Below are 72,089 nucleotides of genomic sequence, written 5' to 3'. Positions count from 1 at the left end.
GTCTTCAATTGTACTACTTTATGTTGTCTTAAATAGTTTCTAGTAAGTTGAAACTAAAAATACCTAACACTATGGTTAAGAATGTGGGTCTTTTCTTACATATATAGGCTTTCTTTGTAAATATGAGCTAATAAGTAAACTGAAAAGCAGATTCATTTGGTATTATTTACATTGATTGTGACAGAATGAAAACAAACAGCCAAAGTAAATAAATATATAAAATTATATATTTTAAAGATTTATTTATTTATTTACTCATGAGAGACACAGAAAGAGAGGCAAAGACATAGGAAGAGGTAGAAGCAGGCTCCCCTCAGGGAAGGGAGCCAATGCAGACTCGATCCTGGAACTCTGGGATCATACCCTGAGCCAAAGGCAGATGCACTAAGCTAGCCAGGTGTCCCTAAAATTATATTTTTAAAACATCTAACAAAGTGGAAGAGGACAGAAAATAAATTTTAAAATGTGAAATATTTGTTTTGAATTAAATATTGGGCTAATGACTCTGGAACTTTATCTAAATCTAGATTTACATGATCACAAAATATATGTCCATTATACTGTTGAAAAGAGAACCATACAATTATGAGGCATCTCATGAAGCCAGAGATTCATCTATCTTGTGTATTTGAAATGCAAGGAAACAAACCCTCTGTTAAGTGATTTTAACTACATTAAAATTCTGTTTCCTAATACCTTGTTTTCTCATGTTGAGATAGTGGTTATTAAAGAAATGGCCTTGTTATATCTCTTAACCATGAGAGTAAGTGAAACTACTGATGTCTATCAAGATAGCTAACATTTGTTTAATATTATTTAAGGAACTAAAAAAGTTGATAACTTTGAAATAGTTTGTGACTTTCTGGTCAAAGAAAAGCTAAGTTGGAAGAAAATTCTTGGTATTCTATTCACTTGTGAAACTGTTTGAATTGTCACAAATGATGGGTTTTTATGGATTTTGTGAGGATAAAAATACCACACATTGTGACGTCCCATTTGTTTCTGCATAGTATCCATAGTCCAGCATTTTTATATGATTCTTACATTGTTTTTTGTTGTTTTTTTCCTACTGCCAGGAGAGTGGATCTTGATGAGCTAAACTTTGAACCATTACCTTTTCAAGTGAACTTATGAAAATAAGGAGAAAAATACAGTTTTTAAACTATGTAATATTCGCTGATTTCATTGACCATGTCCTGAAAGAATTTGTTAATATCCAGCAAAAATTTCACTTTTTTAAAGATAAGACAATGGACACTTTCAGAACAATTTAAAAAAATAGAGAGTAAAACCCTTTGTGGTGCACTTAAGTCACTCATACATTCTTTCAAATGTGTTTCAAATTTCAATTCCAAATTTAGATTCCTGCAGGTCACCATTCTAAATACTGCTTTGATCAAGCTGATACTTTATACTAAAGTTACTTGAGAAAGACAACTATGTAAATTTTCCCATTTAATTTATCTGCAGGCAGGAATCTGTAGATACCTAAAACCTAAAGAAAATTGTCGAAGGTTACTTTTGCTCAGATGACCTTAAAATTGAAACATGGATTTGTAATCCTTTCTTTACTGACATGGACAGCAAATCAATGATTCAGACCTTGCCAAAAATGACCTCACTGACTTAAGGACAAAGGGAATGATGCTTCACGAATTTCACTCAAGTCTTAGAGAATTCTGTTGTTCCTTGACACAGACTTATCCTCATTTGTCAAGTGAACTATGGGAGTTTTGATTCTTTATATGTTCTTTTGATTCAGGATTTCAGTGCTTATTGCCATAAAAATGAAAAGTGAAGAATTAACTGGTGATCAAATATAATATTTTACTTTATAAAAGACCATTCAATAATTTAAACTATTTTTCAAGCTATTCCAACACAACATTTCACCTGAAATATATAAACAGAAATAAACTTGACTTTTTACATTTGCAGTTTCTTTTTCTTGGAAGTAGAAGGTAATTAATGGGCTGCCTCAACATCTTAAGCTCTTTTCCAAATGTTTCCTATAGCACTTAGCTTTAAACAAAAATTGGTACCTCACAAGATTCTGCTTTCTTAAGTCTCTTCCAATTGAAATTTGGTCATTTTATCAAAATCCATATATAGTTATATAAATTGGAAATATCTCTTTCCTCTTCCCCTCCCTAACCAGTGTCTTTTTGAGACCTCTGTCCCTTTGTGGTCTTAAAAATACAATTAAACATGTCTTTGATCTTTAAGTTTTATATAAATTGTTTATATATCCTGCCCCTTTACACATTTTCTCAGTTCTTTTCTCACATTCTAGTCATTCTCTCTCATTCTTAATAATGTTTGCTTCACAACCTAAAGTTTTAATAACTTTATGTATTTGTAAATGATCCATCCAAACTCCTGTCCTCTTGCTTTCTTGACCTCTTTCCAATGACCTTATTTTCTATTTATCAAAGACCTCGTTTTTTTTTTTTTTTGCCATACAATAGAGTTTATGATTAATCTAAACTCTTCTTTGAATCACAGTTCATATATCCCAATTTTTTTGACCATTCTATTCTTCCAACTTTCTGATACCTAATACTTGGAATATATGCAATACAATTTTATTCAATTGAGTTTAAAAATCAAGTAAGACAAAAAAATCAAGTAAGACAAGCATATTTCATTACAAAGTATAATATAAAATAGTTCAATAGAATTATAGTACAAAATTAAAATAGTTTGTATTTTTAATGTGTGACTTCAATATAATTTTTAAAAATTCTGGATCTTAAAAAATTTATTAGTCCTGATTATCTGTGTATGTATGTACATATATGTATACATATGTGTATACATTTACAAACCCATATACACACAAAGACGACATTTTTCATGAATTTGTGGATATTTTTCTCCATTGAAAACAAGAGGGATATTAGCTATTTACTCATTTGTTATTTCCTCCAATTTTTTGATATTCCAAATAGGTTAAATACTTTATGCTTCCTTATATCTGCAACAAACTCTGTGTATGACAAATGCTCAATGAAACTCCTAATTTTAAAGTAATAAATATTGAGTTCCTACTTTGATTTTGAATTGGAAGATAATTTAATTATCAGAATATATAATTATTCTAAGCAGAAGAAGCCTCACTGAAAATAATAGTTGATAACAAATAAAGAATGCTGACTGGAAAGAGTGGAAATAAAGACAAGAGCAGAAAAATGTGAAAATATGCAATTGTTCATAGCTAAACCTGTAGAAGAAAAGCAAGCATGTCAAATTTCATGAAAATAATACTTGCATACTAGAAAAAATAAGCAAAGGAAAGTCCATCTAAGCCATGCTTTCTTAACGTCCAGGCAGTTGTTATATTGAGATCAATAATTCCTTGCTGTAGGATCTGACCTGTGCATTCTAGGATGTTAGCAGCATCCCTGACCTCTAGGAATGACTGACTAGGTGCCAGTAACAATCTTTTCTAGTACCCGTGACAGACAAAATGTCTCTAGACATCTCAAAATCTCCTCTAGGAGATAGAATCACCCTGGTTGAGAACAACCGACTTAAACAAAGGCAGTAATGAATCTTGCACTTCTTGGAGGAGTCTAACTTCTGCTCTTGAGAATAGTGAAGTTCCAATCTCCTTAGCCTTAACCAGCTACTGGATGTCAGTGACACTTAAGAGGCATAAGCCAGGGGCCTTAGGAGAAAGATGTAACATTTATTGGTAATCAGGAAAATAACAAAGAAAAACAATGCAGAAAAGACAAAAATTTTTTATGAAGGAAAATAAGCATATGGCCAACAGAAAAAAAATCAACTATATGCCATTTATAGTAATAAAGTGTGCCCCCCAGACTTTAGAGATAAACAGCTGACCCTTGAACAACATAGGGGTTAGGGATGCTGATTTCTGGACACAGTCACAAATCTCTGTGTAACTTGTAACTTTTGATTCTCCAAAAACTTAACCTATTTTTTATCTGGAAGCCTTACTGATAACATAAATAATTGGCTAACACATATTTTTTGTGTTCTGTTTATTATGTACTGTATTCTTATAATAAAGTAAGCTAGAGAAGGAGCATCTGGTGGCTCAGTGGTTGAGCATCATCTTTTGGTTCTGGTCATGATCTTGGCGTCCTGGAATTGAGTCTTGCATCAGGGTCTCTGAGGGGAGCCTGCTTCTTCCTGTGCCTATGTCTCTGCCTCTCTCTCTGTGTCTCTCATGAATAAATACATAAAATAAATTTTTAAAAAGTAAGCTAGAGAAAAGGAAATATTATTCAGAAAATAATAGAACACATTTATAGAACTGTACTGATGGGAAAAAATCCACATAGAAGTGGACCCACATAGTTCAAACCCATGTTCTCCGAATGTAAAATGTATTTATTTTTATTTTTCTTCTTTCTTTTTCAAGTACTTAATATATACAATTTCAGTTGGTCTTTTTCTCAGAAAAAGAAAATCCATTTTTTATAGTTTTGAAACGTAAAGATTTATGGAAGGCATTACACAGCAAGCCTTACCATTTGCATTTCAATATATGATTGAGAATCACTATATAACTTTGCTCCTGCTGTTTTGTATTGATTGTACACTACATGTTTCATTAGACTACTTTGAAAAACTTTATTCCAAGTGCTTTATAGATTTGCTAATTTCAGTAATTGCCCTGAGACTGTGACTGTATAAGTGACTAAAAATGTGTACTACAGGACAGCAATGCTAGTCAGTGATTTGACCGTATTAACAGCTAGTTTGAAGACTCAGTAAGGCTTTAATGACTCATATTGATTAAGACCACTCTCTGAGTTGAACAATATGGATGGATTTTTGGTTTAAATGTATGTTGGTTTATCTAGTGTTTTTTTTTTCCAGTATGCAATATGCATTCCATGAAATTTGGTAAATTTATTTTTTAACTTTATCCGTGACAATTGTAGCATAGCTAGAATCCTGTGAGTACACATGGAAAATTCATTCTTGAGTGAGTGAGTGAGTTATTTATTATTATTTATTTATTTATTTATTTATTTATTATTGGTGTTTAATTACATTCTTGAGTTATAATAGAGCAGAATAGAGCGGGTTCTACTTAGCCTCCATACTAGGGTTAAAGGTGACATAATTCCATTATACATTCTTCTTCCCTCTGAAAAGGACTCAAAATATAACCTAAGTGTCAGTTGTATAGCAAAACACCAATTTGTTTTTTAACATAATTTAAACAAAGAGACATAAACATTTGCCGATAGAGTGGGTTATTTCATATTGTTTGACTACTCATTCAATTTTATATTTATAGACAAACTCTTTTGTGAAAACACATTAATAATTTAACTTGTTTCACTTGTCTAAAACTGTGAATAGATCAAATATGTTTGTTACCTGTGGTTTTTTAAAAGTTGTAACATGGCATATTTAATTTCTGCTAACAAGAAAAGGACAGTTTTCTGACTGCCAAATAATGAATATGGCATATAAATTCAGTGAAAAAATCCAGGGGTAATATTAAAAGAATACATTTAATTATTAATAATAAAATTCTCTAGGTAAATACTAAAATACCCAAAGCACCTTATCTTACTATTCCACAATCTTTTTCCCATATAAGTAGACATAAAACTAAAAAGAACTAAATGTATATTTTCTTCTATTTCACAGTGATTTTTTTTAAGATTTTATTTATTTATTCATGAGAGACACAGAGAGAGGGGCAGAGACAAAGGCAGAGGGAGAAGCAGGCTCTCTTCAGGGAGCCTGATGTAGAACTCCCTCCTGGGACCCTGGGATCACAACTTTAGCCAAAGACAGAGGCTCAACCACTGAGCCACCCAGGCATCCCTTTATAGTGATATTTAATTATCTGTATAACTGAGATATTTTTGGAGCCATGACTTCATTTAAGAATAGATTGATTATTATTTTCTGTTAATGGTAGCAGAATTTATTCCTTACATAGTAAATAAGGTTAAAACACAGTGTTAAAAACTACATGAAGCTGTGGTAAAACACTCTTCTTGAAAGCTGCTCTTGTCTTGAAAGTTTATGCATTGATAAGTACTGTATAGACTTAGCCCCAATACATAAAAATCAAAAATATAAACATAATATACTTGGCCAACTAAGACTTGTCATACCATAGTACTCAATGTCAGATTAAGAAATGATAAGGCCAACCTTTCTGTCACGGTATTGTCCAGTGTAAGAAAGCTTGTGAGGAAAAAGTTCACATGCACATCTCTCAACTAATAATAATTCTAAGACCTTGAATTTTGTATTTTATAGAAACTAAAAGATTTTTAACTTTGGAGAGACATAGTCTTGGTAAAGTTATGTCTAATCTTCTTTACTGAATACAGCTATTAGCATATTATACTGAAACATCTAGATTTAGATTAAAGGTATCTCTTCTATTTTATCTACAATGAAAGAAAAAAATCATTTTAGTAACTAAGAAGTCATTCTCTTGATTTATAATATCCTATTTCACATATCCTCAAAATTATGCTTCCAGAGTACTATTTGTACTATTTTATGTTTCATGTGCAGATAATAGTGTGTTAAAATCTTCAAATGCATTTGTGTACTTTGTGTATAACTGAATTTCAAACACTTTCTGCATAATATACTTTAATGCTCTGTTATTTGGCTCATAAAATTTTATGACTGATATTTTCATTGTAGATAGTATTTTGTATGAATATACTATAACATTCTCTGTCCCATTGAATGCTTCTTTTGCCTTAATTACACCTTGCCTTAAATTAGTATCCCAACCTCTAATTTTATCCATTTTCTTTTTACATCTTTGCTCATTCTTGTACCTTCATACTTTATCAGTTTGTTTTAGAAATGCTTTTAGGGTACAGCAAATAGTTGATATTATTTTATTTTTAATCATTGTGATATTATATTTTTCTTTACATTTAATTGAGTGTAAATCATTGATACATGTATTGTTAAAACTGATGTGTTTGGTATTTGTGTTCTGCTTAAATAGGTATTTGAGGGGTTTTGTGATTATTTTGTTTTTGCTTATTTCTAAGTGATTAGCTACAAAGAAAATGGACATTCTATTTTAATTGCATGAGCTTTCTTTTTATTAATATCTGCCTAGCCTATTTTCTCATATATTTACTGTTAATCTTTCTATGCCCTGCCATAGCTTAGCAAAATTATGCATTTGAATTTTCAAAATAATATCATAATCTCTGCCACTTAACTAGAGAAAACAGTACATATACATTCCTTGTAACCACTAACATATTTTTATCTCTATCATTATATGTGCTCTTATTTTCCTTGATTTCTTTTCCTTTATTTTTCTATGCTTCACTTGTTCTACTTATTTTCTTATTTTGCATCATGGATGTTTTTCAGTTTTTCCTTTTGTAGTAGAGAAATTATCTTTTTAACTTTTTTGAAGCTTTTAAAAAAGATTTTATTTATTTAAGAGAGAAAAGGCGAAAGAGAGAGCACAAGCCAGGGGAGCAGCAGAGTGGAGCAGACTCCCCACTGAGTAGGGAGCCCTATGTGGCTCAATCCCAGAACCCTGAGATCATGACCTCAGCTGAAGGCATACAGTTAATGTATGAGCCACCCAAGTGCCTCTCTTTTTAATTTTTTAATGAATACTCTTTTTTTATATAAATTTATTTTTTATTGGTGTTCAATTTGCCCAACATATAGAATAAAACCCAGTGCTCATCCCATCAAGTGACCCCCTCAGTGCCTGTGACCCAGTCACCCCCATCCCCTGCCCACCTCCCTTTCTACCACCCCTAGTTCATTTCCCAGAGTCAGGAGTCTCTCATGTTCTGTCTCCCTCCCTGATATTTCCCACTCATTTTTTCTCCTTTCCCCTTTATTCCCTTTCACTATTTTTTATATTCCCCAAATGAATGAGACCATATAATGTTTGTCCTTCCCGATTAACTTATTTCACTCAGCATAATACCCTCCAGTTCCATCCACCTCTAAGCAAATGGTGGGTAATTTGTCGTTTCTAATGGCTGAGTAATGTTCCATTGTATACATAGACCACATCTTCTTTATCCATTCATCTTTTGATGGACATTGAGGCTCCTTCCGCAGTTTGGCTATTGTGGCCATTGCTGCTATAAACATCGGGGTACAGGTTTCCCGGCGTTTCATTGCATCTGTATCTTTGGGGTAAATCCCCAGCAGTGCAATTGCTAGGTTGTAGGGCAGTTCACAGTGCAGGAGGGTTCCCCTTTCTCCACATCCTCTCCAACATTTGTTGTTTCCTGCCTTGTTAATTTGCCCCATTCTCACTGGTGTGAGGTGGTATCTCATTGTGGTTTTGATTTGTATTTTCCTGATGGCCAGTGATGTGGAGCAGTTTCTCATGTGCTTGTTGGCCATGTCTATGTCTTCCTCTGTGAGATTTCTGTTCATGTCTTTTGCCCATTTCATGATTAGATTGGTTGTTTCTTTGCTGTTGAGTTTAATAAGTTCTTTATAGATCTTGGAAACTAGCCCCTTATCTGATACGTCATTTGCAAATATCTTCTCCCATTCTGTAGATTGTCTTTGAGTTTTGTTGACTGTATCCTTTGCTGCGCAAAAGCTTCTTATCTTGATGAAGTCCCAATAGTTCATTTTTGCTTTTGTTTCTCTTGCCTTCATGGATGTATTTTGCAAGAAGTTACTGTGGCCGAGTTCAAAAAGGATGTTGCCTGTGTTCTTCTCTAGGATTTTGATGGAATCTTGTCTCACATTTAGATCTTTCATCCATTTTGAGTTTATCTTTGTGTATGGTGAAAGAGAGGTGTCTAGTTTCATTCTTCTGCATGTGGATGTCCAATTTTCCCAGCAGCATTGATTGAAGAGACTGTCTTTTTTCCGGTGGATAGTCTTTCCTCCTTTGTCGAATATTACTTGACCATAAAGTTGAGGGTCCACTTCTGGATTCTCTATTCTGTTCCATTGATGTATGTGTCTGTTTTTGTGGCAGTACCACACTGTTTTGATGACAACAGCTTTGTAGTACCACCTGAAATCTGGCATTGTGATGCCCCCAGCTCTGGTTTTCTTTTTTAATATTCCCCTGGCTATTTGGGGTCTATTCTGATTCCACACAAAATTAAAATAATTTGTTCCAACTCTCTGAAGAAAGTCCATGGTATTTTGAAGAGGATTGCATTGAGTGTGTAAATTGCCCAGGGTAACATTGACATTTTCACAATATTAATTCTTCCAATCCATGAGCATGGAATATTTTTCCATTCCTTGTGTCTTCCTCAATTTCTTTCAGAAGTGTTCTGTAGTTTTTAGGGTATAGATCCTTTACCTCTTTGGTTAGGTTTATTCCTAGGTATCTTAATACTCTTTTTTTTTTTTTTTTGAGATTTTAAATAATCTTTATACCCAATGTGGGGCTCTAACTTACAACCCTGAGATCAAGAGTCACATGGTCTACTGACTGAGCCCAGCGAGGCAACCCCCTATTCCATCCCTTGGAATTAGTGTTCTTCCATTCCCTATTGCTCTTAAACTATTAATAAAAAGACTACTTAAAACAAACCTAATATTAAAAAATATTACTTTCCTACTCCCTAAGAGCATGAATTCTGGTCATTTCATATGCATTTATACTAATTATAATCTAGTTTTTAAAATTTACTTATTTAAAAAATTCAAATTAATTATACATTTAGCAATCGGTATTTTGGTGGATTAACCTATATTTTATCACTTATTTCTGTCAACATTTCTTCTGAAATGATTTTCTTTTTTTTCCCTAAAGTTATATCTCCTTTTTCAATGATAAACACTATGTTTTTACTTGTCTGAAAAGAGTATTAAAAATGCCCATATGTTTAAATCATAGTTTAGCTAGGTATAAAGGTGAGCTTTGACAATTATTTATTTTCATAGTACTTTTTTTTAAAAAAAAGATTTTATTAATTTATTTGAGAGAGAGAGAGAGACAAGCAGGGTCCATGCAGGAAGCCTGACATGGGACTTGATCCCTGGACTCCAGGATTACACCCTGGGCCGAAGGCAGGCGCCAAACTGCTGAACCACACAGGGATCCCCCTAGGTTTTGAACACAAAACTGTTTTCTCCTTGCTCTTGAGAAAAGTTTTCTTTTTACTGTAATTTCTACTTAGTGAATCTTATCCCTGTGACCCCTTGTTTTTTATACTCAAATACACTAGTTTTTTTGTTTGTTTGTTTTAGAAAAGTGCAAAATTATTACTCATAGGTCAAAGCCAATATCCACTTATGGAATTTTTAACTGTTCAGTTTACATTTTCATGATTGTGGACACATTGTAATCATGCCAAAAAATATAGACAAGAGTTCCATCACAATTTTACTAGCATTATGTTAAGTGAAAGAAGATAAAATCAATATATTGTATAATTTTATTTATACAAAATTGCAGAACAATAAAAGCTTATCTGTGGACACAAGAATGAAAAAGTGGTAGTCTCTGGGTACTTTTGAAAGGACTAGAAAAAGGCACAATGGATGTGTTTTGGATAATAGCAACATTCTATCTAGTTCTGATTGGGGGTTATACAATGTATACAATTTTCAGAGGTCATTGAACTGAACACCTAAGACCTGTGTAATTTATTGTATTTAGCTTATACTTCCTTACCATATTTACATTATACTTCCAAACAAATAAAATATATATTTAATATATATATATTTTAAAAAGATGTTATATATAATAGATGTTATATATATTATAATATATAATAAAAATAATATATACAATAGATGTTATACCATATATGTTATATATATAATAGATGTTATATATATGTGTATATATATATATGTATATATATATATATATTAAATGTAAAGCAAGCAACAAACTGGGACAAAATATTTACAATACATTTGTGGCAAATCTTGTATACAGACTATACAAGGAATACATAAAACCAGTATTAAAGTGAGAGAAATTCTATAAAATATAGACACAAGATTTGAATAGATATTTCACAAAAGAAGATACACAAAAAAGTATTTGAAAAGGTACTCAAGATCATTAGTCATTTGATAAAGACAAATTAAAACTAAGATGAGATACCATTTTCACACCCACTAGAATGGTCACAATTAGTCTGACAGTACACAATATTGACTAGGAGGCAAAGCAGCTGGAAATTATACTCATTGCTGGTGGGAATATAAAATTATACAACTTTGGAATACAATTTGGCACTTCATTTTATTTATTTTTTATTTTTTTAAAAGATTTTAATTTATTTATTCATGAGAGACACACTGAGAGAGAGGCAGGGACACAGGCAGAGGTAGAAGCAGGCTCCATAGGGAGCCCGACATGGGACTCGATCCCGGGTCTCCAGAATCACGCCCTGGGCCGAAGGCAGCACTAAACTGCTGAGCCACCGGGGCTGCCCTTAAATTAAATATACATTTAATCTTGAAATGACATTTCTAAATACCTTCCCAGAAAAGTAAAAATTTATTAAACAAATGATTATGGTAGTTTTACTCATATTTACTCCTGTCTGGAAATCATTCAAATGTCAATCAATAAAGTAATGGACAGATAAGTTGATGACTGAAATCATGTTAAGTAGTTGTATATTGACAGAGATTGGGAGGAGTTGACTGGAAAGAAATGCAAGACAACCTTTTGGGGTGATAGAAAAGTCTTTTCTCTGGGTTGATATTTGTAAGGCTTATGAATGCATCAAAACTCAACCAATTTTATTCATATTTTCATTTCATCATATCTAAGTTTTATTCTTTTGAAAATATTGTCTGAAAGAAAGTATTTTATATTTTTGAGTCTATTATTTATAGTAACTATCACACAGTAATAAATGTGAGGATTTTTATTAATACATTATTTAGTCTCTAGTGAAACTATATTTTTTACTCTAATTCCATTATAATTAACACATAGTATTATATTAGCTTTAGTTGAATAATATAGTATTCAGCAATTCTGTATATTACTCATTGCTCACAAAGACAAGCATTTTCTTAATCCTCTTACCTGTTTCAGCCATCCTCCCACTCACCTCCCATCTGGTAATAATCAGTTTCTTCTCCATAGTTAAGAGTCTGGTTTTTGGGTTGTCTCTGTCTTTTTTTTTTTTTTTTTTTTCATTTACTTTGCTTCTTAAATTGCACATAAGAGTGAAATCATATGGTATTTGTCTTTTTCTGAAATATTTCATTTAGCATTATATTCTCTAGATCCATCCATGTTGTTGCAAAAGCAAGATTTCATTTTTTTATGTCTGAGAAATACTCCATTCTCTACATATACCACATCTTTTATTTTTCCATTCATCTATTAATGGACACTTGGGCTGCTTTTGTAATTTGACTATTGTAAGTAATGCTGCAATAAACATAGGGATGGATTTATCCCTTGGAATTAGCGTTTTTCCATTCTTTGGGTAAATACCCAGTAGTGTGATTCCTGGATCATATGATAGTTCTATTTTTAATTTTTTGAGGGACCTATGTACTGTCTTCCATAGTGGCTGCTCCAATTTTCATTCTCACTAACAATATACAAGAGTTCCTTTTTCTTCATATCCTTGCCAACATGTTCTGTTTCTTGGGTGTTTTTTATTATTATTATTATTTTAACCATTCTGACAGTTGTGAGGGATATCTGATTGTGGGTTTTATTTCATTTCTCTGATGATGAATGATGTTGAGCATCTTTCATGTTGGCCACATAGATGTCTTCTTTGAAGAAACATCTGTTCATCTCTTCTGCCATTTTTAATTGTATTATTTGTTTTTGTACGATGTGTATTATGTGTTGAGTTGTATGAATTCTTTATACATTTGGGATTCTAACCCTTTATCAGATAGGTCATTTGCAAATATCTTCTCCCATTCGGTAGGTCTTCTAGTTATGTTGGTTGTTTCCTTGCATATAGAAGCTTTTTATTTTTATGTAATCCTAATAGTCTTTAGTGTTTTTATCGTTTTTGTGTGTGTGTGTGTGTATTTTTGTTTTGTTTTGTTTTTGCTGTTGTTTCCCTTGTCTCAGAAAACATATCTAGAAGGAAGTTGCTATTACCAATGTCAGAGAAATTACTTCCTGTGCTCTCCTATAGGACTTTTATGGTTTGAGATCTCATGTTTAGGTCCATAATCTATTTTGAGTTTATTTTTGTGTTTTTAAACCTGATTTAGGGCATTTAGACACTTATACAAGATTTTACTATACATAAAATCTTTTGAATTAATGTTTTTGTATTCTTTGGGTAAATAGCTATTAGTGGAATTACTAGATCACATGGTAATTCTATTTTTAATATTTTGAGGAACCTTGCCTCAAAATTGCCTTCCATAGTGGCATATCAGTTTGCATTTCCATCTGGTGAAATTATTTTGATGAAATAGTGTGAATATTTTCAGTAAAACAACACACTGATAAGCATAACCATTTGCTATTAGTTTGTTCATATTAACTATTACATAACCTTTATATACTTGAATATATTTGTATATATTATGAAAGATAAATTCAACAATTTATTTTACAGATATTTCACATTGGAGATATCATTTTATATGATAATTTTTAAAAGATTTTATTTATTTTTTCATGAGAGACACAGAGAGGCAGAGATATAGGCAGAGGGAGAAGCAGAGTCCCTGCAAGAAGCCTGAAGCAGATCTCCATTCCCAGATCCCAGGATCATGCCCAGAGCCCAAGGCAGACACTCAACTGCTGAGCCACCCAGGAGTCCCTATGATAACTTTTAAGTTAACTGTACTAATCTAGTAGTCTAGATGATATATTCCAGGTATTTTTTTAACAATTTAAGTAAAATATACTTAAAAATAATTTCTTGGATATTCATATTTCAATACTAATTTGTGTTGTCTTCTAAGAATTTTTCAGAATGACATAAAATAGAAATATCTAATAAAAATTATCTCAATAATAAAAGAGTATAGGGATGCCTGTGTGGCTCAGTGGTTGATCTCTGCTTTTGGCTCAGGTCATGATCCCAGGACCCTGAGATCAAGTCCCACATTAAGCTCCCAGCAGGGAGCCTGCTTCTCCCTCTGCCTGTGTCTCTGCCTTTCTCTGTGTGTCTCTCATGAATAAATAAATAAAATATAACAATAACAATAACAATAATAATAATAATAATAATAAAAGAGTGTAGTACAATTGACGTTCAACATAATGAGATTCAGAATTTCCATGAAGATGTGTTGCTTGCTAAGTTAAACTAATGACAGTTGCTTTGGGGGTAATCATTGCTGACATCAAGGTATTTATTGCTCAGTATTTAGTTTTGGTTTGGTTTGGTTTAGTTTTTAAGTCACCATAAGTATTAGATTGGTACATTTTAGTGTCATTTGCAGAGTTGTGAGATTCATTTTGAATTGTACTTTGGAATTGTAACCATCTGCTAAGTTTTTGTTTCATGGACTCCAGAAAGGCTTGCAGATTTGCCAAGACCAGTTCTTGAACAACCCAATCTCATAGATCTACTCTTTTAATAGATGATTTAAAGTTCCCAATTTATGTCTCAAATCAGCACTTTGTAGCTGGATTATTTGCCATTAAATAATCTAATAGTTGGTGATATTTTTTCTTTTCAAAGGTTTAGTGAAAGCACATTCAGCACAAATCATTTAATTTACTGTAACTTCTAGCAATGCTCCACTTAAGTTAAATAAGAATTTTCTTCTGAATATTTTTGTTAGAAAATTAAGATAATATAAATGATTGATTTCACTGTTAATGGGTACACTGCTAAGGAATATAAACATTGCTGATTAACTTACACATAAATAATATACAGTGCAATATATTAAATTATCCACAAAAATAAGTAAATAATAAATCTTAGCATTTAACAATATTATAAAAATATTAATTTTAAGATATGTTAATAAAATGGACTTTATAACAAAATGAAGTCTATTATTTGTCATTCTTTAACAATGAAGGAGATTGATTATAAATTATATGATCTACCCTTAAAGATCATCATTTGTCATTTTTTTAGTTATGAAAAGAATGGCCAACTCATTAACATTCTTGGCACAGTGTTTGTTGCAACATTAAAGAAAACTCATAGGAAGTGATTCTGAAATTTTTCAAAGATGAGGAAAAGTTTTGGTATAAACAAAAGCCAAAGTTCAATATACAGTAAAGTATGTATATTGTGCTAGTGGTCAAAAGCAAAAAATAGGTAATTTTGGGTACATATATTAAAAATAAAAATAGAGGGATCCCTGGGTGGCGCAGCAGTTTGGCGCCTGCCTTTGGCCCAGGGCTCGATCCTGCAGACCGGGGATCGAATCCCACGTTGGGCTCCCGGTGCATGGAGCCTGCTTCTCCCTCTGCCTGTGTCTCTGCCTCTCTCTCTCTCTCTCTGTATGACTATCGTAGATAAGTAAAAAAAATAATAATAAAATAAAATAAAAATAGAGCAGCAGCTACTTATGAGTATGTGTGTGCGTCTAGCATGAGTCTTTATGTTTGTGTGTATACCTTGAAGGTAGTATTGCATTTATTAGCCAAATTTACATAAAATTTTCTTTTGTAATGCTTCAAAAATATAAAAGCCAATTTGCTATCATGGCAGAGCAAGCCACTGATTTAATACAAGAATATATGTTAGAGTAACTGTTTAAAGTATCACTAATTCCCATCTTCTAAAGCTAGCCAGGATGCTTTGGGATGACCACAGAATCAAGGTAGATCCTACAATGGTGAATTTGATAGTGGGTCAAATTTGGCTGGCTGTACATGAAATCTGCACTTAGAAGTTTAATGTATGAATAGCCTCACTATACATGGACCCACTCTCTGCTCCCTGCATTTATTTTCAAAGTTGAAGGAAAGAAAGAAAATGCCAAAAACATTTTTTTTTAAATCCTGAGTAACAGAAAAATACTGTAATAAATTTTTAAATGAATTTAGTTATTAAAAACACCCCCATATGTGTATATCTAAAGAAAAGCAATGGTGTCTCTTATGTCATAAAATATATTTCCTGAGCAAGTTTTTCAGAAAAATATTGACATTGATGTACCAAGTAGTAAAATCTCCCAATTTGATGAAATTTCAGGTAGAAGAGGGAGTAGGATTCCCATACTGCATTCCCATACTCCATATAAATATAAATAGGCAAAAAAAGTCTTAGTGTCAAAAATAATTTAGTTTTTTTCTTTTTTTATGGTAGGAATAGAAAAATTCAATCAATTCAAAAATACTTTTTAACACTGACAATGTTTCTTTGCATGTTTGATACCAAATCAGAGAATTTTAATCTTTTGAAGTATCCTGACAGTGGGAAAGAGGGTAAGATTTTTGAAATTTTACTTACTTTTAAACTTTCTCTTTTTTTTGCTTGAGCCATAGGAATTTTACAAATGTATAGTCAGGATAGTTTGGGATTTTTTTTCCCCAAATTATCCAGATATACTTTTGGCATCTTATTATTTTTGCCAGAAGAGCTCCTGATGCCAAAATATGAAATGAAGCAAAAATACAAACTGCAATGTTTATATTTTGAGTAGCTTTCATTTGACAACAATGGCCTCTTTCTCATTGCACTTGGTCCCTGAGGAAGCAAGAAGTGCTGGTGAATGTTTTTCTGAAGTAAAGAGGGTACAAAGTGCTGACCACTGTGGATGAAGGAAAGAGAATGAAACTGCACTTCAAAATAAACCTAAAAATATAAAGGAAAGAAAATGCTGAGTAAAGTCTATCGATATCTTGGCATTATGTTGGATAGTGATATAAGAAATCCTGCACTTAAAACATAGTGAAAATAAAGTAATTTTTAATGGTCTTGGTAGAAGGATGCTAGAAATTATAACTTAGTTAAGAGCTTTAGTTATTCCAAATGCCAGTTATTCCAGTTTTCCAAATTATGAGATAATAAATGTATTCAAGCTCTATGAACAAACCTTAGTAATATTCAATCACAAGTTACATACATATTTAAAAATGATAGAATAATAAGTTGATTTTAATTTTCAACATTTACTTCATGAGGTGAGATGTATTTAAAGAAAGAGCATTTAAGTTCATCTTAGATTTTATTCTACATCAGTTACATTGAACTTGCATGGCATTCAAGTTATTGCCAGCCAGATGAAAGGTTTTCATATTTTAAAAGTTGTCTCCTAACATTCACATTATTATTCTTTCTTTTAGCTTTGACTATATAAACTGTTTCAAATAGTATTCACCATCTCTGGAAGCTGAGCTGCTAATAAATCTTCCTAACATTTGTTATTTGTGGACGAAGGTGTTCTTTCTGTTAATTTGGGTTATGACCTCCAAGAGAAATGACTGTAGCACATTAGTCATTCAGAGTGCTTCCCAGTTAATGAGAAAACAATTTGTCGTAAATATTCTGAGCTTTCCAATGGCTTCTGGCGACTCAAAATTCTCCCAAGCAGGTGAAACATAATGTTTCCCCCTAAATCTGATGACGAAACTAAGGGTGTTGGAATCAGGAAAAAAAAGAAGTATGGGAATAACTGTGTTGGAGTTGTCTAATCAGTGATGGAAAAGTGGAAATCACTGCTAAAGGGCACAATTTCAAAATAATATCTCAAAAATATCATTGGTCATATCATTGGATTTGCTAGAGTACCAAATCATTGTTCTGAAAAATTGATTGTAAAATGAGGTGGGTTACCAAACACTCTGGATTTGCCAAATGTGTCTTTTAAGGTCCAAAAGTGCTGATGAGGGAAATTTCCACTTTATAAAATAATTACATATAAGAGATGTAGAAAGGGGTAAAATTCAAATATCCTGATTTTCTACCCCTCAAATAAATAATTTAAGAAATAATCATTACTTCTCCAAAAATCATTAGGTGGAAAATTGATGTGGAATTTTGTAATGGATGAATTGAATCAGTAATATCAGGAAGCCACTGATATTACTGTGAGATAATAAGTTAAGAGTGAGTTAAGAGACATTATGTGCCTCCAGATATGATGTTTAGGAAACACAAAATAGCACCTAGTTGAATCTGAATTAAATCTAAGCCTCTGGACCTAATGACCAATTTATAGGAAATGCATAAAGCAGAGGAACTATTGAATAGCATACTGTTTATCCAGAGAGATTAAACAACTAGATATCTTATCGGATAAATAAAAATTAGAATAATAGCTATAGATTAAAGAGACTTAAGAAACATAACAACCAAATGCTATGTGTGAATACTATTGAAATACTAATTTTTTTGAAAAAAAATCCTTAATAAACTGGAAGAAAAACATTTTAAAAACTATCAATGAAATTTAGAAATATTAGCTGATATTTTGAAGTATTGCTAATTTTGTGATTGTACTAATTATATAGTGCTTATATAAAAAATAAAATTCCTTGGTTGGGGGGTTACATTTACTTTAAAATATTCTAGCCAAAAATAGGTAAAAGACAGAATATGGGAGATGGTACAGGGGAGGAGCAGAGAGAGGGCTAGGAGAAAGAGCCAAGGCAAGACAATATGTGAGATGAGAGAGACAAGATTAGCAAAATAAGAACTTCTGAGGCTTGCTGAAGTGTACCCGAGATTTCATTATCCTGTACTGTCTATTCTGTGCATATTTGAAAATTTCCATTAAAAATAGTGTGATGTTAGTACTTTAAAAACCTCTCAAGGGGGCAGCCGCGAAGGCCTAGAGGTTTAGCGCCACCTTCAGGCTCCCTGCATGGAACCCGCTTCTCCCTCTGCCTGTGTCTCTGCTTCTCTCTCTCTCTCTCTCTCTCTCTCATGAATAAAAAAATCTTTAAAAAAATTTTTTTTTTCAAAGGACGCCTGGGTGGCTCAGTGGTTGAGCATCTGCCTTCGGCTCTGGGCATGATCCCGGGTGCAGGGATCAAGTCCTACATTGGGCTCCCTGGAAGGTGCCTACTTCTGCCTCTCTAGGTCTCTGCCTCTTTTTCTATGTCTGTCTAAAAAAAAAAAAAAAAAAAAAATATATATATATATATATATATATATTTCAAATGTAAAAATGTGTATATATATTTCAAATGTAAAAATGTAAATATATATATTTCAAAAACTGTCAGAAATTAATTTATAATTGATTGAAGATAATTATAAAGTAACATACCAGAACTGCAAAATAAAGATAATCGATAAGGTTGAAATGCACTATGAAGGTCCTTCAATAGCAGTTTTATGATATTTTTAATACTTTTGGTTATGATATATAAGGAAAAGACTGGATCTAGTGGATTTTTTCCCCAGAAAATTAAATAAGTCCTATGAACAATTTAGTTCTATGAGTTCTCATAAGCAGATTCTTTTTTCATAGACTTAGCCATAAACTTCCCACTCAAAATGTCCCAACCCTCTAGAGTCAGGCTTATCAAACCTCAGGTACAATACACCTGGAGAGAGTTGGGGTCTTTTCCTTGTCTTCCTTTGACTGTTTATTGCATTGCTTTCAAGCAGCAAGGTTGGGACAAAGAAAATATATGGCCATAGAGTCAATGAGGTTCAGAGCACTAATTATACATGTCAAATTCTGCACATGTATGTCTTCATTCATAATCCGTGACACAAAGCACTCCAAGGTCCCTCTCACAAAGCATTGTTTTCTATATATATATATATATATATATATATATAACTGCATCCCAGTATTTCTGTTTTTGTTTGTGTTAGCAAGCCACTTTGCCTTTACTTTTAAATTTCACCTAACTTCTAAGGTCTTTTCTGAATTTTTGAGCTAGCACAGACTAGGTTATTCTATGGTTAATAACTTCCAAATCTCAATGGCTTAATACAGCAGAGGCCTATCTAGTCTCTGATCAAGCCACATACAAGTTACAGGGTGACAAAAAAGTGCTCATTGCATGGGGATCCCTGGGTGGCTCAGCAGTTTGTGCCTGCCTTCGGCCCAGGGCATGATTCTGGAGTCCCAGAATTGAGTCCCACATCAGGCTCCCTGCATGGAGCCTGTTTCTCCCTCTGCCTGTATCTCTGCCTCTCTCTCTCTCTCTCTCTCTCTCAAATAAATAAATAAATAAATAAATAAATAAATAAATAAAATATTTTAAAAATTGCCCATTGCAGTGACTGAGGGACACAGGGTGATGGAGCAGCTATTATCTCCAATACCTACTGTCACCATGGCAGAGAAAAAAAGGCATCTTATAGGGCCTCACATTGACCACTAATGTGGAAGTGACACATTGTATCTCATTGGTAAAATGTAAGTACATCAGAAAGTACAATCTATCAAGTGCTCTGAACAGGAGAGAATCTGTATTGTTAACAATCATTTATGATCACCACATCCAATCTCCACAACACACACAAATATGTGTACATATGCCCATGTATGTGTAGACTTTTTCATTGTGAACCATATTACAAATGACAGTGTTTTTGCATTCTCTGAGAATTATTGTTAACTAAGTCTGTCTGATGAAATCTCATTGCAAATAAAAGGCAATGTTAACTTCTTTCAATTGTATGTGACTACATTAATCTTCCATTAGCATTATATATCATATAAAATAAAACAATTTCATAAGAAAGTAACTATAACAATACTGATTAAAGGTTTTTATTCACTTAAAAATCATTTAGCAGCTACAGGTCAATATATTTTTCAAAAAAAAATTATCATTATGTGCTCTTGGATGGATATTGAGATCAAATTCTGCAGGCTATTTTTTTCAAATATCCTATGTATCATTTCAGATCCTATGTAACAAGGGCTTTGGTTAGTAGGGGTGATTATACAATTACAATTTAGCTTAATTATTATCTGTTACTTACTCTCTATGAAAGACCATGTCTCCATTGGCAGCCTGGTTAGCCTTAAAATCAGCTTCAAAGGCTCTCCTGTTCTGGGTGCTTTAAATTTAAGGCTCTTGTGTAAGAGTTGATAGAACTGACTTTTCTATACTTATTTCAATGTGGATAACTCCATCATGATAAAGTATCTTTTAAGTTTAGGGATTTTTAATAGGCCTGGAAGCACAGAAACATATTGCTACTTTAACAAAACTTAATTGGATATCTAGAAATCCCAGGAAAGAGAAAGAAAATGACAGATATATTTTCAACTTAAAACTCAGAAACTAAGACACATGGCATGTTTCTAAGCGAAACAACATTTGCTTTGCAATATTACAAATAATCTTTTGGGCCCAGACCTGTCTCTATTATGAATAAGTTATGGTGTAAAGCTGTGGGAGAGACTGAGAAAGTTCAGAGCAGTTGTTTGTGCCAGATTCTACTGCTTGATATCCATGTTACATTTTTCAAATTATTATTTTCAGTTTTTCATCAATGGCCCTGGAAAAAAGAAGCTTTTCTCACACAGAGATACATTATACAGCTCATCCTTCAGGGAAGAATGCATTTCCCTAACTGTTAGGCTTTCAGTTGGCAAACACACTTTATTTCCCCTTTAGGGATTGCCTCAAGTACAGAGAGATTCTTTCTTATATTTACCCTCTTGGAGATGGCTCATATCTACAGACAGACAGAAGGAGAATAAAGGCTTCATCTTTTCAATTTCATCCCATGTGCAACATTCCTGATGGGATATTTTAACTCTTGAGCTTTCCATAGTGTCAGCTGAGGTTATCACTGGGACTAGAACAATAGTTGAACCTCACTCTACAACCAGCCCCACTTCTCCATGTCCTATATCAGTGTGCCAAGAGTAGTCATTAGTAAACTTCTTATACTAATACTTATAATACTTATCTGTCTTTCATCAGATACTTCTTCCCAATGAACTGAACCTGCAACAGTAATGGAGAAGATAATCTGGTTTAGAGCATCGATAAAATAAGCACTATGGAAATGTAAGACACATTCTGATAAATCATCTCTTAATATAGCCATTTGCCTTTGCCTGGGGGCACCTAAAGGAATCATTTCAAACTTCTTCATATAATTTTAATGATATTTGTAAAATCTTGAGCCCATAGTATTTTGGTGGAAATTTTATCTAACTTTCCATGGGTCATTTTGAAATGTACTATTTTCTATTTCAAAATAACATAAACCTATTTATTAGTAAAGATGGTGATTTACTACATTATTAAGTTGAAAGGATATATTAATTCCTGTTAATATTACTATTATCATTGTGCTTCATGCCCATGCCATATACATTTAGCACATGCCACATACATACCACCACAAACATAACATTACACATACTGTTTTGAAAGCATTTCATATTTTATAAGAAAATGCAATATAATAATTATTTTGTAATTAAAAGAAAAATAATGAATAATGGCTGTCCCCAAGAACTGATCCTTAGTGAATTATAATCCAATATAATTCTATGGTATGGAAAAATAAATACTGACTGTGGGGATCCCTGGATGGCTCAGCAGTTTGGCACCTGCCTCTGGCCCAGGGTGTGATCCTGGAGACCCAGGATTGAGTCCCACGTTGGGCTCCCTGCATGGAGCCTGCTTCTCTCACTGCCTGTGTCTCTGCCCCTTTCTCTCTCTGTCTTTCTCTGTGTCTCTCATGAATAAATGGAAAATCTTTAAAAATAAATAAATACGTACATACATACTGAGTGAAATTGTAAGGGATAAACAAGCAATCAACAACAACTAGAAGCAATCTAGTTTTATTACATCAAGAATACAGAGACTTTGCCTATGTACAGTTTTTTAATTTGCTTATAGAATTTTGCATATACAATTTTACCACTTGCTTCTGCCCTCTGTGTATGAGGTCCTCTGAGAACCATATTCCTGAAAGTGCAGAAGTTTTCAAGTTTGTCATCTTTTAAGTTACTTCTCTCTAAGGCTACCTCTTGATGCTGACAGGTAGGAGAGGTTTTTTGGGTTTTGTTTTGTTTTGTTTTGTTTTGTTTTGTTTTGTTTTGCTTTGTTTTTTCTAGGAGTTCAGTTTTCTTACTGACACAGAATTCCCATTGACTCAGTGATGCTTTAGGCAAGCTGCTTCCTGAATTTTAATATTTTGGTGAAGTGGAATAGTCAAAATGCTGTGTATGGACTAGAAACCTGGATGAGAAACATAGCTTTGCCACTTCTACAAAACCTCTGCTAGCTTATGTACAATGGGAAATCTGACTGTATCTTACCTTAGGACTGTTATCCTGGTTAATGACAAGTTTATAAAATTTACATAAGGCATCAGCATTTGGAATATACAAGAAAAATATTTACTTTCCCCACTCTGGTCCTTTGCTTCTGGTCTGGTTCACCACTCTTAAAATGCTGAATGAATTCTACTGTAAGTCCTTTATCATATTGCCTTTTAAAATCTATTTTGCTCTCCTCTTTTCTGTCCTCTTCCTCTATACTCATTGAGGAAATATGAAAATGGTACAGATGATGTGTGGTTGCCTTTGAACAACTACTTCATAAGAAAACCTTTAAGAATTTTGTGACATGTAACAAAAATATTTTGATGATATTCATTGACTCAGGGGTCTAAAATTCAGAGAGGCCATGGTAGAGATGCTCATCTTTGGTTCTGTTACTAGGATAGAGTTACTTTTGTTCCTATGAGTAAAAAAGGCAACCTATCTGCCGAGCCTGCATTCAACTTACAGTGGTGATCTGGTTAGGACAACTGTAATAGGCACAATTACCCCATCCACCAAGGTGGAGAGGGAGGCAGGGAAGTAGGCATTCAGGAAGTAGTTCTTAGCAATTCTGAAATGCAGTTGGCCATGTGTTGCCAATGTTTTGATCAGGGCCCAGTTCCTGACAATGGTTCTCCTGGCTCTAAGTTCTGCTTTCAGTGTCCTCTCTCCCCATCTCCCAGCAATTCATAATCCTGTTTCCATCAATAGTAGCTCTTGTTTGAAATTACATAATTTTTTAGACCTGTGTGCAGAACTTAGAGATTCAAAAGCCTGGATCTATAAGGAAATGGTGGGACAATGCTTTTCAGAGTTTAGTCACACTGTTTTTAGCCAAGTGGGTCAATGGGGGCATGCCCTTTGATTCTTAGTGGCCTTTTTATTGAACTGGAAAGGCATTTGATATTCACTCTAAATATTTCTTAGATCTCAACAAAGGGCCTTATAGCCATACTCTGGATTCCCAGAGGCCATGCTTTACTGGCAGTACTCTGGATTTATTTGATATTTGTCCCAAGGACATTTATTCCTTTGAAACATTTTCCTTGCAGGGAAGATTGCACTAGCCCTATTCATTTCCTCAAAATTCTAACTAAACTTGAAAAATGTATTATTTAAATGATCTATTTCCTCCTAAATTTTATCGGGAGCAATGAGCAGAAACCAGGACATCCCCATACCTAGACCATTAAGTTCATTGGGTATATTTTCTGTTTTTCACAGTACCATCAATGACAGTGGTGTCAAGCTTTATGCTACTATATATAACAACAGTCATTCTACTACCAGTTTCCAAGAACATTTTTCTCTGATTTTCATTCAAAATTTCCCCTTGCTGAGGCTTATCAGTTTTCTGCCCACTGCACGGTCTCCAAATCAGTATCACATGGTTTAGGTTTTGTTACCGCAGCATCTCAATCATAGTATCCAGTTCTGTTCCCCTTTTCTTTTATTGTAAAACAAACTAGAATCCTAATCCTCTGTGGAGTCATAGTGAATCCGGTGGAAAGCTATACACATTCAGCAGATGCTGTTTGCTATTTCATCACACAAAATATGCCAAGTGATTGAAATTCCAAATCCTTTTAATGGGTATAGCAGCTTTCTAGGGAAGGAGTGAGGGGTGCAACTTCCAGGCAACAACATTATTACAGAAAGATGACAAGGAGAAGAGAGGGGGGATGGGAAGATTTTCAAAGCAATGTGTAGTTAAACACAAAATGCTCTCAGAAGGCCTAGGACTCTTCCTTTTGTGTGACACATAACATTTAATTCCTTTGTCTTGGGTTGTTTTAGGAAGATTTGTATGCCAAACTTTAAGTTGTCTAAAATAGTCTTCAATTTATTTTCTTTTTATACTTGGTTTCTCAAACAATAAAAATGTAAGGTATTATTATTATTTATCATATTAGTTACCAGGAAAGAGGAATTAAAAATCCCCTTAAATCTTAACTCCTTCTGAGAGATATTTTAGAAACTGACAGAATAAGAGAATCAGAAAAACATACTGAGTAGTAGTATTTATAGAAGAAAGTAATAATGAACAGACAGAAAAAAAGTACAAAATGAGAGAGCTTTGAAAAAAAGTTATAGATATTGGCATTATAGCTGACAGAGATTGAATAAGATTCACATTAAGAAGAAACCACTGAGTCTTGAATTCAAAGCTTATTAAAGACTTAAAAGACCAGATTAAGTACATAGTTGAAGTAAGAATTCAATGGGTAAAGGATTAGATGTTTTCAGAGAAGGTAAAAGCTGTATGTGAAGAAAAAAAAAAGGACAGGATAAAAAGTGTGAACATTAATATGCTGGAGAAGCAAGATAAATGAAACATTTGCTTTTGTTTTTATTTTCATTTGGTTGGGGTTTAACTATGAAAGGCTGAAGATCAAAAGGGATGAAGTCTCAGGGGAGACCAGAAGAATCCAAATATGTTCAGCTTCTCCTCAATTAGTGATAGTTGAGTCAGGATACCATGTTTTAAAGGAATAGTTTACTCATCATATTCTTTCTTTCTTTTCTTTTTCTTTCTTTCTTTCTTTTTTCTTTCTTTCTTTCTTTCTTTCTTTCTTTCTTTCTTTCTTTCTTTCCTTTTTCTTCTTCTTTTTTTAATTTTATTTATTCATGAGAGACACAGAGAGAGAGGCAGAGACATAGGCAGAGGAAGAAGCAGGCTCCCTGCAAAGAGCCTGATGTGGGACTTGATCCCAAGACCCCAGGATCATGGCCTCAGCCAAAGGCAGATACTCAACCACTGAGCCACCCAGGCATCCCCTTACTGTATTCCTTGAAGAAGTAAACATATTTAACAAACTTGTAAATGGTTTTAGGTTGTTTGGAACATTATTCTATTTTATCCCATCTAAAATAAGAATTTTACCCTTTAAGAGAGCCTTCCTCTTGATTTCTAGTAAAGGCTTTGTTAATATAATAATAACTCTATGAGATATATATTTGTAACATATTGCTTATTATTATGTGTGATATATGTGATATGTAGTCCCTATATATATAAAATGTATATACGATACATATATATTTATATGACAAAGGAAGTTTGTACATCAATACAGCTATATCAGAGATAAGTACACATAGCAGACTTACATTGTTTGCTAATTACAGTAATGCTCAATGAGCTTTAACTAAACCTTGCTTGATCCTCATGAAATAAAACACTCCTCTTCAAGTTGCCAGTAGGATACCCAGCTGGTAGTACCCAACAGGAAATTGGAAAGGCAGAATTACTGAGGGAGTGGTTTAGACAGGAGATGTAGATTTGAAAGATATTTTCATAAAGCTGAAAGCTAACACACTGGGAGCAGATGTTGTTGCCACAGAGCATAAAAGAAAAGAGGTTGGCAAAAAGAAATGGGAAATGCTTACATTTTCTGAAGCATGAGAATAAGAGGGTTTGTACTGTAGATATTAAGTAAAGGAAATGATTGAAATAAGATGTATTTTTTAAACTTAAAAGATTTAGATATCCACACGGAATATTAAAAACAATGTATGACCAACATCAGTAGTCATACCATCTAGCTTATTATTATTCATATGCATATTTTACAGTATTTATATATTAATATCGGTAAAAATAAACAAGAATATTTTGTATAAACTCAACTTATAAAAAGGATATTCTACTTTCTGTATTCTTTTTGTTCTTACTCTTCTTTTAATATTTACCATATTCTGGAATTCACTCAGGTTGATATATGTAGCTAGCATTTATTTTTAATGCTGAGTGGTATCCCATTGTCTAAAATAAATCATTATCTTTTTATCAGTTGACTTTGGATTCTTTCCTGTATTTTTATTTTTTAAGATTTTATATTTTTATTTGATAGAGCACAAGCAGGTAGAGGGAGAAGAAGAAGCAGGCTTCCCACGGAGCAGGGAGACAGATGCAGGGCTCCATTCCAGAACCCCGGGATCATGACCTGAGCTGAAGGCAGATTCATACCCAACAGAGCCACCCGGGCAACCCCTCCTTCCTATATTTTTCTTAGTATAGACTACATATGAACATTCTTTTGCAGGTGTTTCTCAAGGGTTATAAATAGAAACCATTGTGTTTACGTGATATGTGCATCTTCATTTTCAACTTTACACCAGTGTCAAATAGCTCCCCACTGATTATACAATATTCATCTCACCTAGCAGTGTTTAAAGGTTCCTATCATTCATTATCTTACCTGACAGTGTTGCCAGAAATTGTACATTTTAGCAATTTGATGGATGAGATTTTAATTTTATCTGATGATTGTACTTTTAAAAACATTTATTAGCATTCATTTTTATTCTTCAGTGAATGATATTTTGTTTATTTAATCTGTTCCTTTATATACACATTTGAGAGAATTGTATGTACTTCATCTCTATAATAGACCTCTTAATTAGATTATGTTGAAAGGGATTATCTTAATTTTAATGTAATCAAAGATGTAAATATTTTTATGTATTCACACTTGTATCCCTGAGTATCTTTTAGACATTATTTCATTAGAGCAATTTTAGGTTCACAGTAAAATTGAGAGGAAAGTAAAGAGAATCTCCCACGTGAATAGCCACCTCCATTATCAACATCTGCCCCACAGTAGTACATTTGTTAGAACTGATTAACCTATATTCACACATCATTAGCACCTGAAGCTCATAGTTTACATTAGGGATCACTCTGGTATTGTACTTTCTGTAGGTTTGGACAAATGTGTAGTGACATCTGCCCATCATTATTTTATCATACAGAGTAATTTATTGCCTTAAAAATTCTGAGCATTGCCCCTATTCATCCCCTTCTCCCACCTAAGTCATGGAAACCCCTGATCTTTTTACTATCTTTGAAATTCAACCTTTTTAAGAAAGTTATATAATTGGAATCATATAGTATACAGCTTTTCAGTTTAGTTTATGTCATTTACGTGTAGTCATTTGAGTCTTCTCCATGTCTTTTCATGTTTGGTGGCTCATTTCTTTTTAGCACCAAATAATATTCTATTATCTGTATGTGCCAGTTTATTTATATATTCACCTACTGAAGGAAATCATGATTTCTTTCAAGTTTTGTTAATTATGAATAAAGCTGCTATGAGCATTCATGTACAAGTTTTTGTTTAAACATAAGTTTTCAGAGGATCCCTGGGTGGCTCAATGGTTTAGCGTCTGCCTTCGGGCCAGGGCGTGATCCTGGAGTCCCGGGATCGAGTCCTGCATCAGGCTCCCTGCATGGAGCCTGCTTCTCCCTCTGCCTGTGTCTCTGCCTCTCTCTCTCTCTCTCTCTGTGTGTGTCTGTCGTAAATAAATAAATAAAATACTTATATATATATTAAAAAAAAAAAAAACATACGTTTTCAGCACCTCTTGGCGAGTACCAAGGAGAATAATTTCTGGATTATGTGGTAAGAGTATGTTTATTTTTGTAAGAAACTGGCTTCTAAAATGGCTGCACTATTTTGTTATTTCCACTGGCAGTGAATGAGAGTTCCTGTTGCTGCACATCCTCACCAGCATTTGGTTTTGACAGTATTCAGGATTTTGGACATATGAATAGGTTGTAGTGAAATCTCATTGTTGTTTCAATTTGCACTTCCCTGATGACATATGATGTGGAGCATCTTTTCATATGCTTATTTTTCATCTGAATATCATCTTCGGTGAGATGTCTTTTAAAGTCTTTGGCTGATTTTTAAATAAGGTTGCTTGCTTTCTTGTTGAGTTTTAACAGTATTATTTTTTGTTTTAATATTTTTTTAATGCTTTGGAAAACAGTCCTGTATCACATGCATGTTTTACAAATATCCTTTCTTTGTCTATGGCTTGTCTTTTTATCCTCTTGACAGTCTTTTGCAGAGCAGACATTTTTAATTTTAATGAGATCCAGCTCATCATTTATTTCTTTTGTGAATAGTATCTTTCATGTATCTAAAAAGTTATTAACAGATACTCAGGTTACTGACAGTCATCTAGATTTTCTCCCATGTCATCTTGTAAAAGCTGTATATTTTTTCATTTTACATTTATACCTGTGATTGTTTGAGGTTATTTGTGTGAAGGATATACTGTCTATGCTTTTAGCATACAGATATCTATTGTTTCAGTGCTATTTGTTGAAGAGACTATCTTTGTTACATTGTATTTCCTTCATGCCTTTGTCAAAGATCAGTTGACTATATTTATTTGGGTCTGTTTCCAGTCTCTTCATTCTGTTCCATTGATCTACTTCTCTATTCTTTTACCATTACCACAATGTCTTGATACTGCCGAGATTTATAATAAGTTTTAAAATGGACTAGTGTCAAGGTTTCCTGGCTGGCTCAGTCAGAATGGCATGTGACACTTAAACTCAGGGTTGTAGGTTCATTCCTTACGTTGGGTGTAGAAATTACTTAACAGTAAAATATTCTAAAAAATGGGATACTGTCAATCCTTTACTTTTTTTGCTGTTTGATTTTATTTTGGCTATTCTGGGTCCTTTTCTGCTCCAAATATATTTTAAAAATCATTTTGTTGATATCTATAAACTATCTTGTTGGAATATTTATTGAGATTGTACTGAATCTATAAATCAAGGGGGAAGAACTGACATCTTAAACATATTAAGTCTTTCTGTCCACAGACATGGAATATTTATTTAGTGAGTTTTTTTTCCGACCAAGTTTTATAGTTCTCATATAGATTTTGTACATATTTTGTTAGATTTATACTGAATTATTCCATTTTGGGAGGTTCTAATGTAAATGATACTGTGTTTTTAATTTCAAATTCTACCTTTTCATTGCTGATGTATAGGAAAGTGATTGACTTTGTATAATAACCTTGTATTCTACAACCTTGCCGTATGCCCTTATCAGTTCCAGGAGTTTCTTTGCCAGTTGTTTTTAGGATTTCCTACATAGATGATTATGCCATCTGTGAACAAAAGACAGCTTTTCTCCCTTACCAAACTATATAATTTTCATTTTTTGTCTAATTACATTAGCAAGTATTTACAGTATGATGTTGAAGAGGAGTCATGAGAAAGGACAGCCTTGCCTTGTTCCTTATCTTAGTGAGAAAGCTTTTAGCTTCTCACTACTAAATATGATGTTAGCCACAGGGTTTTTTTTTTTTTTTGCAGATATTCATTATCAAGTTGAAGATCTTCTCCTCTGTTCTTAGTCTACTGAGGGGTTTTATTATGAATAGATGTTGGATTTTTTTCAGATGCTTTTTCTACATCTTTTGATATGATCATGAGGTTTTCCTTCTGTAGCTTGTTAATGTGATGAAATACATAAGTTGATTTTTAAATATTGAACATCCTTGAATACCTGGAGTAGATCCCACTTGGTCATGGTATGCAAGTCATTTTTATATATTGAAATAAATTTGTTATTCTCTTGAGAATTTTTATATCTGTGTTTATGAGAAATATTAGTTTTATTTTATTTTTTGGTAATGCTTTTGATTGGTTTTGGTATTAGGGTGATACTTGCCTTAGAATGAGTTAGTAAGTATTCCCTCTGCTTCTATCTTCTAAAAGAGAGTGTGGAGATTCGGTAATAATTTATTCCATAAAAGTTTAATATAATTCATGAGTAATTCAATCTTTGCCTGGTGCTGTTTTTGAAAGTTGTTAATTATATATTCAATTTATTTAATAAATATACACCTATTCAGATTGTATGTTTCTTCTTGTATCCATTTGGCAAATTGTGTCTTTCAAGGAATTGGTCTATTTCACCTAAATTATCAAATTTTGTCACATAAAGTTGTTCATAGTATTCTTTGTTTCCCTTTAATTTATGCTGGATGTAAAATGATCTCCCCTATTTCATTTCTAATATTAGTAATTTTTGCCCTCTATTTTTTTTAATTAATCTGACCAGAGGTTTATTGATTGCACTGATTTTTTTCAAGGAATCAGCTTTTAGTTTTATTGATCTTCTGTATAGATTCTGTTTTCAATTATACTGACATTTCTTCTCGTTCTTAGTATTACTTTTCTTCTGCTTATTTTGGATTTAATTATTCTATTTTTTTCTAGTTTTCTAAAATGGAAGCTTAGATAATTGATTTTATATATTTATTTTTAGTATATGCATTACATTTTATTAATTTCCCTCTAAGTACTGCTTTTGCTTCATACAATATGTTTTGATAAAATGTGTTTTCATTTTATTCTAGTTCAAAATATTTTAAAATTTTTCTCTTATTATTTATTTGACCCATGTGTTATTTAGAAGTGTATTGTTTAATCTCCACATATTTTGGGATTTTTCTGGTTAACTTTCTTTTATTGATTTCTAGTTTAATTTAATTGTGGTCCGAGATTGACATTGCATGATTTCTATTTTTTTTAATTTGTTAAAGTTTATTCATGTACCATAATGTGTGTTTTGTTTTGTTTTTGATGACTATTTCAGTGAACTTGAAAAGTATACATATTCTGCTGTTGTTGGTTGAAGTACTTTGTAGATGTTGATTATATCCAGTTCACTGATGGTGTTGAGTTCAACTCTGTTCTTCCTGGTTTTCTGTCTGCCGAATCTGTCCATTTCTGATAAAAAGATGTTGAAGGGTCTAATTATGATATTTCTCTTTTCAGTTCAATTAGTTTTTGCCTCAAAGTTTGATGCTCTGTCTTTAGGCAATTCATATTCAGGATTCTTATATCTGAGGGGAGAATTGATCATTTTATCACTATGCAATACTCTTCTTTATCCCTGATAATCTTCCTTCTTTGAAGTCTGCTCTATCTGAAATTAATATAGCTACTCTTCCTTTCTTTTGATTGGTGTTAGCATGGTATATTTCCTTTACTTATTTACTTCTAATGTTTCTTTTTAGTTAAAGTTAGTTTCTTGCAGAAAACAAGTACTTGGGTCATGCTTTGTGATCCACTCAAAATCTCTTCTAGTTGATGCCTTTAGTCTATTGACATTCAAAGTGATCATTGATGTAGTTGGATTGATCTATCATATTCTTTGTTTTCTGTTACCCTTGTTCTTTTTCTTATTTTTGTCTTCCATTCATTTTCTCTAATTTGTGGTTTTAATTGAGCATTTTATGATTCCATTTTTACTCATTTATTCACATTCCAGTTATACTTTTTTTTTTTTTTTGGCTTTTACAGTATATGTTTATGACTAATCTAACTCTACTTTCAAAAAACACATACCATTTGATGGACAGTATGAAGACCTCATAATAATGAAATAATCTAAAGTCCTCCATCCTGTGCCATGTATCATTACCATCACTTATCTTACTTCATATAAATATACATAGACATATATACATGTGTATATAATAGATATGTGTACATAATTATATGATAATACATAAACATGCATAATGGAACACAACATAGCTGCTATTATCTTGAAAAAAGTTTTATCTGTTAGATCAATTAAGAAAAAAAGTTTTTCTTTTACCTTTATTTATTCCTCCTTCCTCCTTTGATGCTCTTTTTCTTTTATGTAAATTCAACTGTCTGGCCTATATTATTTTCCTTCTCTCTAAAAAAGAACTTGTTAAAAAAAATAATAATAATAAATAAAAAATAAAAAAGAACTTGTTTAACATTTCTTGCAAAACAAGTTACTGGCAATAAACTTCTCCATGAAAGTCTTATTTCTCCTTCACTTTTAATGTATAATTTTGCAAGGTACATAATTTTAAGCTATTTTTTCCCTTTCCTCTCAATACTTTACGTATTTTACTGCACTCTTCTTGCTTGATGATTCTGAGGTCTTGTTTTTTGTTTGTTTGTTTTTACTTTTCAGTTTTGAAGATTTCTACTGAGCTATCTTCAAGGTCAGAAATTCTATGTTCAGCTTTTTCCAGTCTACTAATATGTCTATCAAAGGCATTCATGGTGGTTCAGTTGGTTAAGCTCTGCCTTAGGCTCCAGTTATGATCTCTGGGTCCTGGGACTCAGCCCTGCATTGGGCTCCCCACTCAGCAGGGAGTTTGCTTCTCTCCCTCTACCCCTCTCCCTTGCTCATGCTCTCTCTCTCTCTCTCTCAAATAAATAAATAAAATATTTTTAAAAGACATTTGTCATTTCTGACATACTATTTCTGATCTCTCGTATTTCTTTTAGGTTCTTTCTTAGTATTTCCATCTCTCTGCTTATGTTGTCTATCTATCCCTGCATGTTGTCTACTTTATTAATTAGAGCTTTTATCATATTAATTATAGTTGTTTTAAGTTTGTGGGACCCAAGAAATTTAACAAAAATCCCCTACCCCTGGACACGCAGAGCAGGACTAACTCCATTTTGTGCTGCACCCGCCACCTCCTGTATGACCCCCACATGACCTGCTTATTGCTTAAGGTGCTCCCCCACCCTAGTCAAGCCGCTGAGCACACCCTTATCGGAAATGGGCTCAAAACAATGTAACCCAGCCTTGTGCCCACCAAAACTGTGCGCCAATTCTGACCAAAATAATAGGCCAGCTCAAATGGATACTATAGGGTAGAATGTAATTCAATCGGCCACCTGCGTGTGGACCGACATGACTGCAACTTTCTGTGTATGTTACAGTCCCATTGGCCACTGGCCCCTATAAAGCTGCTAAGCCTCTTAGTCTCGGGGTCCAAGTCCCTGCTCCACTGCGTCGGGTATACTTGGACCCAAGCTCGATCTTGTAAATAAACCTTCATGTGTTTGCATTGGTGTTGGCTCCTTGGTGGTTTCTCGGATTCGCAATCTTGGGCACAAGTTATTTTATTATTATTATTATTATTATTATTATTATTATTATTATTATTATTTAAGTAAGCTCTACATTGAATATAGGGCTTGAACTCATGATCCGGAGATCAAAAGACACATGGTATACCAACTAAGCCAGTCAGGCAGTCTTTCACCCCTTAAGTTTGTCTATCTGTTTTGTAGTTGTTTTAAATTCTTGGTCTGATAATTCCATCATCCCTACCATGCCTGGTTCTGATGCTTACTATATCTCTTCAAGCTATGTGTTTTGCTTATTTGTGTGCCTTGTAACTGTTTTGTTTTTTCATATAGCCAAATATGTTTTTTTTTTTCTTATTGCCAAATATGGCCTCTGTACCCTTTTACAGGGCAAAAGAAACTGCTGTAAATAGGCCTTTACTAATGTGGTGGTGAGATGTGCAAAGAACCAAAGCATACTATGGTCATATAATTATCTTTCAGACTTTTAATGAGCCTGTGCCTCTGAACTGTGCACTTTGCAACTATTTCTCAGATTTTTCTCCCCCTTAGGTTTGGATCAGATGGCTACCACAGGCTGGAGTTAGATTTACTTTTTCCCACTTAGAAGGCTAAAGCTCTTTAGAGTTGCATATTTCTCTTCAGGTTGGTTAGCTTTGATAAGTACATCCCAAGCAGGTTATGATCTGGTTAACTACTTTTTATCTGAGGGTGGACCTTGTTAAGAACAGAATGCTTTGATGTATTTCAAAATGGTTTCTTTTCCTCTCTCCTGACAGAAGCATTTAGAGATTTCTTTTTTTCTCTGTTCCTTATAAGACATATTCCTGGAGGTGAAACCTACAAAAGTGTGAGGTTTACCTATGATTGGGTTCCCCTATAGTTTTAATTCTCATACTTGTCCACACTGAGCCTCCAGCAAGTCATTGGTTATCGTTCAGGCTTTCCTATTCCAGCACTGATTCCAGAAGTTCTACTCTAGTTTGTTGTGATTCTCTGTAGTCACCTGTTTTTTTTACCCCCTGAAATTTTGAGAACAACAGTTTATCCTGTGATTTCACTTCTTTTGGGGATCTAAGAACTGTTGATTTTTTAGGTGTTTTATTTTTCAGCTTTATACTTGTTGTTAGAAAAGAATGACAATTCCAAGTTCTTTACATGCGGAACCAGAAACCAAAGTCACACCCTTGTGTTTGATTTAATAAAAGCATACCTACCACCGGCATATATGTATTCTCTCACATTTGTTTCTAAAATATTTGCTTTTCACATCCCACTTTTTAGCTTTATCTCAAAATATTTTTATATGTAACTATGGGTTAAGTTTTATAGTTTTTTTTTTCACACAGCTGACCAATTTCTACATTTCTGTTGGTTATCTATTCATCATATATTAGTGATTTTCGTAAAATATTACCTCTGAGTAGACTTGTGTATCTTCATAGCACTTCATTTTCTTTTATTGGCTATTTGTTTATATCCTCCTAATCTTATCTGCTATTATGTATTAGAGCTTTATAATAAGACTTGAAATCAGGTAGAGCAGTACTTCCACTTTACTCTTCTTTAAAAATGTTCTGGTATCTTGGGCATTTATTCTTTTTTGCAAAATGTAGAATCAAAATCTGTGAAAAACTCTGTTGAGATTTTCACTAAAATTGAATCCAATTTAAAGATTAAGATAGAGGGAGTTGACATCTTAATGACATTTATTATTCATAGTTGAAAAGCACATTATAGCTGTAAGTTTATTTAAGTCTCTTATAGTCATTCAATAATGTAGAATTCTCTCCTATTTTCTTTTATATAAACTTGATTTGTCTCCATTTATTTCTTTGATTCATATATACATATATAAGATTGTAAATGAAATAATACCCATTTGAAACGATATACACCCATATACTTTGGATAGTAAAAAATGTATCACTTACATTCAATTTTTTCTCCTTTTCTTCAGAAAAGTTTTAAGTTAGGAATGCCTTCAACATTGAATTAGGAGTGGTTTCAACAACCTAGGTAAGAGTCATTCTCTTTATCATGGAAAAAAATGAAGATGACAGATGAAAAGTTAACACAAGATACTTAGACATTCTTAGAGTTCCTGGGTAGCTCAGTTGCTTAAGCATTTGCAATAGGCTAAGGTCATGATCTTGGGGTCCTGGGATCTAGCCAGGTGTCAGGCTCCTGGCTCAGTGGGGACTCAGCTTGTCTCTCTCCCTCTATCCTTCATTCTCCACCACCCCCCATCTCAATCTCTCTCAAATAAATAAAATCTTAAAAAAAAGAAAGATACTTGGAAATTCTGAAAGCTTCTGAATTAAGTCATTATATAAGAGCTTCATTATAATTTTATTTTCTCCCCTCCCTTCTCCCCTCCCTCCCCCCTCCCCTTCCTTTCCTTCCTTGCTTCCTTCCTCCTTCCCTCCCTCCCTTCCGTCCTTCCTTTTGTTTCTTCTTTCCTTCCTTCCTACTTTCCTTTTTTCACCTCAAGTAATTTTCAGGTTATTGGATACATTCATAGGCAAGAGGCAATTCAACAATTCTTCAATCATGTTACTACTTGAAAGCAAGTAAATGGTTATCTTTAAAATTTCACAACTTTATAAAGCAGGTTGAATTTATTTTTAAAATTATTAGTTAACTTTGAAGCTGTCATTAGTGTGAAGTTTTAGTCTAAAACGGGGGTTAGCAAACTGTGGGTCACATGCCAAGTGTTGCCTCTTACAGAGCAAATCCAGCTATGGACATTTATTTACATGTTGTCTTTGATTGTTTTCACCCTATAATAGCATGGTGAGTAGTAGCAGCAGTGTCACCCAGAAAGCCAAAAATATTTACTGTTATCTGTCCCTTTACAGGGTGGTTTACTAACCCGTACAGTTTAAAAGAAGCCCACAACTCTACTGTGTATGTAATTTTGTAGAAGGGGAGTATGTAAATAGAGATTTACATATTTTATTTAAATCAATTTTGAAAAATAGTGAACATTGTGGCTTAATACATAAAAATAGCTGTATCTATTTTTTAAATATGTTGATAATTGGTATTAATAAATATCCATGGTATAAATACCATTCATTGTGTTAAGGCATATCAAAAACAATTAAGAAAAAATATTTTGAAACATTTCTTGGATTTTTATATGTAAAATGATGGTTTCAGGTACAAACTGAAAGTCCTTAGTTTTCTGATTCCCACTTCAGTCAAGCAAGTCAGCTGAGTTTCCAGTTTCCTTGGGATCTGCCACGTTCCTGGCTTCAGGTAACACAGCCTCCCTAATTTCATTCCTCTGTCTTTTTAAAGTTTTTATTTAGATTCCAGGTAGCTAATGTTTAGTGTAATATTAGATTCAGGTGTACAATATAGTTATTCAAGACTTCCATACATCACCCATCATCCATACATTGCTCTCCTTGATCCCCATCACCTATTTCACCCATACCCCACCCCCTCCCCTCTGGTAACCATCAATTTGTTCTCTGTAGTTAAGAATCTGTTTCTTGGTTTGCCTCTCCCCTTTTCTCTCTTTGCTCACTTGTGTTGTTTCTTAATTCCACATGTGAGTGAAATCACATGGTGTTTTTCTTTCTCTGACAGACTTAGCACAACACTCTCTAGCTTCATCAATGTCATTGCAAATGGCAAGATTTCATTGCTTTTTTTATGGCTGAGTACTAAATATCCTAGAGGGGAACACAGGTAATAACCTCTGACATTGACTGTAGCAACTTCTTTCTAGATATATCTCCTGAGGCAAGGGAATTAAAAGCAAAACTATACTATTGGAATTTCATCAAAATAAAAAAGCTTCTGCACAGCAAAAGAAAACAGCAAAACTAAAAGGCAACCCTTGGAACGGGAGAAGTTATTTGCAAATAACATGTCTGATAAAGGGTTAGTATCCAAAATATATAAAGAACTTATAAACTCAACAACTGAAAAATGAATAATCCAATTAAAAATGAGCAGAAGCAATGAATAGATATTTTTTCCAAAGAAGACATCCAGATGGTGAACAGACGCATGAAAAGATGCTTAATATCAGTTGGCATCAGGGAACTCCAAATCACAGCTGCAATGATCTATCACCTCACACTTGTCAGAATGGCTAAAATCAACAACACAAGAAACAAAAGGTGTTAATGAGGTTGTGGAGAAAGGGGAACCCTCTTACAAAGTTAGTGGAAATGCAAACTAGTGCAGCCACTCTGGAAAATAGTATAGAAGTTCCTCAAAAAGTTAGAAATAGAAGTACCCTACAATCCAGCAATTGCACTACTAGGTGTTTATCCAAATAATACAAAAATACTAATTCAAAAGAATACATGCACCCTGATGCTTGTAGCAGCATTATCTATATTCTTCTATCCTTTTAATGGAAACAGAACAAAGTGTTCCTTTTCTGTTCTGTTTGCTTTATTGTCCCATGTGGTTCCCCACTCTTTTATTATCTAAATAACTATTTCTTCATATTACATTTGTTTTAAGAGCAATCCCTTTAGGTCTTCTGTTTTAAAAACTGATATTTGATATGCTTTGGAAAAATTGCTGAAAATTATTTTGAATGTGGTTCTGGAGAAGATATTGGCTGAATGCAAGGCAAAAGGTAATGGAGGTGGCAGCGAATTACCTTTTAGGTGGTTATGCCATTCTAGTTTGGAGTTATTTCTTCTGATCATTATAAATATACCATTCCTTTGCCCTATTGCTAAAAGATCTACTATTAGTCTTATTAACATTTTTAAAATGCATATCTGCCATCTCTTTCTTTTGAGAGTTTTGGTTTTTAGTTTCTATAGTTTCACTACAATATTTATAAGTAAGTTTCTTTCTCCTAATCCTAATTGCGAGAAGTTATGTTTTCTGAATCTAAACATTCATGTAATTAATTATGCAAAGTCCCATTCAATCACATTTACACATTTATTTATTCACATTCTCTACTCCCAGCAAATGGCAGAGAACTAAAATAATCATACTGCTCAGCGCAAAATTCATTATTCTCTTTAGTTTTGTAAGGCTTCTTTCTTGTTTTATTTTTCCCTTGTTATCTATATTTTCTACTCCATTTCCCTCTCTCTAAAACAAAAACAAACAAAACAAAAAAGAAAAAACCCTTTAATATGCATAATATTTTTGTATGTGTTTTGCCACAATTATATAGATGTTTTCTGAGTATGACATTTTTATTTATAGAAATGGCATTATAGAGACTTTAGTTTTTTCACTAGGCATTTTTCTATTACTTATGTGTGTGGTACAACTAAAATGTTTCTTTTGGATGCTTTATGGTATTTTGTGACAAGTTTTCTGTATATATTACACAGTTCTTATGCAATTTCCCTATGACTCTTCAACTAGTAATTACTACACATGTTGCTCCATTGATGAATACCATAGTCTCCTGATGGACATCTGGGAGGTTTCTTTTTAATAATGTATGACCAAAGTGGTATCATTGCCAGACTGTTCTCCAGAATGTTTTATCAGGCAGCACAGCCATCAACAGTGCTTGGACCTTTCTATATCTGTATATTCCAAAAATCTTGGCATCATCAGATTTTTTAATGTTTGCAAGGGCAAAAGATGCTGAGTGTTCTTTTATTGTTTGAATTTTCATTTTTAAATTAATAAGTCTGAGAGATTTTCCCCATCTTTTAATTTTGAGAGAGAACCAGGGGAGAGATAGAGGGAGAGAATCTTTCAAGCAGACTCCACACTGAGCATGGAGCCCAATGAGAGGCTTGATCACAGAACCTAGGAGATCATGACCTGAGCTGAAACCAAGAGTCAAACACTTAACCAACTGAACCACCCAGGCACCCTTGTCTCATATTTTTTATGTCTTTCAGTTTTCTTTTCTGCTAATATCTAACTCGTAATATTGTCTTTTGAGAGCATTGCCTTTTTCTTGTTGATATGCTAGTGTTTTATTAATATGTATTATCAGAAAAATGTGTGCCTAAAGATAAAACTTATATCTATTGGTTTGGCATTGGAATTTAGATAGTAGGCAGATTCATAAACAGATTCTAATGTTATTTCAAAAACCTAAATAACAATATAAGTATATATATTATAATAGAGATATGTATTTTGTAAATATAAAAAATGTTCTTTTATCAAAACATACTTCGTTATAAAAGTTTGGCTGACAATAGAATGTATAAGTAGCTTTATTTAGTTTTTTTTTTCCATTTGAACTTTACTATTTCTTGATTTCATGAAGCAATTACTAATTTTGTAATGTGGTGAAGAACTATTTTTGGTAAAGAAATATGATAATTGTATTTAGTAAATATTGTGATGGTAATTCTAATTTTATAGGCTTGTGAAAACATAGCCAAGAGGAAATACTCCAAAATTACATGCATATACATGCACTCACCCATGCACTCAGAGAATATTTAGTAATTATTTATTTTATTTTTATTTCTATCTTTTAAAAATTTTTTTTGTAGTGTGGGTAGTATTTTTAAATTAAAAAAGAAAAAAAGCAACTATCATGATTGGTACTAATTTGGAGGTGAGCCTATGATGACAAATTCAGCAAATTAGTATTGAGGTACGTTAACAATTTGTTCAGAGCAATACAATATTATAAATTTAGAGATAGCATGGATAAATTTCATCTTTTTTAAGATTTTATTTATTTGCTCATGAAAGACACACAGAGAGAGAGGGGTGGGGGAGAGAGAGGCAGAGACACAGGCAGAGGGAGAAGCAGGCTCCATGCAGGAAGCCCAATGTGGGACTCAATCCCAGGACCCCAGGATCATACCCTGAGCCAAAGTCATATGCTCAACCACTGAGCCACCCAGGTGTCCCAGCATGGATATATCTGAAAAATCAGTTTCTATCTCTGTTTTAACTTTGAAATACTTTTAAATATCATATATTCATGTTTAAAGTACTTTTTTTCTTGGATGAGATATTTTTAATTCTATAAAAGTCTGTGTATGTGTATGTATGTGTATAAGATGAACAAATTAACCCTGAGAACTGTTTTATTAAACTACACATTGGCAAAGATGATGTTCTCATAATTATTATTCCTGAGACAAAGCAATATTTTGTGATAACTTATCCTGTTACACTTTATAAAATAGGTAAAAAGATGAAGTTTGTTTACTATAAATGCAATTCTTAAAATAGTATTCATCTGTGAAACTTAGTATTTTGCTTGATCTTCATGGTTTTCAGTAATTAGTATGTAAATAATAATGAGAGACTCATTCTATAGTATCTCCCAAATGTCATGTCTCTATGGCATATATGCCTTCTAGGTCAATTTTATTTCAATTTGTTTTCCTCTCAGCTTGAGGAAAGTTTGAGAGAAGGTACCTGTGTTCTCTATCCAAATTCAACCATTATTACAGCATGGAAAAGGTAATAAGAAAATTTAGGCTAAGATTAAGATGAGAAATCTGGAAAATACTGAATGCCTCATAAGGCAAATAGTTGGGCCCCATTGCTCTTTTTAGCATTAAATTTTCCAAATGTCTGGGTTTCTCACAGTCTAAAGACATTTCCAAGTTTATTCAAAAGGAAAATATAAAATTTTAGGTTTAATGTCAGTTAGAATATTTATAGACCTACTCTTCTATATCAGTATTTTGAGAGCTGGTTATAATCATATTTGAAATAGATTTCTAAACATGTCTAAGTCATTTGTAATATGTACTAACAAAAGAAGAAAGTATTTTGCTGTTAAATGCTTCAAATATTTCCTTACTTCAAACACAACACAGGCATGGCAATTTAAAAGTTAGAACAGCAAAAACATATGTTTTTAAAAAAAACATGGAAAGACATGAACAAATATTTTCACATTCCATAATATATAATCTTCATGATGTAAGATTTGTTCATCTGTGTCAATATCAACTAAACAATTCTAATATATCATATGGATCAATTACAGAAATCTGAATAATTATAAGAATGAAGAAATTTGTTAAAAGCCTAATTTCTAATCCTATCACTTACTTACTGAGATAACTTGGGCAATTCAGTCAACATCTCTGAGCTTCCAGGATTCTGAATGAAAGAAAACACATTATCAAGTACTTTACATTCTACTAAAAACTTAATGCTAATTCCTAACTTAAATCTGTATCCTAGAAACTGAATACTCAGGTAAATTTAGAATGTTAAAAGTGACAGAGAAAAAGAAAGTAGAGGGAGAGGGGAGAGGAAAGGATGAGGAAAGAACTGAAAACAGGAAAAACATGGATCATGTGCATGGAGTTCAATTTTCCAAATAGCTGCCTAGATGAAATAAAGCAGGCCTGCCTTTCCATACCCATCATAAGCTGAGAAAGAAAGGCTCAATTCAGGAACACAATTGCTTGCCACCATGACTAGGTATAAATTGATGTAGGACAGAATATCTAAGTCATATGGTAGGTGTATATTTAACATTTTAAGAAAGGCAATTTCCAAGGAGGTGGAACTATTTCATTTTCCCAAGAATGTAAAGAATTCCAGTTTCTCCATATTCTTGTTAATAGTTTGATTTTTTAACTTTAAATATTTTAATAGATACTATAGTTGTAATTCATTGTAGTTTTAATTTACATTTCCCAATTGACTAATGATATCAACCATCTTTCATGTTTTTGCCATCTGTATCTTTTGTCCAAAAGTGTTAGCACAATCTTCTGTCCATAGTTTTCATGGATGTTTGTTTGTCTTCTTATCAAGTTTTGAGAGTTGGTTATATATTCCAGATAGAAGCTTTTAGATACATTACACATCTGCCAGTCCATGACTTTTATTTTCATTCTTTCAACTTTGTTCTTCTTTATCAAAGTTTTTTAGATACTCTAGATCTTTGCAATTGTATATGAATTTTAAAATTAGCTTGTTAATTTCTACCAAAAAATACTACTGACATTTTGACATTTTGTCAAATCTGTAGGTCGATTTTGGAACTGACATTAACCATTTTATGAACATAGTATATATCTATACTAATTTGGTCTGATAATCTCTGCCTTTTCAATGAGTTACTTAAACCATCTAGTTTATTGTGCTTTTTAAAATATAGTTAGGTTTGTACCTAGTGTCTTGCTATTTCTTTTATCCTTTCTTTTTTCTTTGTCTCTTTTCTCCTTTTATTGCCTACATTTGGATTAATTGCATGATTTTATTATTCTATATTAACTAAATAGATACACAAATGGCATGCAAATTACATACAATTACATTGCAAATTGTTTTAAGATATATGACTTTATTAATCTAAATTTCTCTTGATTAAAGGGAAAAATAAACTTTTCCAGATTGAAAGGTGAATTTTTAATTAATATTATTTTTTAATATAAGACTTCATAAAATAGAGCTATTTATTATCTTTGGGCAAACAAAGTTATAACCTCTGGTTTCATGTCATAAATGTGTCATTTCATTGTATAATTAAAAACATAAAAGCTGATAAAATTTATGAGTAAGTAAAACCACTGTTATGACATGTGTGCATTGTCACAAAAGATATATTTGCTCCAAATACATTTATATCAGTGTGCTGTGATATAGAAATCCTTAAGCATCATCATTGTATTAATATTTTCACACACTTTGAAAGCCTCACTGCACTGATGAATGAATGACTGAATTTCTCAACTTTAAAGCCTTTGTGGAAGTCATAATAGTCATACTCTAGAAGTACAAAGTAGTTATTATTTGAGATTTTAGACTCATAATATGTAGTTGAGAGTGTGCAATTAATTTCTTAATAGAAATTCTTTGCTATTTCTTACGTATCATCCAATACGTAGTCATATGGCTTTTAGTCATAAGACTCTGATTATACATGGAAGGAAATATTGAAAGGAACAATTTCCAAATGCACCAGATACAATAGTTGAAAGTAGTCTTCATTTTCATAAAGTAATACTCCATAAATATTTATTTTGAACTACCTATTCTGCCATTCTTTTTAGGCTCCTGTTAATTTATTCCCAGATTACTTTATGAGAATGAATATATAATTTCATTCTTATTGTTAATATATTTTTAATTAATCTGGGGGTTTGCCAAGTAAAGCAAATGGACAAGCAACAGGAGAATGTTGTCAACACAGTGTCCCAACAGAGAGACTAATACCTTTGAGCTAAAGCCAACAGTGTTGTCATAAAAACAGTTGGCTTTATGATGGATGAAAATGAGTAAGAGTTAACTGGTAGATGTTCTTTAAAGGTCACTTTGGATCTGTAACATGCACTTATCTTAGATCATTTAAATTGTTTTCTTCAAGTAAGAATACTATTCAACTATTCTCCAAATAATGCTTTGATCCTTTATATTAAACTCAACTAAGTAAGTTCAATAGTCAAGATGCTTTATTTATGGGTTAATAATTTTAAGTTTTTAGAATTCCTAGAGATTTAATTTATAGTAATTATTTGCAATATAATGATGATAGTGTTTGTATTTTTGTCCTTTTTCAATCATTAGGTAGCTCACTTTCTTTGACTGCAGTAAAAAAACATAATTAAATCAAGTTCATACATATAAATCCCTTCCAAAATTAAATGAAATTTTATTGATAGCATGTTGTACATCATTAATTTAAACTTGATATCAATATAATCTAGTGTTAAAACCTAGGAATCTTAGTGGTTCCTCTTTAATAGCTAAAACAATTCTGCAGTAAGTCTATTGAGAAAGTATGTTGAATAGTCAAGCTTTTTTATTAAGTAAAATGTGTTCTCTTTTTAGAAAATTTAAGCATATATCTTTATAACAATACTTGTATTAATACTTGATATTCCAAGATTGTCATATAAAGTATAAAACTAATTTTGAATTCATATTATTTTAAAGCACCAGATTCTTTAATGTACCATATATATCATAGCTTCCAATTCTCTTAACTCAATATATATGAAAATGGGTATTTTCAGATGAGGAAAACATTTCAGAGAGAGCTTCATAGCAGGACTGAGACCATACAACTTGTGCATGTTACTTCCTTTAGTAAGAATTAGGAATATTTGCCTCATTTTTGACTTTGAACAAAATTATATATTTGGCTTTGCAAATATCATCTCTCTAAATCAAAAAGTCACTTCAAAGGAGAGCATAGGGGGCTCCATGTGGCTCCGGAGGGAATGGAAGACTTAGTAGTGGTGGCAGAAGAGTGGCACTGAGGAAGGAACAGGGCCAGACTCAGCTCAACAGTGGGATTAGAGTCCTTCAGAATACACACCATATAGCACCTAAATTGGAATGGTGATATCTCCATGAGGGAACCTCCTCTCACTCATCCTGTCACATGTATCATACTGTTCTTGACAGACCATTCATCAACATGGAATTTACTCTGTGAAACAGGAAGAAGACTTATGAATACCAAACATCAGTTGAAGTTGTAGTTGAGTTTTTAAAAGTACATACATACATGCAAAGCTACTTTGCTATGGGCCCTCTGCTTTGTTAAAGCTGCTGTATAGCTAACCCAGGCCTGTTCCAGTGACTGATCATCATGTCTTCAGTTTGGAAGAGACCACAGTATGTGGGAAAACAGGTATCTAGTTCCAATTTCTGGCCTCCTAAAAGGAGTTAATGATTGAGTGTGCCAAGAAATGGCAACCATATAGAATGGTAGATATTTGGACAGGAAGAAGCTAAAGGAAGTCTTCTAAGACTCATAGCTGTCAATCTGGAATAAAAAATCCATACTAGGGTGTTATACTGTGGCCTCTTCCTGAAAATACTGAAATCACTGTGACATTTTTTAAAGATCCTCATAAAAGATATGTAAAAATAAAGTGAGTACATTTGTTATAGAAAATGATAAAATTCATGCATTTCTTCAACAATAGCTAAGCACCTGCTATATGCTGAGATCAGGTGCTGCTGATGAAAGTGGTCCTAGTCTACACTCTGAGGAACACAGTCCAAGAGATGGTTGTTTACCCAGCCTAAACAACTGCCTTGAAGAGGTTCACAGTCTACTGGAGACAAACAAGAAAATGACTGATAATTGATACCATCTAGGGTCAGGTGCAGGGAATTCTAATCCTGGTTAAGGAACTAGAGTAAATCCTCTTAGAATATTTGATTCCTTAATTCAGTGATTCTCTTTGTGGTGATGGACAGAATGTGGGGCATTTTTGCCCCCCAGGAAAACATGGCAATATCTGGAGACATTTTTGATTGTCATGATTTGGTAGGGAATAGGGATTATGTGCTACAGCATCTGGTAGGTAGAAGTCAAGGACACTGCTAAACACTCTATAGTGCATAGATAGAACCTCCCCACCCCTGCTCCAAGACCCAAAGAGTTATTGGTAAAAATGCCAGGAGTCCTGTAGCTGAGAAACTCTCCCTTAGCTTAATTATCTTTTCCCTATCTCCTTAATGTCTGTTGTTCCCCCGTACATACATGAGTTTTAGAAATTTATGAAAGTAGGGGGGAGGAGCAAGATGGCGGAAGAGTAGGGTCTCCAAATCACCTCACCAAACTACCTAGAAAACCTTCAAATTATCCTGAAAATCTATGAATTCGGCCTGAGATTTAAAGAGAGACCAGCTGGAATGCGACAGTGAGAAGAGTTCGCGCATCTATCAAGGTAGGAAGACGGGGAAAAAGAAATAAAGGAACAAAGGCCTCCAAGGGGGAGGGGCCCCGCGAGGAGCCGGGCTGAGGCCGGGGCGAGTGTCCCCAGGACAGGAGAGCCCCGTCCCGGAGACGCAGGAGCTGCACCGACCTTCCCGGGCGGAAAGGGGCACGCGGGGAGGTGGAGCAGGACCCAGGAGGGCGGGGATGCCCTCGGGCTCCCCGGGACAGTAACAGCAACTGCGCGCCCAGGAGAGTGCGCCGAGCTCCCTAAGGGCTGCAGCGCGCACGGCGGGACCCGGAGCAGCTCGGGGGGCTCGGGGGCGGCTCCGCGGAGGGGGCTGCGGGGCGGGAGCAGCTCGGGGGGGCTCGGGCGGCGGCTCCGCGGAAGGGGCTGCGCGGCCCGGGAGCGCGAATCCACCAGCGCAGGCTCCGGAGCACAGGGCGCCGGGACACAGCCCAGGATCCCGCCTCCCCCGGGACAGGCAGAGGCCGGGAGGGCCCAGGACAGCGAGGACGCTCCTGCCCGAGCTGAGCACATCAGCGGCCCCGCCCGGAGCCTCCAGGCCCTGCAGACGGAGTTCCTGCCGGAGCTGAATCCAGGTTTCCAGAGCTGCCCCGCCACTGGGGCTGTTCCTCCTGCGGCCTCACGGGGTAAACAACCCCCACCGAGCCCTGCACCAGGCAGGGGCACAGCAGCTCCCCCAACTGCTAACACCTGAAAATCAGCACAACAGGCCCCTCCCCCAGAACACCAGCTAGACTGACAACTTCCAGGAGAAGCCAAGGGACTTAAAGAACACAGAATCAGAAGATACTCCCCTGTGGTTCTTTTTTTGTTTGTTTGTTTTTGTTTTTGTTTTGTTTTGCTTTTTGATTTGTTTCCTTCCCCCACCCCCTTTTTTTCTCCTTTCTTTTTCTTTCTCTTTTTCTTTTTTTTTTTTCTTTTTTTTTCGTTTTTTTTTTCTTTTTCTTCCCTTTTTTTTTTCTCTTTCTCTTTTCTTTCCCTCTTTCTCTCCTCTCTTTTTCTCTTTTTCCCAATACAACTTGCTTTTGGCCACTCTGCACTGAGCAAAATGACTAGAAGGAAAACCTCACCTCAAAAGAAAGAATCAGAAACAGTCCTCTCTCCCACAGAGTTACAAAATCTGGATTACAATTCAATGTCAGAAAGCCAATTCAGAAGCACTATTATACAGCTACTGGTGGCTCTAGAAAAAAGTATAAAGGACTCAAGAGACTTCATGACTGCAGAATTTAGAGCTAATCAGGCAGAAATTAAAAACCAATTGAATGAGATGCAATCCAAACTAGAAGTCCTAACGACGAGGGTTAACGAGGTGGAAGAACGAGTGAGTGACCTAGAAGACAAGTTGACAGCAAAGAGGGAAACTGAGGAAAAAAGAGACAAACAATTAAAAGACCATGAAGATAGATTAAGGGAAATAAACGACAGCCTGAGGAAGAAAAACCTACGTTTAATTGGGGTTCCCGAGGGCGCCGAAAGGGCCAGAGGGCCAGAATATGTATTTGAACAAATTCTAGCTGAAAACTTTCCTAATCTGGGAAGGGAAACAGGCATTCAGATCCAGGAAATAGAGAGATCCCCCCCTAAAATCAATAAAAACCGTTCAACGCCTCGACATTTAATTGTGAAGCTTGCAAATTCCAAAGATAAGGAGAAGATCCTTAAAGCAGCAAGAGACAAGAAATCCCTGACTTTTATGGGGAGGAGTATTAGGGTAACAGCAGACCTCTCCACAGAGACCTGGCAGGCCAGAAAGGGCTGGCAGGATATATTCAGGGTCCTAAATGAGAAGAACATGCAACCAAGAATACTTTCTCCAGCAAGGCTCTCATTCAAAATGGAAGGAGAGATAAAGAGCTTCCAAGACAGGCAGCAACTAAAAGAATATGTGACCTCCAAACCAGCTCTGCAAGAAATTTTAAGGGGGACTCTTAAAATTCCCCTTTAAGAAGAAGTTCAGTGGAACAGTCCACAAAAACAAAGACTGAATAGATATCATGATGACACTAAACTCATATCTCTCAATAGTAACTCTGAATGTGAACGGGCTTAATGACCCCATCAAAAGGCGCAGGGTTTCAGACTGGATAAAAAAGCAGGACCCATCTATTTGCTGTCTACAAGAGACTCATTTTAGACAGAAGGACACCTACAGCCTGAAAATAAAAGGTTGGAGAACCATTTACCATTCGAATGGTCCTCAAAAGAAAGCAGGGGTAGCCATCCTTATATCAGATAAACTAAAATTTACCCCAAAGACTGTAGTGAGAGATGAAGAGGGACACTATATCATACTTAAAGGATCTATTCAACAAGAGGACTTAACAATCCTCAATATATATGCTCCAAATGTGGGAGCTGCCAAATATATAAATCAATTATTAACCAAAGTGAAGAAATACTTAGATAATAATACACTTATACTTGGTGACTTCAATCTAGCTCTTTCTATACTCGATAGGTCTTCTAAGCACAACATCTCCAAAGAAACGAGAGCTTTAAATGATACACTGGACCAGATGGATTTCACAGATATCTACAGAACTTTACATCCAAACTCAACTGAATACACATTCTTCTCAAGCGCACATGGAACTTTCTCCAGAATAGACCACATATTGGGTCACAAATCGGGTCTGAACCGATACCAAAAGATTGGGATTGTCCCCTGCATATTCTCGGACCATAATGCCTGGAAATTAGAACTAAATCACAACAAGAAGTTTGGAAGGACCTCAAACACATGGAGGTTAAGGACCATCCTGCTAAAAGATAAAAGGGTCAACCAGGAAATTAAGGAAGAATTAAAAAGATTCATGGAAACTAATGAGAATGAAGATACAACCGTTCAAAATCTTTGGGATGCAGCAAAAGCAGTCCTAAGGGGGAAATACATCGCAATACAAGCATCCATTCAAAAACTGGAAAGAACTCAAATACAAAAGCTAACCTTACACATAAAGGAGCTAGAGAAAAAACAGCAAATAGATCCTACACCCAAGAGAAGAAGGGAGCTAATAAAGATTCGAGCAGAACTCAACGAAATCGAGACCAGAAGAACTGTGGAACAGATCAACAGAACCAGGAGTTGGTTCTTTGAAAGAATTAATAAGATAGATAAACCATTAGCCAGCCTTATTAAAAAGAAGAGAGAGAAGACTCAAATTAATAAAATCATGAATGAGAAAGGAGAGATCACTACCAACACCAAGGAAATACAAACGATTTTAAAAACCTATTATGAACAGCTATACGCCAATAAATTAGGCAATCTAGAAGAAATGGACGCATTCCTGGAAAGCCACAAACTACCAAAACTGGAACAGGAAGAAATAGAAAACCTGAACAGGCCAATAACCAGGGAGGAAATTGAAGCAGTCATCAAAAACCTCCCAAGACACAAGAGTCCAGGGCCAGATGGCTTCCCAGGAGAATTTTATCAAACGTTTAAAGAAGAAATCATACCTATTCTCCTAAAGCTGTTTGGAAAGATAGAAAGAGATGGAGTACTTCCAAATTCGTTCTATGAAGCCAGCATCACCTTAATTCCAAAGCCAGACAAAGACCCTGCCAAAAAGGAGAATTACAGACCAATATCCCTGATGAACATGGATGCAAAAATTCTCAACAAGATACTGGCCAATAGGATCCAACAGTACATTAAGAAAATTATTCACCATGACCAAGTAGGATTTATCCCTGGGACACAAGGCTGGTTCAACACCCGTAAAACAATCAATGTGATTCATCATATCAGCAAGAGAAAAACCAAGAACCATATGATCCTCTCATTGGATGCAGAGAAAGCATTTGACAAAATACAGCATCCATTCCTGATCAAAACTCTTCAGAGTGTAGGGATAGAGGGAACATTCCTCGACATCTTAAAAGCCATCTATGAAAAGCCCACAGCAAATATCATTCTCAATGGGGAAGCACTGGGAGCCTTTCCCCTAAGATCAGGAACAAGACAGGGATGTCCACTCTCACCACTGCTATTCAACATAGTACTGGAAGTCCTAGCCTCAGCAATCAGACAACAAAAAGACATTAAAGGCATTCAAATTGGCAAAGAAGTAGTCAAACTCTCCCTCTTCACCGATGACATGATACTCTACATAGAAAACCCAAAAGTCTCCACCCCAAGATTGCTAGAACTCATACAGCAATTCGGTAGCGTGGCAGGATACAAAATCAATGCCCAGAAGTCAGTGGCATTTCTATACACTAACAATGAGACTGAAGAAAGAGAAATTAAGGAGTCAATCCCATTTACAATTGCACCCAAAAGCATAAGATACCTAGGAATAAACCTCACCAAAGATGTAAAGGATCTATACCCTCAAAACTATAGAACACTTCTGAAAGAAATTGAGGAAGACACAAAGAGATGGAAAAATATTCCATGCTCATGGATTGGCAGAATTAATATTGTGAAAATGTCAATGTTACCCAGGGCAATATACACGTTTAATGCAATCCCTATCAAAATACCATGGACTTTCTTCAGAGAGTTAGAACAAATTATTTTAAGATTTGTGTGGAATCAGAAAAGACCCCGAATAGCCAGGGGAATTTTAAAAAAGAAAACCATATCTGGGGGCATCACAATGCCAGATTTCAGGTTGTACTACAAAGCTGTGGTCATCAAGACAGTGTGGTACTGGCACAAAAACAGACACATAGATCAGTGGAAGAGAATAGAGAATCCAGAAGTGGACCCTGAACTTTATGGGCAACTAATATTCGATAAAGGAGGAAAGACTATCCATTGGAAGAAAGACAGTCTCTTCAATAAATGGTGCTGGGAAAATTGGACATCCACATGCAGAAGAATGAAACTAGACCACTCTCTTTCACCATACACAAAGATAAACTCAAAATGGATGAAAGATCTAAATGTGAGACAAGATTCCATCAAAATCCTAGAGAAGAACACAGGCAACACCCTTTTTGAACTCGGCCATAGTAACTTCTTGCAAGATACATCCACGAAGGCAAAAGAAACAAAAGCAAAAATGAACTATTGGGACTTCATCAAGATAAGAAGCTTTTGCACAGCAAAGGATACAGTCAACAAAACTAAAAGACAACCTACAGAATGGGAGAAGATATTTGCAAATGACATATCAGATAAAGGGCTAGTTTCCAAGATCTATAAAGAACTTATTAAACTCAACACCAAAGAAACAAACAATCCAATCATGAAATGGGCAAAAGACATGAAGAGAAATCTCACAGAAGAAGACATAGACATGGCCAACATGCACATGAGAAAATGCTCTGCATCACTTGCCATCAGGGAAATACAAATCAAAACCACAATGAGATACCACCTCACACCAGTGAGAATGGGAAAAATTAACAAGGCAGGAAACAACAAATGTTGGAGAGGATGTGGAGAAAAGGGAACCCTCTTACACTGTTGGTGGGAATGTGAACTGGTGCAGCCACTCTGGAAAACTGTGTGGAGGTTCCTCAAACAGTTAAAAATATACCTGCCCTACGACCCAGCAATTGCACTGTTGGGGATTTACCCCAAAGATACAAATGCAATGAAACGCTGGGACACCTGCACCCCGATGTTTCTAGCAGCAATGGCCACGATAGCCAAACTGTGGAAGGAGCCTCGGTGTCCAACGAAAGATGAATGGATAAAGAAGATGTGGTTTATGTATACAATGGAATATTACTCAGCTATTAGAAATGACAAATACCCACCATTTGCTTCAACGTGGATGGAACTGGAGGGTATTATGCTGAGTGAAGTAAGTCAGTCGGAGAAGGACAAACATTATATGTTCTCATTCATTTGGGGAATATAAATAATAGTGAAAGGGAAAATAAGGGAAGGGAGAAGAAATGTGTGGGAAATATCAGAAAGGGAGACAGAACATAAAGACTGCTAACTCTGGGAAACGAACTAGGGGTGGTAGAAGGGGAGGAGGGCGGGGGGTGGGAGTGAATGGGTGACGGGCACTGGGTGTTATTCTGTATGTTAGTAAATTGAACACCAATAAAAAAAAAATAAATAAAAAAATAAAAGAAACTCAAAAAAAAAAAAAAAGAAATTTATGAAAGTATTATGAGAATACATGATAGTAAATTTGAACAGATATTATAAAAGATTTAAACAATAAAGAAATATATAAAATTTTTAAAAAGAAGAAAAAAGAATATGCAAGTATCTTTTCATATAGTTTGAGGATAAATTAAATAATGTATTTCAAATTAATGTAAAATAATATTGAATAAATGATTAATTTTAACATATCTGCATTAAAATTTATTTTTTCAACACTTCATTATTTATGTTGTATTGAATTCTTGATAATCTCTTTTTTTATATACAAAAATGGTAAATCTAATTTAAAATATCCAGAAAAGATTCCAGGATATTCCACCAATAAAAATACTTGTGTCTCTTAACCTTTTGGCTAACTGGCATTAAAACATACAGAACACATGTTTCCTGATTCACAAAATCTCTCATCTTAAGTTAGCTATAAATCAGATACATAGAATGAAGTGGAAGAAGGGAAAAAATAGTCCTGGAGAGAATTTTTAGTTCAATTTATATCAATGAAAAAAATTCATTTGCTGGGGGATTCTGGGAGGTAAAACATTCTCTTTTCTTTCTATCTTTCTGTGTTTCTGTCTCCATCTCGACTTATCTCTCTGACTTGATGTATTTTTGTGAAGGATGGACTTACTAGAGTCAAGTTACCACCAAGAGGGAAGAGGGAAACTGGACTTAGAAATTACCTGACACTGAAATCAATCAATCAATCATCAATCAATCAATCTTACAAGAACACGAAAAGGAACCAAGTATAATTGAACCTCTAAGTAAAGCAAAAGTGAGAACATACATTAACTCTGGACTTCCTAGTTGTATAAATCAATAAATCCTATTTAGTATTTGAATGAATTGGCAAAATAAAAGATTCTGCATAATAAAAAATACTGCCTTTTATCTAAAACAGATTCAAAATGTATTCAATCATTCAGCAAATTCGTCTTCATGGGCAGTTAGGCCCCCTTTTTTTTTTTTAAAGAATGACTTTTAAGAATGGAACTGTCCATTGTAAAGTAATTTATTTTCTGTCTTCCAAAAGTAAACATGTTTAATCTATTTTTCCCAAAGAACACATAAGTTTTCTCCCTTATCCCCCTTATAAATACCAATCACCTGTTATGAGATGAACCATGGGGCTATAGCATATATTTGTCTGCACCCAAATTTTATTTTTTTATTTTTTTTATTTTTTTTTCCAAATTTTATTTTATTTTATTTATTTTATTTTATTTTATTTTTTATTTTATTTTATTATTTTATTTTATTTTATTTTATTTTATTTTATTTTATTTTATTTTATTTTATTTATTATTTTATTTTGTTGTTGATTTGGTTGGATTTGGCAGGGAGGGAACTGGCATTCTGTGCCAACTTCACTCAAAAGCTATACCTGTCTTGATGATGGAGAGGTTAAAGTTGGAAAATTTGAGGAATCACATAGCCTTCTAAGGGAAAAGAAAAAGGTAACTATGTTCACCAAGTTCCTGGGGAAGATAGGGAAACATGCCTAACTGTAGTCCTTCTCAGTACACTGGGGGCAAAGACTGGAATTTGGCCTTGATTCTCAGAGTAAAACAAAAGTTTGCTTCAGGTGGAATAGGAAAATCATTGTCCTTATGTCATGTAAAACATCTACTTAGAAACAAAATCTATTTTAAATAGATCAACTTCTCACATGACAAAAGCATATAAAAGCCTCTTCAAATGGTCCTAAAGGTAAAGAGTAAATGAAGAAATGCCCACTCAAGAAAATCTATGAAAATTTAATAAGAAAAGCAAGCGTGTTATTTGACCAAAGATTGCTCTCTTCTTCCCTCCTCCCAGCTGAGATGCCATTAGAAACTGATGTAACTAAGAAATTAGTCTGTCTATTGAGCTTCTACTCAGAGAGCTTTCTTCCTGGGTGAGCAGGGCAAAGCCTTTCTTGTTCAGTCACTACCTAATCGTTGCTGAATCTAAGTCCTGGGCATTGGTGGTCCAGAGAAGAGGCTTTCTTCTTCCTTCAGATCCTCTGTCATGGATTGGAGGCTCTATCCTGAGTACAAGATGCTGAGAATACTGGGGCCCCAGTTGTGATTGCTTGATATTGTGAGGTGGTGGTTCTATGCAAAATGAAGCAAGTTAATAAGAACTCAGGCACTGTCTGAATCTCCAGCAAGTGCTCAGCAACTGGAGTGGGGATGTCACTCAGAGAGGAGCTTGCCAGTGTCCTTGCCTCCAGCTCCAGAGCCCAGGCTAAGATATTTTACCTGCATGGAGAAGCAGGCCCTAAAATAGCCATGTAAAAAAAAATAAAAAATAAAAAAAATAAAATAAAATAAAATAGCCATGTATCTATTACAAAATAAATGGACTTAACTTTAAACAGAAAATGAAAAAAAATGCATTCTAGGTACTTGCTAGAATTGTGGAGGTAGTGGACAAAGATAATCAGGTGGAGATTCATGTATTAAGTGAATACCAAACCTAGACTCAGGCTAGCTAGTTTGTAGAAGAGAACAGGGAATATGACATTATGAGAAACATTCCTGGGATTATAATAAACATCAAATATTGATCTCAGAAAATATCCCTTTGGAGGATGAGTAGTTTTTTGGGGTTAGTTTGGACAGCAATTTATGCCTCAGGGAATGTTGAAAATAATAGAGAAATCAGTTGGCCATGTGAAGTTTAACAGCTGGGTGTAGTCAGGGAAGGAGAGGAAGGGAACCCCACCAAAAACAATATCATCTCAAGGATATCATGAGTATACCCCAAATTGTACATCCCTAAAGAGCAGCCTCAAAGGTTTAATATTGTGGAAGTAAATTTCACTAAAATAATCCAGCCAGTCACTAACTACATAAACAAACAAATAACAACAGCCCCCTAGGATAAAGTATACATTTATATTTGATATATATTAATATGATTATATTAATATATATGAGGGAAAATATATTAACAAAGTGTCCAGTTTACAAGAACAGCAAATTATAAAGCATACAAAGGAACAGGGAAGTATGATCATGTACCAAAACATAGAGACAACAGAAACTGCCTGTGAGAGCCACCATATGTTATAACGATTTAACAATTCTGGATTTTGAATGTACAGTTGAAATTTTAAAATTTACTAAAGATATTAACTGGTGGTATAAAGAATTAGTGAACTTGAAGATATAGCAGTAATTTGCAAGCTGAAGAAAAGAAAGGAAAAGTAATGAAGAAATATAAACATAGCTTCAGAGAAATGCAAGATATCATTAAGCACATAAGCATATTCATAATAGAAGAAGAATCAGTGGAAGTGGAAGGGAGCAGAAAAAATATCCGAGAAATAATTTAAAAATTTTTTCCCAAATATACTAAAAAACAATGATTTACACATCCAGGAACTTAATGAAAGCCAAATGGAATAAATAAAAAGAGATCCACAGACACATGATAGTAAAAATGCTGAATGTCCAAAAGAAGGAGAAAATTGTATGTATGTAAGAAGCGTTATGAAAATAACCTTCCACTTCAAATAGAATCCCAATATGATTAACAATGCACTATTCAGGAGAAATAATAGAAACTAGAAGTAATAGGATAACATGTTCAAAGTGCTCATAGAAAAAACAAAACAAAACAAAACAAAACAGCAGCAACAATAAAACAACAGGAAAAATTTAAATCCAGAAATGTTATCTTTCAAAAGGGAAGTGAAGTAAATTTTAAAGTAAGCAAAACTGAAAGAATTTGTTGCTTGCATACTCACCTTACAAGGAATACTAAAAGGAACATCTTTTGGATGAAAGCAGGTGAACCCAGACTATAATTAGATTCTACGTACAAGCACACAAAAGAGCATCAGTAAAGTAAAATATGTCATTATAAAAGACACTATAAATGCATCTTTTTTCTTCTCTGATTTAAAAAGCACCTGTAGAAAACATACAAAGCTATACATATAAAACATACAAAAATTATACAATGCTATATATAAAATTATATGGCTAATAACATCTTGAAATGCAACAGGTGTGTAATTAAACTTACAGTACAATTACAGTACAAAGATGGTGGATGGGAGCAAAGCTATAATGAGCAAAACTATATTAGCCCAAGGAAAAGATTACAGATGGAAAAGCAATAATGATAACCATGTATTATTCAGTTTGTAATATTAATAGTTGTGATACATATGAAAATATTAACACAAAAAGGGGAAAAACACATTTAGCTATTTAGGAGTAACATTCTATACATCACTGGAATTAAGCTAGCATAATTTTGAGGCTAATTATGGTAAATTAGGATGTTTATGTTAAATCCTATAGCAGCCAATAAAATGACCTAAAAATATAGTGAAGAATCATTAATTTAAATGCTACATTAGAAAATATCCACTTAATGAACAAAATAAAATAATAAAGGAAGAGTAGAGGAATAGAAAAGACAGACCTAGAAAACAGAATAAAATGGTAAACCAACCAAAAGTCATAGGTTGTTGACTCTAGCTATCCAAGTAGTGTGAACTGGTATCTCATTATGGATTTAATATGCATTTTTCTTTCTTTTTATTTTTATAAATTTATTTTTTATTGGTGTTCAATTTCCCAACATATAGAATAACACCCAGTGCTCATCCCATCAAGTGCACCCCTCAGTGCCTGTCACCCAGTCCCCCCACACCCCACCCACCTCCCCTTCCACTACCCCTGTTCATTTCTCCCAGTTAGGAGTCTCTCATGTTCTGTCTCCCTCCCTGATATTTCCCACTCATTTTTTCTCCTTTCCCCTTTATTCCCTTCCACTATTCTTTATATTCCTCAAATGAATGAGACCATATAATGTTTGTCCTTCTCCGATTGACTTTTTCACTCAACATAATACCCTCCAGTTCCATCCACGTCGAAGCAAATGGTGGGTATTTGTCCTTTCTAATGGCTGAGTAATATTCCATTGTATACATAGACCACATCTTCTTTATCCATTCATCTTTCGTTGGACACCGAGGCTCCTTCCACAGTTTGGCTATCGTGGCCAATGCTGCTATAAACATCGGGGTGCAGGTGTCCCGGCATTTCATTGATCTGTGTCTTTGGGGAAAATCCCCGGCAGTGCAATTGCTGGGTTGTAGGGCAGGTCTATTTTTACCTCTTTGAGGACCCTCCACACAGTTTTCCAGAGTGGCTGTACCAGTTCACATTCCCACCAACAGTGCAGGAGGGTTCCCCTTTCTCCACATCCTCTCCAACATTTGTGGTTTCCTGCCTTGTTAATTTTCCCCATTCTCACTGGTGTGAGGTGGTATCTCATTGTGGTTTTGATTTGTATTTCCCTGATGGCAAATGATGCAGAGCATTTCTCATGTGCATGTTGGCCATGTCTATGTCTTCCTCTGTGAGATTTCTCTTCATGTCTTTTTCCCATCTCATGATTAGATTGTTTGTTTCTTTGCTGTTGAGTTTAATAAGTTCTTTATAGATCTTGGAAACTAGCCCTTTATCTGATACGTCATTTGCAAATATCTTCTCCCATTCTGTAGGTTGTCTTTTGCTGTGCAAAAGCTTCTTATCTTTATGAAGTCCCAATAGTTCATTTTTGCTTTTGTTTATTTTGCCTTCATGGATGTATCTTGCAAGAAGTTACTGTGGCCAAGTTCAAAAAAGGTGTTGCCTGTGTTCTTCTCTAGGATTTTGACGGAATCTTGTCTCACATTTAGATCTTTCATCCATTTTGAGTTTATCTTTGTGTGTGGTGCAAGGAGGGGTCTAGTTTCATTCTTCTGCATGTGGATGTCCAATTTTCCCAGCAGCATTGATTGAAGAGACTATCTTTTTTTTTTTTTTTCCAGTGGATAGTTTTTCCCCCTTTGTCAAATATTAGTTGACCATAAAGTTCAGGGTCCACTTCTGGATTCTCTATTCTGTTCCATTGATGTATGTGTCTGTTTTTGTGGCAGTACCACACTGTCTTGATGACCACAGCTTTGTAGTACAACCTGAAATCTGGCATTGTGATGCCCCAAGCTATGGTTTTCTTTTTTAAAATACCCCTGGCTATTCAGGGTCTTTTCTGATTCCACACAAATCTTAAAATAATTTGTTCCAACTCTCTGAAGAAAGTCCATGGTATTTTGATAGGGATTGCATTGAACGTGTAAATTGCCCTGGGTAACATTGACATTTTCACAGTATTAATTCTTCCAATCCATGAGCATGGAATATTTTTCCATCTCTTTGTGTGTTCCTCCACTTCTTTCAGAAGTGTTCTGTAGTTTTTAGGGTATAGATCCTTTACCTCTTTGGTTAGGTTTATTCCTAGGTATCTTATGCTTTTGGGTGCAATTGTAAATGGGATTGACTCCTTAATTTCTCTTTCTTTAGTCTCATTGTTAGTGTATAGCAATGTCACTGACTTCTGGGCATTGATTTTGTATCCTGCCACACTGCCAAATTGCTGTATGAGTTCCAGCAATCTTGGGGTGGAGGCTTTTGGGTTTTCTATATAGAGTATCATGTCATCAGCAAAGAGGAAGAGTTTGACTTCTTCTTTGCCAATTTGAATGGCTTTAATGTCTTTTTGTTGTCTGATTGCTGAGGCTAGGACTTCCAGTACGATGTTGAATAGCAGTGGTGAGAGTGGACATCCCTGTCTTGTTCCTGATCTTAGGGGAAAGGCTCCCAGTGTCTCCCCATTGAAAATGATATTTGCTGTGGGTTTTTCGTAGATGGCTTTTAAGATGTCGAGGAATGTTCCCTCTATCCCTACACTCTGAAGAGTTTTGATCAGGAATGGATGCTGTATTTAGTCAAATGCTTTCTCTGCATCTATTGAGAGGATCATATGGTTCTTGGTTTTTCTCTTGCTGATATGATGAATCACATTAATTGTTTTACGAATGTTGAACCAGCCTTGCATCCCGGGGATAAATCCTACTTGGTCATGGTGAATAATCTTCTTAATATATTGTTGGATCCTATTGGCTAGTATCTTGTTGAGAATTTTTACATCCATATTCATCAGGGATATTGCTCTATATCCACCTTTTGGTGGGGTCTTTGTCCGGTTTCGGAATTAAGGTGATGCTGGCCTCATAGAACGAATTTGGAAGTACTCCATCTCTTTCTATCTTTCCAAACAGCTTTAGTAGAATAGGTATGATTTCTTCTTTAAACGTTTGATAGAACTCCCCAGGGAAGCCATCTGGCCCTGGACTTTTGTGTCTTGGGAGGTTGTTGATGACTGCTTCAATTTCCTCCCTGGTTATTGGCCTGTTCAGGTTTCCTATTTCTTCCAGTTCCAGTTTTGGTAGTTTTTGGTTTTCCAGAAATGTGTCCATTACTTCTATTGCCTAATTTATTGGTGTATAGCTGCTCATAATATGTTTTTAAATCGTTTGTATTTCCTTGGTGTTGGTAGTGATCTCTCCTTTCTCATTCATGATTTTATTAATTTGAGTCTTCTCTCTCTTCTTTTTAATAAGGCTGGTTAATGGTTTATCTATCTTATTAATTCTTTCAAAGAACCAACTCCTGGTTCTGTTGATCTGTTCCACAGTTCTTCTGGTCTCTATTTCATTGAGTTCTGCTCCAATCTTTATTAACGCTCTTCTTCTGCTGGGTGTAGGATCTATTTGCTGTTTTTTTCTCTAGCTCCTTTAGGTGTAAGGTTAGCTATTGTATTTGAGTTCTTTCCAGTTTTTGGGTGGCTTCTCATATTGTGAGGTATTTCCTCCCTCAGGACTGCTTTTGCTATATCCCAAAGATGTTGAATGGTTGTATCTTCATTCTCATTAGTTTCCATGAATCTTTTTAATTCCTCCTTAATTTCCTGGTTGATCCTTTCATCTTTTAGCAGGATGGTCCTTAACCTCCATGTGTTTGAGGTCCTTCCAAACTTCTTCTTGTGATTTAGCCCTAATTTCAAGGCACTATGGTCTGAGAATATGCAGGGGATGATCCCAATCTTTTGGTATCAGTTAAGATCTGATTGTGACCCAGTATGTGGTCTATTCTGGAGAAAGTTCCATGTGCACTTGAGAAGAGTGTGTATTCAGTTGCGTTTGGACATAAAGTTCTGTAGATATCTGTGAAGTCCATCTGGTCCAGTGTATCATTTAAAGCTCTTGTTTCTTTGGAGATGTTGCTTAGAAGACCTATCGAGTATAGAAAGAGCTAGATTGAAGTCCCCAAGTATAAGTGTATTATTATCTAAGTATGTCTTAACTCAGGTTATTAATTGATTGATATATTCAGCAGCTCCCACATTCGGGGCATATATATTGATGATTGTTAAGTCTTCTTCTTGGATAGATCCTTTAAGTATGATATAGTGTCCCTCTTCATCTCTCACTACAGTCTTCGGGATAAACTTTAGTTTATCTGATATAAGGATGGCTACCCCCGCTTTCTTTTGAGGACCATTTTAATGGTAAATGGTTCTCCAACCTTTTATTTTCAGGCTGTAGGTGTCCTTATGTCTAAAATGAGCCTCTTGTAGACAGCAAGTAGATGAGTCCTGCTTTTTTATCCAGTCTGAAACCCTGTGCCTTTTGATGGCATCATTAAGCCCGTTCACGTTCAGAGTTACTATTGAAAGATATGAGTTTAGTGTCATCATGATACCTATTCACTCCCTGTTTTTGTGGATTGTTCCATTGGACTTCCTCTTAAAGAGGAATTTTAAGAGTCCCCCTTAAAATTTCTCGCAGAGCTGGTTTGGAGGTCACATATTCTTTCAGTTCCTGCCTGTCTTGGAAGCTCTTTATCTCTCCTTCTATTCTGAATGAGAGCCTTGCTGGATAAAGTATTCTTGGCTGCATGTTCTTCTCTTTTAGGACCCTGAATATATCCTGCCAGCCCTTTCTGGCCTGCCAGGTGTCTGTAGAGAGGTCTGCTGTTAATCTGATATTTCTTCCCATATAAGTTAGGGATCTCTTTTCTCTTGTTGCTTTAAGGATCTTCTCTTTATCTTTGGAATTTGCAAGCTTCACTATTAAATGTCGAGGTGTTGAATGGTTTTTATTGATTTTAGGGGGGGATCTTTCTATTTCCTGGATCTGAATGCCTGTTTCCCTTCCCAGATTAGGAAAGTTTTCAGCTATGATTTGTTCAAATACATATTCTGGCCCTCTGGCCCTTTCGGCACCCTCGGGAACCCCAATTAAATGTAGATTTTTCTTCCTCAGGCTGTCGTTTATTTCCCTTAATCTATCCTCATGATCTTTTAATTGTCTCTTTTTTCCTCAGTTTCCCTCTTTGCCATCAACTTGTCTTCTATGTTCACTCACTCGTTCTTCTACCTTGTTAACCCTCATAGTTAGGACCTCTAGTTTGTATTGCATCTCATTCAATTGATTTTTAATTTCTGCCTGATTAGATCTAAATTCTGCAGTCAGGAATTCTCTTGAGTAGTTTATGCTTTTTTCTAGAGCCACCAGTAGCTTTATAATTGTGCTTCTGAATTGGCTTTCTGACATCGAATTGTAATCCAAATTTTGTAACTCTGTGGGGAGAGGACTGTTTCTGATTCTTTCTTTTGAGGTGAGTTTTTCCTTTTAGTCATTTTGCTCAGTGCACAGTGGCCAAAAACAAGTTGTATTGGGAAAAGGAGAAAAAGAGAGAAGAGAAAGAAGAAAAGAAAAAGAAAAAAAAGAGAAGAGAAAAATAAAGGGGGGGGGGGGAGTAAACAGAAATCAAAAAACAAAAAACAAGGGGATGTATCCTCTGATTCTGTATACTGTAAATCCCTCGACTTCCCCTGTAACTTTCCAGTGCTGCTGGAAAGTGTCAATAATTTGTTTTTCCCCTGTCTGTCTAGCTGGTCTTCTGGGGGAGGGTTCTGCTGTGCTGATTCTCAGGTGTTAGCACTTGGGGAAGCTGCTCAGCCCCCACTCTGGTGCAGGGCTCGATAAAGGTTGTGTAACCTGTTTATCCAGGGAGTCCACTGTGAGGCTCAGTGGGGGTTGTTTATCCTGTGAGGCCCCAAGAGAAACAACAGTAGCAGCGGTCAGCTCCCCAGCCCTAGTGTCAGCTCCTGCAGTAACTACCGGAGCTCTCAGTCTGCAGAGCCTGGATGCTCCCGGGCGGGGCGCTGATCTGCTCAGCTCCGGGCCACCGGTTGGCAGGAGTGTCCTTGCTGTCCTGGGCCTTCCCAGCCTCTGCCTGTCCCGGGGGTAGCGCAGGATTTTGGGCTGTGTCCCCGGCGCCCTGTGCTCCGGGGCCTGTGCTGTTGGAATCGTGCTCCGGGCCAAGCAGCCCCCTCCGCACGGAGCCTCCACCCGAGCTGCCTCCAAGCTGCTCCTGGGCCCCGTGGGGCACGCTGCAGCCCTTTAGGGAGCTCGGCTGCAGGGTGTGGCCCGCACTCTCCCCGGGGAGCAGGTGTCTGTTAGTGTCCCTGGGAGTCTGAGGGCATCCCCGCCCCTCCTGGGATCCTGCCCGAGCTTCCTGCCAGCGCCTTTCTGCCCGGGAAGATTGGTGAAGCCCCTGCTTCTGTGGGACGGGGCTCTCCTGTCCTGGGGACACTCGCCCCTGCCTTATCCCGGCTCCTCGCGGGGCCCCTCCCCCTTGGATGCCTTTTGTTTATTTCTTTTTTCCCCCATCTTCCTACCTTGATAGAAGCGTGAACTCTTCTCACTGTAGCATTCCAGCTGTTCTCTCTTTAAATCTCAGGACGAATTTGTAGGTTTTCAGGATGATTTGAAGGTTATCTAGGTAATTTGGTGGGGACAGGTGAGTTAGGGACCCTACTCTTCCGCCATCTTGCCCCACCTCTCCCTAATATGCATTTTTCTGATGATTAATGATGTCAAACATCTTTTCATGTGCTTACTGGTGATTTGTGTGTCTTCATTGAAGAAATATCTATTCAGATATTTGCTCACTATAAAAATTAAGTTGTCATTACTGAGTTGTAGAACTTCTTTATGTATTCTAGATACAAGTCCCTTATCAGATATATGATTTACAAATATTTTCTCCCATTTTGTAGGTTATCTTTTTCTTTCTTGATGGTATCCTTTGAAGAACAGAACTTTTTCCTGTGGATGAGGTCTAGTCTATTTTGTTGCTGTTCTTTATGCTTTTGATGTCATACCTAAAAATTATTTGCCAAATCTGAGGTCATAAAGATTTATTCCACCTATTTAGAATAAAAAAAGTCATATAATAACAACTGTTGGTAAAGACTTGGAGAAATTGGAACCCTCAAGCATTGCTGGTGGGAATTTATAGTGGTGCTGGCTCTATAACTAGTCTGGTAATTCTCAAACTACTTAATAAGAGTTATCATTAGACTCATAAAACACACTCTTGGATATCCACCCAAGAGAAATGAAAACGTCTACGTAAATATGTGTACACCAATATTTATAGAAACATTATTCAGAGCGCCTGGGTGGCTCAGAGGTTGAGTATCTGCCTTCATCTCAGGTCATCATTCCGGGGTCTTGGTTTCAAGTCCTGCATCAAGCTCCTCTCAAGGAGTCTGCTTCTCCTTCCGCCTATGTCTCTGCCTCTCTTTTTGTCTCTCATGAATAAATAAATAAAATCTTAAAAAGAAACATTATTCATAATAACCAAATGGTAGAAATAACCCAAATGTCCATGAACTAATAAATGGATAACCAAATGTAGCTTATAAATAAATACAATGGCATATATTGGGGTCATAAAAGAAATGAGGTACTGGTACATGCTACAACATGATATCTGAACCTTGAGAACGTTATGTAAGTGGAAGAAGCTAGTAATATAAAATAACATATGATTCTATTCATAAGAAATGTCCAGAATATGGAAATCTCTATATACAGTAGATCCATGGTTTCTTAGGGCTGTGGAGTGGGGTAGAAAGATAGGGTGACAAATAGGTGGGTTTTGTTTTTTTAAGATAATGAATAATTGGTTAAGGTGATTGCACATACTTGTGAATATACTCAAAATCATCAAATTATATACTTTTTATGGGTGAATTTCATGATATTTTAATTATATCTTAATAATTCTGTAAAAAAGAAACCCTTTAATTTCACTACACTGACACAAATAATGTCTCCATAATCTCTATCACCATGGCCCGTGAACACATTCAGTTTTTGGAAGGAAGGTGGATGTTGTTCTCTGCAACTGTAGATAGAAGTTTAATGAGGAAACTTGGGTGTCCTAAGGAAAAGAAGGGACTTACAGTGGAAATGTACCAGAAAATAGGACTTGAAGTGTGATCCAATATATTTATGATATAAAGAGTCTCCCACAACAATTTAGTGTATTCTGCAATTTTTGTTCAAAAGTATTTTATGGAATGAGCATTATATGTCAGGGGGGAGATGAACTTTAAGAGATGGCATAGATATAAGGACATAAGTTGATGATGTGGGTTGTTTACAGTTCAGTATATAACAGAATATTTTATTAAGGATATTGTGCTTATTTCTTTCAGGGTTTTTTCCTGATAAAACATTTTTTTATGATTTTTATTGTATCTTTATGAGATAATAGATGCTATCTAAACTTATTGGGCTAATTATTTAATAATATGAAAATCACACCATTATGCTGTATAACAAACTTATATAGTTATGTATGTCAGTTACATCTCAATAAAACTGGAGGAAAATGGAGAAATTCAAACAAAGTTTAGTTTGTTTATAGGTATTACTAAATAAGTCAAAAATTCTTACCTAAAACTAATAAATGGTTAACTAGGAGGAAAAATATAATTCCCTTTAGACTAGAGAAATAGAAAAAAAATCCCCATGGGAAATGATTTATTGGAAAAAGGAATAATAGAGCATAATAGTTAAAATCTCAGACCCAAGAACCAGAGTATAGGTATGAATATGACTTCAGAACTTACTAGAGATTCAATGATTAGATTAAGTGATTAAGACCATGGGCAACTTAACCTCTCTATGCCTCCTTTTTCTCTCCTAAAAGCAGAGCCTAATTTATAAAGGTAGAAATACTTGAAAAGATTGAGATGGAGCTACTAAAATTATGTCTTAGTAAGTATTCAGTATAAGCTAATATGTGATGGGGCTGTCATGTGGAAGAAGAGATGTTCTATTTGTATGGAAAAATAATAGTAAAAAAATATTAGAACTATACAATATTACTAATATATAACAATTTAGAACAGCTCCAAACTAGAATTTGCTGCCTCACATTTTAATGTAAAAATATTAACACTTCTCAGGAATTATTATAGCAAATGTGGGTATCATGTGATATTTAGGCTTGATAAATTCAGAAATCCTTTGTGAATTTTGGATTATTTTATAGATTCCATTCTCCAGTGTATTGCCTTATATACAATAGATGTTTGCTTATCAACTTTTTCATTCTAAACTGATTGATTTGATTTACATCCCCTATCTTGAAAAATGGAGTAAGAGCAAGAAACTTGACCTATTATACATATTCATAAATTGTAAGAAATTTCTACTATGGTATGAAATATTTAATAGTAATTTATCTGTTACACCTGTAAAAGTTCCCTTCTGGGAGTGGATATGCAGTTTAAACTAGATTCTAATTAACTTTAAAAAATCCGTTAAGTCTTAGTTCATCTGTTTTAGAATAAGAGGGTCAATAAAGAGTCAAGATTTTAATTTTAAATTAAATTTACTGTGCTCCGTGAAAAGATTTTTATTCAAAACCTCCTACAAGATGTGACAAGGCTTAACCTTTTTTGAATTATTCCTCCACTACCTGATACCTGTTTAAGGTAATTTATTTATTTTTTTAAAATTTCTGATTACTTCTGGATTCCTTCCATACAGCCTAGGCATCATAGAAAATGATGGAATGCTACTGATTATCTGGATCTAAGACTGGGAGCGTATGTTTGTGTGTACACACAAATACAATTATTCCCCCTCACCCATACACACACATGCCCTTACCACTATAAACTCAGGGATAGAAAAAAAAAAGTTTACTCTCCAAGAATTCCAAGTTGGTTTATTATAATTATTTCATTTCCCCCCTCTTAATTTATGATACTATATTATTTTACTTTTTTAATTGGTTACCTTAGAGATAAAATATTTGTAGATTTATTAATTAAAAAAACATTTTCTACTTTTTTGATATTGGAAGGTTAGAACATTTTATGTTTATTTACCATCTCCCCACCTTTTGTGTTATTTTGGCCATGAATGTTAGTTTCACAAATATTTTATTTTATTTTTCACAAATACTTTAAATAGCATACATCAGAGAGCTAAAGGAAAGGAATTAAAAGAAACTGTTAAAGGAAACTACGCTACCCTCATATATATTAGAATTAAATGGTTTTTAAAAATAAGGACATTAAGCTTGTCCCTGAAAAAAAAATTTTGCTTTTCAAATTTTCCATGAAGTGTACTTGTATTAATTTTATTTTCTCCCCAGTGCAAAGGGCTAATAAGTTTGAAGGGATTCTACAACTCATTTGAACTATAAAACAGAGCAATTAGTGAAGAATATGATTATAAATGAGAAGAAATAAAGAGGGCTATGGCTACTACCAGTCATCAGTTTGCATGTAATGTTGCCAGAGTACCTCGACACTGGTACTATTGATATTTGGAGATGGGGGTTGTTCTGTGTCTCCTGGAATGATTAGAGGCATCCGTGGCTTCTAACCCAATGAGGTGAGTAGCACACACTCTTCCTAGTTGTGACATTCAAAAATGTCTCCATACATTGCCAAATGCCCCCTAGGTGGGGCAAAGTTATCCCCAATTGAGAATCCCTGTTCTGGGATGCCTGGGTGGCTCAGTGCTTGAGCCTTTGGCTCAGGTCCTGATCTCAGGGTCATTGGATCCAGCCCCACATTGGGCTCACCATAGGGAGCCTGCTTCTCCCTCTGCCTGTGTCTCTGCCTTTCTCTCTGTGTCTCTCATGAATAAATAAATAAATAAGTAAATAAATAATCTTAAAAAGAAAATTAAAAAAAAAAGTGAATTCCTGTTCTATACCAAGGAAAAGATAAGAACAAAGACCAAAAGCCGAGTTACTACATATATGACTTTTCAAAAACTTTTTTTAAATACTCACATACAAAATGGGAAGAATATTCACAGTTCCCATGTATCCATTACCCAATTTCAACATTTATTAACATATGCCAATCTTGTTTCATCTAGTTCCTCATCAGTGTGTTTAATTTCCCTTTGTGAATTACTGTGCCAGCAAATCCTGAACACATATCATTTCAGCCACAAAGACCTCACAGGATCCTACCCTATAGAGATTCACTCTGTTCCTTTTTAAACATAGTCACCATGTCATAGCTTTAACTGGGTTTTCTTAAAATTAAAGGCTGGCATATACTCTTGTGAGGAGACCCTTTATTTGGGAAGTTATTCTGGAGTTCAGAAGTAAGTATCAGGAAATACTAATACATGGAAAAGTAAATACATGGGGCCCAATCCCATGGTAGCTTCTGAAGAGCCATGTACAGTGAACTTATGGACATTGCCCAGGGAGCTGAAAAGAAATATTTATTCTTTGGTTTCCCTTAACAGTGTAAAAGATTGACCTAATGGGCCTTAACTCTCCACCACCAACTCCACCATTGCTGGGTTCTGTATTGTCGTGTAGTATGATATCAGAGAAGCAAGCCCTGGAACAGAAATAGGTACTATTATATCCTGGGGCAAGTCACTGTCAAATTATCTTTGTACAAAGTTTTTTGATATCTGAATGGATCTAGTCACTACATCAGTAGATGGATTTGCAAGGGTGCACAAGATGTGTTCAAGAAACCCATTATTGATGATTTTGAAATTAACTTATCCCCAGGATGAATAAGTTCAACCTGGGTGGCTCAGCGGTTGAGCATCTGCATTCAGCTCGGGGTATGATCCCAGATCAAGTCACACATCAGGCTCTTCGTAGGGAGCATGCATCTTCCTTTGCCTATGTCTCTGCCTCTCTCTGTCTCTCTTGAAAATAAAGTCTTTAAAAAATATTTTTAAAAATGAACTTATTCCCTAACTGTATTCCCTAATATGAAATACCCAGTTATTGGTCAGATTTCCTAGATTGCCTCAGAGAAATTAATAGTTGTCTATTTATTTTAAGATATTGTTTGAATCAGGATCCAAACAAAGTCCAAAATTCATGCGTACATCTCTCAGGTCTCTTTTAAACTCTAAATCTCTTTTTACTGACTAAACTGAGGCTTCTGTCCTGTAGAATTTTTCACATCCTGGATTTTGCTACTGCTTTCTAATTGGTGTCATTTGACATGTTTTTCATCCCCTGTATTTGCTATAAACTAGCAGTTACATCTTGAAGCTTGATCAAATTCATACTGATCTTTGGGCAAGAATATAAGTGATATAGTTTATTTCTTATTTGGTTACTTCAGGAAACATACAACACTGGTATATTTCTTTTTGTGTTTGTAGGATTGTTCTATGGATTCAAGTGTGTCCAGCATCGATCACCTATTATAATTTTTCCTCAAACCTTTTATTTGGTTTTAGCAGCCAGTAACAATATGACCTAGATCCATTATTACTTTAGATGTTGCAAATGGTGACATAGTAATCTATCAATGCTTCAGTATTTATTAACTAGAATTTTCATTAAAAAGAATTTCTATCATCAAGTGTTTAATTATCTTAAATTATAGTTTCTTCAGAAAAAGCAGATGAGATGCTTGTTTTCCTTGGAATAATTTTCAGAGTATTGAATTAGTACCTAAGGATCTTTTAAACATTTCAAATTTTTAAGATTTTATTTTTTAGAGCAGCTTCAAATTTATAATGAACTTGAGAGATACAAAAGAGTATTTATATATGCTCTGCCCCACATGTGTATAGCCTCCACCATTATCAACATCACTCACCAGAATTGCACATTTTTTAAACAACAATGAACCTACATTGATATATAGTATCACTCAAAGTTCATAGATTTTTTTTTTTTTAGGTTTAACTCTGGTGTTGTATAGTCTATGGGTTTGGACAGTATGTACTCGCTTTTATCCACCTTTATAATATCATACAGAGCATTTTCACTGCTTTAAAAATTCTCTGTTTTGCTTAATCAGCTCTCCCCAACTCATCCCACCCCTGATAATCACTAATCATTTTTATTGTTACCCTAGTTTTACCTTTTCCAGAATATCATATAGCTAGAAATACATAGTATGTAGCCTTCTCAGATTAACTCTTTTACTTAGTATATGCATTCAAGATTCCTTGATGTCTTTTCATGGCCCAATAGCTTATTTCTTTTAAGGCTAAATAATATTTTGTTGTCTGGATGTAACACAGTTTATTTATACATTCACCATCTGAAGGACATCTCGATTGTTTTTAAACTTTGGAAATTAAGAATAAAGCTGCTATAAATATCTGTGTGCAGGTTTTTGTGTGGACATACATTTTCAACTCCTTTGGGTAAATACCAAGGAATGAATATTCTTACTGGATCACATAGTAAGAATATGTTTAGTTTTATAAGAAATCATTAAACTGTCTTCCAAAGTAACTATACCATTTTAAATTTCCCCCAGAGATATATGAAAGTTTTCTCTCCACATTATCACTGGCATTTGGTTTTGTCAGTGCTCTAAATTTGGGCAGAGGTACTTCATTGTTTTAATTTGCATTACCTTGATGACACATGATGTGAAGCACGTATCATATGTTTGTCACTTGCATATCTTCTTTGGTGAGCTGTCTGTTCAGATCTTTGGCCCATTTTTAAAAGTTAAGTTGTTTGTTTTCTTATTATATGTATAATATTTGGATAATAGTCCTTTATTATGTGTCATTTGCAAGTATTTTCTCCTTGTCTGTGGCCTGTCTTTTTATTCTCCTAATGTTGTATATTGCAGAACAGAGGGTTTTTTTTTTCTTTTTTCTTTTTTTTTTTTTAATTTTAATGAAGTCTAGCTTACCAATTTTTTAAAGAATTATGGCCTTGGTATGATATCTATAAAGTCACCACCATAGTCATGTCATTTAGAATTTCTCCTGTGATGCCTGGGTTCCTCAGTGGTTGAGTATCTACCTTCAGCTCAGGTCATGATCCCAGAACTTCTGGGATCGAGGCCCATATCAGGCTTTCTTTGGGAGCCTGCTTCTCCCTCTGCCTATGTCTCTGCCTCTCTCTCCCTTGTCTCAAATAAATAAATAAATAAATAAATAAATAAATAAATAAAATCTAAAAAAAAAAGAATTTCTCTTATATTATTTTCTAACAGTTTTATAATTTTGCATTTTACATTTAGATCTATGATCCATTTCACATTATTTTTTGTGAAAGCTGTAAGGTCTGTTTCTAGGTCTATTTTTTTTCACATGGATTTTGTTCTTCCAGACCATTAATTCAAGAGACTATCTTTGCTTCATTTTACTGTCTGTACTACCTTGTCAAAGAGAAGTTGACTATGGTTATGGGGCCCTATTGCTCTCTCCTCTATTCCATTGATCTCTCTTTTTCTCATCCATATCACACGGTTTGATCACTGTATCTTTTTAATAGGTCTTGAGGGCACCCCCGGTGGCTCAGCAGTTTGGTGCCAACTTCAGCCCAGGGCCTGATCCTGGGGACCCGGGATCAAGTCCCACTTCGGGCTCCCTGCATGGAGCCTGCTTCTCCCTCTGCCTGTGTCTCTGCCTCTCTCTCTCTCTGTCTCTCATGAATAAATAAATCTTAAAAAAAAAAATGTTTTAACAGGTCTTGAAATCAGGAGGCATCAGTCTTCCAAATTTGTTATTCTCTTTAATATTAAATATTATATTGGCTTAGTATGGGGATTTTGCCTTTCCTTATAAACCTTAGAATCAGTTTGTTGTTATTCATGAAATAACTTGCTGGGATTTTGACTGAGATTGCATTGAATCTACAGGTCAAGTTGAGGAGGAACGCCCTTGCCTTATATTAGATCTTAGGGGGAGAGTTTTCCATTTCTCACCATTAACTATGATGTTAGTTGTAGATTTTTTGAGAAGAGTTTATTAAGTTGAGAAAGTCTGCTTTATTCCTAGTTTTCACAGAAACCAGTCGTGTTTTTTATACTAATGATAAACTAACAGAAAAAGTAATTAAGAAAACAATCCCATTTACAATTAGCATCAAAATAATAAAATACTTAGGAATAAGTTTAACCAAGTGAATCTTCTCTACACTGAAAAGCATATGACATTAATAAATTAAAGAAGACAAATAAATGGAAAGCTTACAAAAAGGAAGAAAATAGATACATAGTCAAAATTTACATGCAATGACTTTATTGGAAAGTGTTATCCCAGTAGAGCAGAAATGACTGACTCAATAATACTAAGACCAACATTTCTATGACTCTTCCTCATGCTTGCCTCTTGAAAAATGCTTCAATTCCAGGTATTGGGTGTACCTTTAAGTTAGAAAGAAGAGAGCATGAGGAAATTTTTATCATTTTATTCTATCAGGAAACCAACTTAAGCAGACTTCCAGCAGGTTTCTAAGAGATGTAATGGCAAAGAGCTACCCTGGATACAAGTAAATTAGGAAGGTGGCATATTGCCCCTTCCTTAAAATCAAGGTTATCAAGGAAAAAATTGAGGATATACATAGTGTTGTGCCCAAGATCGCGAATCTGAGAAACCACCGAGGAGCCAATGCAAACACCAGTGCAAACACAGGAGGGTTTATTTACAAGCTCGAGCCTGGGTCCAAGTATACCC

Source organism: Canis aureus, chromosome 7 (genome assembly GCF_053574225.1).
Source record: "Canis aureus isolate CA01 chromosome 7, VMU_Caureus_v.1.0, whole genome shotgun sequence".
Lineage (NCBI taxonomy): Eukaryota > Metazoa > Chordata > Mammalia > Carnivora > Canidae > Canis > Canis aureus.
Note: the sequence above shows the minus strand (reverse complement) of the source record.